The sequence below is a fragment of the Syzygium oleosum genome, unplaced genomic scaffold, assembly GCF_021117445.2.
Source record: "Syzygium oleosum isolate NSW1041296 unplaced genomic scaffold, Sole_v2.1 Sole_v2.08, whole genome shotgun sequence".
NCBI classification, from domain to species: Eukaryota; Viridiplantae; Streptophyta; class Magnoliopsida; order Myrtales; family Myrtaceae; genus Syzygium; species Syzygium oleosum.
In genome coordinates this window covers 4,930,134-4,999,827 of record NW_026607492.1, presented here as the reverse complement: position 1 = coordinate 4,999,827, position 69,694 = coordinate 4,930,134, and the positions used below count along the sequence as shown (strand labels likewise).

Sequence of the window (69,694 nt, the reverse complement as noted above, 5' to 3'; positions counted from 1 at the left end):
TTCTTCACCACAAAATTGATAGGAGGTATTAGTGCTTTAGAAACTTTGTCAAAGATGAAATTCTAAATTCAACTGCAGTCCATATTATTACCATTAATAATGATCCTTCTTATATCATGAGACAATAGCAATTGGCGCCTTTGAAATTCTTTTCATTTTTTAATAATTAAATTTGCCTACTTGATAAACAATGATAGTTTGCGTTAATATCACAAAAAACCCCAAATTGGTACATTTGTGACAAATTTACCCCAAATTAATTTTTTGATTATAAAAAACCCCAAACTAGTACACCTATGACAAATTTATCGCAAACTAATTTTTTGACTACCAAAAGCCCCAAACTGGTATATTTGAGACAAATTTACCATTCGTTAGTTTTCGTTAAATTTGATTAATGCCATAAAAAATTACAAATTGGTACACAAATGACAAACGGAGAATAAAACCCAAAACTAATACATCCGTCAACTGCCGCGTGCATTTAACAAAGCAATTTGACTGTAAAATTTAATGAAAACTAACAAAGAATAAATTTGTTTTGGAGAAGCAGATGTGTTGCTTTTGTTTCTAACCAGCTATTATTTAATTTATCTATATAATTAAAGGTCAAAAAATAACATAAAGAAAGACAACAAAAAAAGAACTTCCATTAGCATGTAGACATGAGAAATCTTGTTTATTGCAAACGATGTTAATCAGATATTTATTATTTGGCGTAACCAAACCTTCTAAACATTTCAATAAACTTAAAAACAAGTTGAATGGTTTTATTGTTGATAAATGGCATTATTACTCTTGCTTTGAATTTGTCTCTTGCGATAAATTCTAAAACTAAAATTTAACAATTCTCAATTTATTTTCAAATGTGTCCTGTTTAAAAACTATCTCATTCCATATCCTTTCTTTCGGCATCCAAATCGTACTGAAATCGAAATTAATCCACTCGAAAATCCACTTAATTCGAAAATTCAACGCTTGTCTAAAATAAAAACACGAGATGCCGAGCATGATCGGACGCAAGCTACAAGACACCAACTTTTAATCCTCCTCAGACGACACTTCTCAACTAGGTGAAAATGCTACTTTCTTTTTATCGCGACCGCCAGCGGTCGATCTATGTTAGGCACAAGAATCAAACTGTACGTAACTTTTAAAAAAAAAAAAAAGATGGTACGCAAAGCGCAATTAAACCAAAGTAAAGGGTACAAACTACAATTTCACCGAAAGATGAAGTCCAAATTTTGTCAAAAGATTCGGACTCCGACTAGGTCTCCAATCAGTTGCTCTTCTTCTTCTTCTTTTGAACAGAAAATCAGTTACTCTTCTTGATAATGAGCAATCTGACTCCAAGCGATTGGCCAGAATATGATCTTGAGCCTGATGATTAGCATGGACTGCCCCGTACGTGAAGTCAACGTCGTCGAATCAGTACAAATTTAAATTAACACATTTCAGATAGGTACTGAGAATCCGATCTTTAAAACGACCCCACTAATCATTATATATAGAGGCACAAGATCTTGAAAAAACCCTCTTGTTCCTACTGATGATTGAAGCCTCTGGTTACCCTATCAAGATGTGGGGCGTTCTTTCCTGCTTCGTCGGCCCTCTCGTGTGCCTTCTGATGATCCGTTCTTCGCGAAAGGCTATGCCGGTCGTGACCTTCCCGACCCTCCACAGACCGGCCAGCCATCCAGAACACGCGCGCCGTGCGAGCCCCGGGCGCTCGCCCGAGGGCCGCGGCTGTGCAAATGTTTGCTGCTGCGGCGGCGCCTGGACCTTCCAAGAGGACAAGCGGTTCGAGAACGCCTTGGCCATGCTGCCTGGCCGGGTTGACCTCTCCTCGTTACGCGATTTCGTCGAGGGGATTGCTCCAGAGTTCCCCGGGAAGTCGGTTGAGCAGGTCGGGAGGCACCTCGAGGCGCTGTGGCACGATGTGGAATTGATAGATTCAGGTGAAGTCATGTTCCCGGAGCAATGGACGATGGACGAGGACAGCGAGCGCGAAGAATCGAAAGGCAAATCGAAAGTTCAACGGAAAAGAGGGATTGCATGGACTAAAGAAGAACACGAGTATGACCGATCTTCCTCTACAGTTGCCATCCATGTTCTCTTTTCCTTTCATGTAGGTGGGCTAATATGGAGATATCTCTTAGTAAAGATTAGAAACTGTAAGATTTCCAACTCGAACTTTGTTAGTTTGTTTATGGCCAGTGATAACTCTTTCTGGGCTCTCGATAATTTGTCCTTTATATTGACATTTTTCATAGAAGTGTATCAAAGGATAAGCAGATATGGCTATGGAGTTCAGTAAATTAGGTCAAAATGTTGTGTAATCACCACATTGGCGAAAAAATCATGTAAAAAGACCACAATCTAGATCCCTTTTCTTTTCAAAGAAATTAATGATTTGGAAAGAATTTTCTTGAAATCTCGAAATAATCAGTCTGTTTTTCGTGTTGTGATTATGGTGTGGCTCGATTTATTGTAACGAATCCAAATCATATTTTCTGATGTTGCTATTATCGACAAATCCAGGCGATTTCTTGGAGGATTGGAGATATATGGCAAAGGGGATTGGAAGAACATCGCCAGATACGTCGTGCTAACAAAAAGTCCGACGCAAGTAGCTAGTCATGCGCAGAAGTACTTCAACCGCAAAGACCGCACAGAGAACCAAAAACTTCGTCGGAGCATCAATGACACTCACAGCATCGGCAACATCAGAGCTGCGGCTTCCCCATCCTCGAGTTCGCCATCTACTCGTTACACAGATAGAAAGTGACTGCTTAGTTTCGAGTGCCTCGACTTCTGAAAGCAGATATCACCGCACAGCTTCTGCTCAATTGATTGCGTAAGGCCCATCGCCGCGATATTTGAATCTTTCGAAATGTATCACGTTTGGTTTTTTCTATACATTAGGAGAGTCATTCCTCAAAGACTAGGTCATGAAGATCGTAGTCAAGTCTGAGGACCCGGGTGCTGAGTCATTCCTGTTGTTTTCATGGGATACAATGAATAAGAAATCGATGGCCATAATGAAGGCTCGGAGCGGAAGAGATATGTACATGTTTGTACATGCACATATCAGTTAACTTTTACAAACTGAATGTGTTTTCTGGATGTGCATGTGCTTAAGTAATGCAAGAGGATGGGTAGACGTGCGACTTGCCTTCTCGTTCCATCTTGTATGTATTGTAAGACCCTATTCCTGTAGGTAATCGATGCCATCGTTTGGAAGGAATGGACTGAGAATGACAATAAGTCATGTGAAACTTTGTGTGTGTTGGGAGAACAATGACGTCCCAAACAATATCGGATTAGCGCAGCGGAACAAAACAATCTCCGCTCTTGTGCAAACCTAATAGGAAACAATATAATATAGCTATATAAATTTTACGTGGAAAACCTCCTTGATGAGAGGAGATAAAAAATCATTATACCGCAGTCCACCCAAGTTATTCTCTAGTTAATACTTGAAGCCACAAACCTGATGTAGGGAGTTTCGAGTGAAAATCAAACCAATTAAATTTAAGAAGAATGTGTCACGAGCGTGCTGACAAAATTTCAGCTCAATCGGACTATGAATCGACCTCCGACGTCGGCTTGATGAAAACCACCAACGTTCTTTGCGACTACAACATAAAAATAGTGAGAAACCCTATTTCTTCGTATGAATTATCATATGGGCTCAAGCCTTGAGTTTACAATTCGTTGGGTTTCCTCTACATGGGAGTCAACCCAGCCTAAAACTTTGGATCTCCTATTTCGATTAGTTTGCTTAAGAAAGATTGAGGCCTTGTTTAATTCGTGCCGAATGGATTACTGGCAGGATAAGATACGTTAAAAAAATGTTGAATTGGATTATTTAGCAATATATAGTACCGCCACCTCCATCGTGGTCTTTCCTCTCTGCGTATCAGGCTCATTGCTGCACAATGCAATCTCTCTCTCTCTCTCTCTCTCAACTATATTAAGCCCCAACCCCGCAGCCATGGAGGGTCGTCGTACTAGCGACACCACGGGTACGGGGTCTTGCGAGGCAAGCCATAAGAAGCATGGTGCCCAAGACGCTACAGGCTAGGTCCAAGACTCCGAAGGTTTAGATTCGAGACGCCTACTCTGAAGCCAAGGACCTGAGCTCCTGGACTCCGGACACTCGAATCTCGCCCTCAAACCCCAAAGTTGGCGAATCTAGGCTTTCGAGGCTGAACCTATGACCCTGCCTCTAGACTCTTGTCGAGGTCCCAAATCTCGGCCTCGGCATCTCAAGTCTACGAACCGAGTTCTACTCCAAGATGCCTGGTCCCTGGCTCCAACCTTCGTGATCTCAAAGTCCAGGGGTTGGCTTCCTTGATCGGGTCCCTTGGGAGCCTAGGTCTACATAACACGGCCCAAGTTCCGGGTGGTCACATGTCCCCGCCCCTTTAAGGTCTCTCTCTAGTGTTTTTTTCCCCGTTTTAAAAGTGTGGGATATGTGCACTAGAAATCCTAAAACTTGTCACAAAACTGCAATTGAGTCATAAAACTTACAAAATGTGCAATCGTGTCCTAAAACTTGTCAAATTGATTCGATCGAGTCCTAAAGTTAACACCGTCTAATTTACTAACTGAAAATACTGATGTGACGTGTCTTATTTTATTACTTTTCTTGAGACACATGGCGATGACGTGGCGTCCAACAAGCGCCACGTCAGAAAAAATTAAAAAAATATAAATTAAATTAGAAAAAAGCTACAAAAATTAAAAATTAAAAATTAAAAAGAAGAAGAAGAAGAAAACCCCAACCAGTGGCTATGGCGATGGCCAAGCCCTTGCCGGTGGCCATCGCCACAGCCACCGGGAAGGGCTGGCGGAGGTCGCCTGGGCCTTCCCAAAGCTCGGCGACCCTCGCCGGCCCTGGGCGAGCCCCCGGCGAGGGCCTGCAACCCTGATCTGGGGGAGGGCGCGACCCTCGCCCCAAATCTGAGCGAGGGTCGCCAGCCCTCGCCTAGGCCGGCGAGGGCAGGTGAGACCTTGCCCAACTTTGGGAAGGCCCAGGCGACCTCCGCCGGCCCTTCCCGGCGGCCACCGGCGAGAGCTTGGCCACCGCCACAGTCGCTAGTTTGGTCTTTTTTTTTATAGCTTTTTTCTAATTTAATTTATATTTTTAAATTTTTTTCTGACGTGGCCCTTGTTGGACGCCACGTGTCTCAAGAAAAGTAATAAAACAAGACACGTCAGCACGTCAGCATTTTCCGTTAGTAAATTAGACGTTGTAAACTTTATGACTTGATTGAATCAATTTGACAAGTTTTAAGGCTTGATTGCACCTTTTGCAATTTTTAGGACTCAATTGCACTCTTGTGACAAGTTTGAGGACTTCTAGTGTATATATCCCTAAAAGTTTTATAGCTTTTTTCTTGATGTGACAGCCACTTGGCACCACAATAGCAGTAACAATCCCTAAAAAATTTCAAGGCCACTTTGAATTTTCTTGTCATTCAACATGCAACAAAGTTAACAAAACAACTCAAGTATACCTTCCAGGCAAGTTTTGAAAATTGATTGCAATTTTGTTATGTTGTAGGATTTCAAGTGCACTTCATCACTAAATATAATCATTCGACTAATGCTTTATCACCTACATTAAAGAGGTATTGCAACAATGAAATGAGAGTAACTTCTAATATATGACGATACAGAAAAGGCAAACTTAAGATGTGCTTTCAAGAGGAATACACAATGAATACTACGAATACTACGGAATATGTATATATATGTTGGGGAAGATACTTGAATGTTGAAGTGCATGTGTGAGTCTTATTAGAAAAGTCTCACGTTGGATAAATGGTGTGGCGTTGAGCAATTAATATATTCTAGTTGGCTCATAATTCATTATCTTAAGCTTTTGAGTGAATGTAGGTCTAACTGGATATATTGACGGGCTCGGACTTGAGCCCTCTCTTGGCTATCTCCCCATGTGAAGGTATCGGACTTATGCTGCTTGCTCCCAACAAATACAATGAATAAATGAGCACAATAAGTTTAACTGAAACCTACCGTATATCATTGGAAACTATTTCATTGTGTTCTCTGTCAAGGAAAACAAGTTTGATAAGAGAAAGAATTATTTGACCTTATTCGTTATAAACATAGATTACGTCACCCGAGTAGGATTAAGTTCGTTCCGAATGTCTTCGGGTCCCTATAAAAAGTACGAAAAATTCATAAAACCAAGAATCGCGCGGGACTTCCCAGTGGCACATATCAAGAAAGCGGAGAGAGATACGAAAGCAAGCATGGCCCCTGCCCCCACCCTTCCCTCTCTAATGGCGAAGTTTCTACTGATGGCTGTGGCGCTTGGCTTTCGTACCCCAATGCGGGACGTTCTTTTCTGTTTAGTCTGGGCTTTCCCATTCCTGCTGATGATCTATTCGCGTAAGGCTATGCCAAAGGCGACCACTCTTCTGTCTCCTTGCGGATCTATCGATCATCAAGAACATCGCTCGTGCGAGGAGCGCGGTCGTCGGTGTGATCACGGCGGCGTCTGGACTTTAGAAGAGAACAAGCGGTTTGAGAATGCCTTGGCCTCGTACATCGGTGAAAGCCGTTCCTCCGCCTCCTTGAATGGTTTTCCCGAGAAGGTCGCTCCTGAATTCCCCGGAAAGTCGGTCGGGCATGTCCGCAGGCATCTTGAAGCGCTGTTGCACGACTTGGAGTTGATAGAGTCGGGTGAAATCGCTTTCCCGGAGCAATGGACGGCGAACGATGAAGGCAAACGTGAGCTCGCAGGTCGAGGTGTTGATAATAAATCCTCGTCGTCGTTTCATAAATCGAAAGTTCGACGCGGTAAAGGGATATGGAGTAAAGAAGAACACGAGTATGATGACTTATCTTCCTCTACTGCTGCAACCCGCATGTGCTTTTTCCTTCTTTAGTTAGATTAGAGAGATCGTTAGGTTTGTGATTCGAATTTTGTTAGGTTGTTTAACTGTTTCTACGCGCTCAAGATTTGCCCTGCTTGCTAGGTGATTGAATGCATTTTCACAGAAGCATTATCAAGAAAGCGATTGAACTGTTAAAAAAGATAGCTAATTAACAATGTCTGATTTGATTTTTATGGACATATCCAGGTGCTTTCTTAGAGGATTGGGTATCTACGGAGAAGGCAATTGGAAGCAGATCTCTGTGAACGTCGTCTTCACGAAGAACCCGAGGCAAGTAGCTCGTCACGCATACAACTTCTTCAATTGCCAAGACCGCCCGACCAATCGAAAACGCCATCGAATCATATACGATGACGAGCCATAACTCCCAGGATCTCGAGTTCACTCTCTAGCACTCGTCATACCATCAATGACATCGGAACCATTACTACTTCCCTGTCCTCAAGACCACCCCATCTACTGGTATTATACAGGCAGCAAACGACGCTTGGTTTCGAGCACCTCCACTCTCGAAAGAAGTTGTTCTCACGCAGCTTGTGGTTGATCGACTGCACAAGTTCACGCTGTGATCTTTGAACTTCTTAACTGTCTTTCACGTTCAAATGTTTCGCTAGGAGGGTCGGTCTCCTAGAGTGGTTCTTGTAAATTGAAGTCAAGCTCTGAGTAATGCAGTGCTGAGTTAGATCTGTCATCTTCTTGAGACGCAGTCAAATAAGATTTTCGAGGGTCATATTGCAGGCTCTGAGCGGAAGAGATGCATGCATGCTTGCACATGCACGTCTCAGTCATTCTTTACGAACTGATTGTGCATACTTTCGGAGGTGCATAGTTCCACGAAATACAAGAGACTAAACATTGCGATTGGGGTCAGATCTTGAATATAATGTAAATGCTACTGCATAATCAATGCTGATATCCAGAAGGAACGAACTGAGAATGACAAAGGTTATGCAAAACTTTGGATCTCCTGCTTTGATTTAGCTTTGCTCAAGAGAGATCGAGGCTTATTGTTTGATTACATGCGGAATGAGGTTTAATCATACTATACTTGCGGAGTTAGATTCTTTCAAACATGTCGGATCGGATTACCTAGCAATACCTTGTATCGACATCCGAATTCCACTCAGAGCTTCGAGGACCGCTCTTTCTCTACTTCGCTGAATTAGAAGAGACAAAGTTAAGACGTGCGGTCTAGTGAATTACGCATTGATTTCTACAAGATACAAAGGGCTAGGGAGACTGACATGGTTTGGGAAAGATCTTCAATACTATGAATAAAGTGAATACTTTGTGTTTAATTGAAGAATTATATGCGTAGAGATTTTCTATACAGACCCCAAATGAATTATCATACCAAGAAAAACAAGTTAGATAAGGATTAATTTATTTATTTGACCTTATTCATACAAAAATAGTACACGTAGGATAAAGTTCATTTCTTGAATGTTTTTACATAACTTTAAGAAACATGAAAAATTCAAAAAATCTACGATGGTGCTAAAGTTGTCCTTCTCTCAGTTCAAAAGAAAGCTCTCCATGACGGACAACTCGGTTGCCATGGTGTTTGAACGGTAGAATGCCGTCCAGTCATTAACGGCCATGCCAACGGCAATTGCTTCGCCGCCATGGTTTGCAGTCCCGGCCATCGAGGGGAGTTGGAAGAGCAAGTTAAGACAAAATGCATGTGAATAAGCTTAATGTGAGAATTTGTGGGACCACTGATATGTAAATGGGGAGACAAATAGAGACCTAGAAAGATTTGAACTCAGGTTCCATGTTTTAATACTATTTAATATTTTATGGGATTACTGCCAACTATTCTAAAAATTCAAGGTGTTAGATAAAGGCGTAATTTAATCTTTAAATATTCTGAAGGAACATAATTTCAATTACTAACACATTGCATTCTACTAAACAAATTTGATTATGTATTACAAGAAGAAATTTTTTTTTTTGGATGAATGAGCAAATTATCGTTGTTATTATAAGAAAAATGTACAAAACCTTGTTATAATAATTACCTTTTACACAACATATAATTTCTGTCTTTGAACTTTCGCTTTAGTCATTTTGGTGCTTATACTCTTCTAAAATGGCAAGGTTTAGTCCTTCCTTTGATTTTGCTAAAGGGAATTGCTGACGTTTTCTTTGGTTGTTAAATCGTTATATTTACCGCGACAATCACGTTACGTCATGTCACGTCAATGGATGTGGGTCTTACCGCGCTAGATTGCTAGTTAGATGATAATAAGATCAAATCGATGGAAGGACGGGCTCGTGTTCGATCAAATGATGTGTGATTACTTTTTTGGCCGGAGTGTTTGATCAAGGGATCACAACGATTGAAATTGAAACAAAATTAAAAAAATTTCGGGAATGACGTTGATAAAAGGGATCGTTTTTACCATTGTCCCAAACCTTGACCAGACCACTAAATTGGGCATGGCCCAAGCAGCCAAAAACTATAGGCCCAATGGGCTAAGCTGGGGCCCTGCATGAATGTGAAGAGCTTCTTGGGACTGAGAGCAGCATCGGCACCACGCGCAATGTCTTCACGGCACTGACTAAATCGACACAACACAAAACGTGGTTTGATTGCACGACCATGACCGTCGCCACGAGTGTGGATTTGTGCTATCTGTTCACCCGGTGATTAACTGTAGAAACTAACCTATGAGAGACACTACGTGACATGCCACACCTTGTGCTGTGTCGACTGACGAGCAAAACAAAGCAAGGTAATCGCAACCGAGCTGGAAAATCACCAATGAAAATTCAAATGTGACACAGCAATGCAAACGCTTTGCTTTCCTTTTAGCATGAGAGACTTTTCATGTGAGTGATGCATCGATGAGGTTGTTTAGAGAATATTTACTTGACCGTCATCGCGTATGGTACCGAATCATCGGGCCTGCTCAACGAGGGGAGAGCAACCCGTGGCAGTCTCCACGGACGGACGGACAGCGTGAGGGGCCTAAGGTCAAGGGCTTTTCCTCAGAGCTAGGAGAGACCTCTTCCGCCTGAAATGGGATGGGGGCCCCCAACCACGGACAATAACGAGCGCTTGTACAAATTATTTGAAGGGTGTTGATGCACGGGGCTACCTAGCATTCACAATGGGAATGAACGATGGTTAGATATGCATCGAAAAACGATAAGACACGGCACAACTCAAAACGAATCATTCATTTCCCACCTAAAGCGTGTGTGAAATAAAGCATACAAACAAATCCTTGGATAAAATTCGATAAAAATCTCCAAAAGCACAATGAACGAAGAAGAAGAAGATAGACATTTACCGAACAAAAGTATCAAATCATGCTGGACCAGCTCAGCTTTTGCTTAGTGCCAGTATTAAACTAATGTCAAATCTCAAAGGTTAACAAATAAAATACAAAAGAAAAAAGGTCGTTTCAAACAGACCCCCAGTGCCCTTCGACTTTGCTGTCTAGCGGCACTAAAGTTTTGCTTTTTTTTTTTGCCTTTTTCGTTTACGACGCCATTAACACGAGATAGTCAACTTTCCGATTCGACTAATAATCATTTATGTCGGCAGTAAGTTATCTCACGGGATAATAATACAAATAATCACTAAATTTTGATTCAATGTATAATATAAATAATCACTAAATTTTGATTCAATGTATAGTATGATTTTTTTTTGGTAACCCAGGGAACCCCCGCACGGCCGAGCCAAATGGGAGGTAAACCCCTGGCGACACGTGCTACCCACCACACACGTGCACCGTAAGTCACCCCGCAACGCCCGGGATTCGAACACCCAACCTTTGCGAGAGGAAGAGTGCCCTTTCCAGCAGCGCCACCCAGGCGGGTGGTAATGTACAGTATGATTCGTAAACTTTTAATTCAATTAATATGATCATAAATTTTAGTTTAATATGTAATGAGAATGTGGTCCTCAAACTTTTGATATATCTTCAATTTAATCTCCAAACTATATGAAAATGTTCAATAACATCCTTTCTTTAATTCAAACTTAGGGACAACATTGAACATTTTCATATGATTCGGGGACTAAACTGAACATGTACGAATAGTCTAGAGACCATGTTAAACAAATCGAAAGTTTAAGAACCACATTGCACATTCGACCAAAATTCAGGGACCATTTATGTCATTTTTCCTTATCTTACCGACAAACTATAAAGTCTCGGGCTCAATCGAATCCAACATTAGCCAATTTTTCACTAATCTAAATATCATTGCTCAAGTTCATACTTTGTCCCCGAAATGTCAACGAAGGATTAGAATAAGGTAGGAGGAGGCAGTAGTGTCACGTAACTTAGTGCTATTGGGGAATGTGGACCGAGGGTTCGACACCAGTACACGTGAGCACCCATCTGAATCTAGGTTTCTGTCAATGTCCATACATCTCGCCATCGACGCGAAGCTTCCCTTCCCCCACCAACAACTTGGTGGGATCCTGATGATGGTGGGAAGTCAAAATGAATTCTTTAGGGCAATCATCCCTAATTAATCGGGCGAGTAATCTACTTTAATTATGAAATTTTTGTTAAGTTCACCGTTCGTCATCGTAAGGGAAGCTCCACGCGATCGCCATCGAATAGGCAAGAATCGAGCGCGTGGCTACTACCTATCCGACCGCCAATGCGAGCCGATATGGCTAGCTATTCTATAAGTCGTCTTGCTTGGGTGATTGATGTGTGATTTTCCCACTAAGCAGACAATTTTCATGGCCTGTAAGGGCGCGAATGATAACCATTATGTTCTAGAAATCAATTTTTCTATTATTATTCTATGGACGAGTTTCTTTGCCAAAATACCAGTTTGATAATGACACAAAATTTCTATTCCTGAAAAAGAATTCGTTTGACAACGACACAAAATTTCTTCCTCTCCAGCGGCCGGCGGGCGGTGGCGGGAGGTGGCCGGTGTTGGGTGGCGACAGATGATGATGGGCGGCGGCGGAGGACAGTGGTGAGAGGGCGGCGGCCAATGGTGGGAGGCGACCTGCGTCACGCGACGGTGGCCGGCGGAGGAAGACGGTGGTGGGAGTGGGTCGGTGTTGGGTGGCGGCGGATGATGATGGGCGCCGGCGGAGGACAATGGCAGGATGCCGCCGACGGAGGACGGTGGCGGGAGGTAGCCAGTGGGTGGCGGCCGACGATGGGAGATGGCCGGCGTCGCGCACTGGCGGAAGACTAAAGACGGCGGCCGACGACGAAGGACGGTGGTGGGAGTTGGCTAGCGGGCAGCGGCCGACAGTGGGAGGACGAGAGGAGGCGACCGGCGAAGGACGACAGAAGGTGGCCGGCGGGCGGTGGTGAACGGCGGTGGACAGCAGCGGCCAATGGTGGGAGGCGGACGGCGTTGGGCGGTGGCAGAGGACGGCAAATGGCAGGCGACGGTGGATGGCCGCCGGCGGGTGGTGGCGGACGGCATTAGGAGGCGGTGGGACGCAGCCGGCGGCGAAGGACGGCGGCGAACGGCAATGGACAACGGTGGTGGGACGCGGCCGGCGGCGGCGGAAGGTGACCGGTGGCAACGGTGGGCTGTGGGTGGGCAATCGGCTAATGGCGAGACCGAGCGATGAGAAGAGTTTATTTCTCATTTTTGTTTCAGAAATAGAAAAGTATATTTTTTTTGCTTCTAATTTATGTTCTAAACCTATTTCTGAACTATAAATTTATTCCAGAAATTGAAAAATGAAATTGCGTTACCAAACAAATTTTTGTTCCAAACCTATTCCCAAGAACAAAAAAATAAAAAAATAAAAAAATAAAAAAATAAAATGGTTATCATTCGCGCCCTAATTAATTACACTGGCAAACGGCCGTCAAACGGCCAGCCAATTGCCAACCACCCTAATCTTTTTTCAAAGGTTGATCTTTAGGTACTTATCGAGAGTCCAGGTGACGCTTTTTTGCATAATATCCAAAAAAAAACTCAATTTTCTTTTTTCCCCTTTTTTCAGGAGAAAAAAAGAGTTGGTGACTGTGTTTTTTTTACCATAATTATGTCGAGTACATACACCAAAAGATATCTGGATTATTAATTATCCCCTCATACGTGTTAAACAACCAAATAAAACGATTTATAATTTTCGATACATTACGATTCTCGGGGCAATGTGTGGTCAGAATTTTGAAAATCGATTTATCTTTTTGGTAATAAGATATGATTTGATAGATGCCCCGGCGAGCTGTAAAGGAAGACTGGAAAGAAACGAGGGTGCAGATAAGGCTGAGCGCGCTGATGAGGTGTTGTGTTAAAAGATGATCACGAGATGGTCCTGAGTTGCCAAATATTGATTGTCAAAAGAAAAAAGGAAGTTGTTTGATTGCATCGTGTGGGGATCGAGAAGATCACAGGGTTCGCGTGAAGCGGTAATCGAGCCTAACTTAAAAGAGCTCCGAAGATGGCGATCGGTGATTGGTAGTCTGCGACGAGCGCGGAATGCAAGACACGGCGGCGTCCAGAAAGGAAGAAACTCACAGCTAATTTGATCGAGACAAGAACCGCAACGGATAATTGTTCACAGAAGACGGAAGACTTCGAATCAACCAAGAACCGATTGAACCATCGATGATCGATTCCTTGTTTCCCTTTTATCAGTTCATGCGAGGCGCGGCGTATAAGGCGCAACTCAATCTGTGCATATCAAGATTCATTCCGTCTTATCACTCCACGTGAGACGCTTGCATGTTCATCCTCCCCATTCTCATGGCCCACCTGCTATACATTATTATTCAAAGAGAGAACAAAAGTACAAAACTCAAAGCAAAGATACAGAAGCTGAGAGAAAGTTAATCATTCAACTAACGCAACCTCGCATCTCAAAGACTTTCAGGTAAGAAGACCCTCTCTTTTCTCACTGACCGTGTATTGGAGGACTTTGGGCATTGGGATCTCCAATTTCAGAGCCGCCGCCGCTGCCACGACACGAGACAGAAAACGCCAAAATCAGCGGAGCGGCGGTCCCACGGCTTCAGCTTTTGCTCGGACATTACCAGCGGTGCTGATAGATTCAAGGCTATGCTGCCGCGGGTGATGTCGGAGTGATCTCATTGGACAAAAGAGAGAGGGGTAAAGAAAGAGACAGGTACCCGAGTCTTTGTATATACAACAACATGATGGTCGTCTTCCGTTTATGCGCCGGCTGATTGTATACACCTCATTTTTGCTAAGTCCAAGAACAAAGGATGAATACACAGTTGATTCACAACAGTTGGGAAAGCAGAAAAATTTGTAAATCTTTTTGAGTCGAAAATGGGAGGAAAACTTTGGGGGGTGAGGACGAAATCTACAGTTTTCAGAAGGGAGTCATGCAAGCCATAGTTTAAAAGAGTCGCGCCGTGTCAGAATATGGGGAGGGTCGGCTTTCCAAAATGCGCTCGTCATACCTGAAAATGCCGCCGATACCTGGTCACACGATGAAATAAAAATGGTTTCAGGGAACGCTGACGTATCTTCGTAATAAAGAATAACACAGTTACTACCTAACACAATCATCTTCCTGTCAAAAGAAAAAGAGCTTCCATAATCATATCGAGCCGGATGCTTAAAATTGGCACAATGAGTAGATTAGATGATTAGATTCTGTCGTTTACCCTTTTGTCTTTCAGTCGGGTGATCTTTTAGATTAGCACTCAGACATCAAATAAGTCCATTTTCTTAGTCTGGTAAGAGGCGAGCCATGCCCATCAGGAGGAAGAGACTCGAAAAAAAGGCGCTTCGTCTAAAACCTGATCTCAAAAAGTTCCACCGAGGTGAAACCAAACCATGGGCCTCACACTTCATGGGACACAAGTCCCAAACACTATTCCAAACCCACTTGCCCCTCCAGATTCGGTTAAATGGGGCAATGATTTTTTTCTTCTACACCAAACTTAAAGCACCTTTCACAGCTGATGAAAGGTTATCATAGAGGTTAAAGAAAAATTACTTCCTCATGGCCTAAACCAATAGGTTATCAAAGAGCAAAATCTAACTGAAAACCCATAAAAAGATGCATAGTCATCAAACCAAGTTGCTGATTCCCCAGCTCATTTACATATGGTTCCTACATGGCAGGAGGGGAAAAAGAATTTCCAGCTAGATGTACAAAAGGAAAGTCGTAACCCAATATATTATGCAGAGTAAAATCCAACTGAAGCCTCACACAAAGATGCAAAGTCTCAGCGTCTAACCAACTTGCTAATTCCCAAAGTCAACTACATATGATTCTAACATAGCAGAAGGGAACAAATTTCCAGCTAAATATACAAAAGGAAAGTCATAACTGATTTGGGGAAGAAGACCACTTCCCTTTTGTGGCTTGAGTTCTTATTCTCCTATGTAAGACGATAACAAAAGATCCATCGTGTTGGTCAATGCCGATGATATTATTTCGATAATAGAAAAAGAACAACATTTAGTGTAGTTTCGACAGAGTTAAAATGAGATACTAAATACTAACCAGTCATTTCATCCCTGTATGCTCGTCCACAATCAGGTTTTCACATAATCAGCTCCACCTCGCTTTCTTTTATTAGACCTTGAAAAAAAGCATATATGAGCCCAGCCTTTCTTCTGCTTCACAGGTTGTGGTTGGTTCCTTTTCTCAGCAAGTTCCTCCATGTATTGAACAACAGCCTGAGGAGAACCAGTTTACATCAAATCGTGTCAAAATATAATCTTAAAGAATTCAAAATGCAGTAGCTGAAGAAAGAACACATATATACCTGTGCACCCTTTTCTGCAATATATCTTGGTGGAACTTCTAAAGGATTTTCTTCCACACGCAAGACACGCAACCGCGTTAACATCCTAAATGATTCTGGAAGGACCCGTATTTGGTTATTGCTGATATCTAATTCTTCGAGCATTTCAAGGTTCCCAATAGACCTCGGAAGGGATCTCAGATCAGCAAAATTGTTGCCTATATTCAACTTGACGAGCGTGGTAGCAAAACATAAGCTCTCAGGCACAGACTCAAGCTCATTAAAGCTTACATTAAGCTCCTTCAAATTTGATAGAGATGCCATTGTAGTAGGCAACTGTCTGATATTATTATATCGAACTGACAACACCTCCAAGGTACTAATCTTCCCTACTGCTTCCGGAAGGGCCTTCAGCCGGTTATAATCTGCAAGGAGCTCCCTAAGTGAAGAGCAGCGGCCAATAGTATGTGGCAGCTCATCAATGTCATTGGTCTCCACATTCAAGATCTTCAGGCTAACAAGAGATCCTATCGACTCAGGAAGTGCAGACAGTCTATTTGAGCTCAAGTTAAGTTCCTGAAGACGCACCAGTCTGCTGAAAATGGCAGGCAGGGATGCCAGTTGGTTTGCACTCAGATCTAAAAAGACTAAGTTGAGGAGATCACCCATGGATTCTGGGAGTTCAGCAATTCTGTTAGCATGCAAATCCAACTTCGTTAAAGATGAGAGGCCTCCGATAGTTGCAGGTAGGGCTAGTAATCGATTTTCCGATAGATCCATGCTGGCCAAACTTGATAGTTTTCCAATTGAATCGGGAAGCCATTCGATTTGGTCCATCAACTTGTTCTGGAGATTGAGTTCTTGAGTCCCTTTCTTTGCAGAGACTTCAATCAAACTGGCAAGCTTTATCAAGCTCAATTTCTCACCATCTTGACCTGTGTACGCACAAAACGTGAACACTAGCAGATTTCAAAACGATAGTACACATAAAACCACGGAAAAAGCTCCAAAAGAAAGACAGACTGTAACCCATCAACATTGGACACGGCTATATATAGGCATAACCTATAGAAACTATAAAGTTGCATCTATCATCTTGCAGTCGCGCAAGAGGAAGAATTATCAAACCCACAAAGGCAAAAGCAGAAAAAAGAAGGGAGATAAGCATACCTAAAGCACTTCCGGCCTTCAAAGTTGAATCCTGTATCTGTGGGGTTGATAAACCACCAGGGCTAACACCAATACCATCGGAATAGAATGAGGACTTCGTCTTCTTCACATAACTATCGTCTCTAGTGAACAAATCACCGCTCTTCGCGGGGTCCTTCTCTGAGTAATAGGAGCTTGCCGAAGCACCCGGAAATGACTTCTTCGGTACCGCGGAGACAGAAGCAGGGCCGGCAGCAGCGACGCTCGCGCCGCCGCTCGAAACCTTAGAAGCAGAGCCATTCGAGTAACTCCTCTTGTAAGAATCCGACCCGGACGAGAGGCACTCGGAGGCTCTCTGGATGTACTCGTCGAACAGCGCGTGGACATTCTCGAGGTCGAGCAATCTCACGGCGTCCTTCTTCTGCTCTTTGCCCAGGTAATAGACCAGGTTCCTCTGCATCTCCTGCAGGATCATGAACAACTCCTCGGGCACGTCGAGGCCCTTGGTCTGCCTCGCGATCGCGTCCAGCCTAGCCTGGTCTTCCTTCTCCACATTGCGGATCAGCGCCTTGGCCGCCTCGGCCTCGTCGATGGAAGGCCTCGTCGGCAGAGATCTGTGGATCCTCATGATCTCCGCCACCACATCATCCACCGACCCCAAGCTCAACGCCTCCATTCCTTTCCTTTCCTTCCCTTCCCTTCCTTCCTCTCCCCTTCCCTCCCTCCTCAAACCCCCCTCCGCAAAAACTCAATTCCCGCAGCACCTCAATTAGCCAATACCGACCCGCAATCTATCTCCCTTTCCAAGAAGCAAGCGCAAGCGCAAGAACGAAACAGCGAGAGCCAAATCCACATCAAAATATAAAGAGAGAACAGCAGCAATCAACCGACGGTCACCGGAAGATCTCCGCCGCGGCGCGACATTCCCATTTTCGGACACGAAGGAACCGGAACCATCGCCCTCGACGAAACCGAAGCACGACGAAGAGAGACACCGCCGCCGCCAGAAAAGATGATCGGAGCGATTCCGGCTCGGGACCTCGAGCAATCCGGACGCGGAATTCGGCGGCCGCCGGACGGTTTCATGCGGTTCCAAGAGGAGCCGGCGGCGGCGGCTGGGCGGAGAAGCAGAGCACCGTCTCCCGTCGCCGGAGGAATCCAGCTGCTCCCATGCCGAACCGAATCCTTCTTCTCCTTCTTCTGCTTCGTCGTCGTCGTCTTCTTCTTCTTCTTCTTCTTCTTCTCTTCCTGGGTTTCTATATTTGCAAATGAGGAGAAAACCGTGTGCGATCTGCTCGTATATAATGGTGGAATTATAAATTTTTTATTTCTATCGACGCGAATTATTTCTTCCTTTCTTTTTTTAAGGGGGGTGTCTGATAAATTAAATTAATTAAATAAAATAGGGGGATTGGGGAAATTTAATTAATTTTCCGATAATGAAATTACGTGAAAACGGGGCTATCAAGTATCAACGAGAAGATCTGCTCCACCTATGCGTCGGGGTTGGCTAAACCCGGATATGCCCCCGGCTGGTCCCCTCGATTCACGAAACTGCCACTGGCCTAGCCCCGCCTGCCGCCTGCCGCCTTTCCGGATTCTTTCTTTTCTTCACTATTTTTTGGGCGGAAAAACGGAAAACGACAAAGGGTGAAAAAGCATCGGTAGATTGATAGTCGTTATTACCTTTATATCGTAACAGTTAAAAAGCGTTAGAAAAGTATTAAATTTATTGCGTTTTGTGTCGATTTAATGTTAGACTTTGTAATCGTGCCAATTTAATCGTAAACATTTCGACATGAAGCCAATTCAAACCTGATATTTGCTGACGTGCACGTCGGCCGGACTATGCGAGATCCGGCCTTTCCTGATCTGGCGAGGGGAGCCCTCGTCGGGGCTCGCCCTCGACTACGGCGGGCGACGGCGACCCTCGCCTAGGTGAGGCCAACCCGATCGGCCATCGCCTGTGGCCACGTCAGCACAGGCGGTGCCATGTAGATCTACTGGCATTCATGTTAGCAATATCTTTCTAAAGTTAACCGGGCTAACTGCATTAGAACTAAATCAAAAAGTTTATAACTAAATTGGCATAATTAAAATGTTTTGAATTAAATTGGCATCAATGCAATAGGTTTAGAACTTTTCTGACACTTTCTCCTATCATAATACATTTTCTTAAAAATGATCGTTTATAACTCTTACAAAAATAAATTAACGAATTATATTTTTATCGTCCACGAAAATATTTAGATATAAATTGTTGTTGATGATTAAAATATTTTTCATTGGCTAATAATTTCAAACGATACAAGCGATCATTTTTAAAAAAATTATTTTTTTCATTTTTCGGGTCAAGACTTGTAGTTTAGTTTATTAAATGTACGGGTCTTTTTCTATAAAAAAAAATTACTTGAGCCACTAAAGGATGGAAGCTTGGCCCTCGACCGAAAATGACTATGAAGGTCAACGTCAATAATCGTGACAAAAACATAGGCTTCCAATTTCGATCGCCAATAGTAGTAGTCCAATTTAAATTATAATTTCTCTAGAAATTGGGTATAAATTGGAAAAATCAAGAAAGTGTACAACCCGACAAACGAGAAAGATTCGTCCAGTGTGGACGTGGAGGCCGAATCAATTTTTATTTTATTATTTTTATCGGAAGGGCCAAATCAATTAACGGGTAATCAATTGCTCCATGGTTGTCGTGTGCTTCTCACATCTCGAACATCCTTAGATTTTCATTATTTACTAAGAGTGTGGCTTAGCTGCTCGCAACCGATTAGTGCAATAAATTTGACATTAGTGTTACAATTGACCATATCCTAAAACCACATTATCTATGTTCGATTAGCGAACGAGACTTGTAGAAATCCAACAAGTTTTGTAAAACGTCATTATGTATGAAAAAAAGAAGTCATATAAAATACAATCCGAAAAGTAAAATAAATTTTGAGTGTCGGGGTAACGAGTTCTACGTGCGTTATTAACATGTTTCCTGACAATTTAAGCTTTTTTTAAAAAAAAAAAAAGCCATGTGGCTGTTATTATAATATCGGTGCATAGGTCAACTGATTAATTAAATTCCGGCATTGCCTCTCAAGCTCATTGCTCGTGATATTGGGTTCACCAATTGCTTACTCAAAAACAAGAGCTACGTCTATCATCACATAGAACCTAGCCTTATGTTGTTATGGGGAACTTGCTTGCATGCGAGGTAGAGTGTCAAGTAATATCTTATTTATACATTGTTGATCCCGTCCCCAATAGGTCACGTCTTTTTGGGAAGAACGATCCGTAATCGGGGTTGACATGAACTATTTTATCACTCAGTTTCTCTTTCTTGTCGCTTGTTGTGTGCTAACAAATGTGGTATGCATGGAGTATTTAAGGATAGTCGATAATATTTCAAAACTAGCTTTAAGATTATGTTAAGGATTTTCTTAGAAAGTGCAATCAAAGCACTTATTGAGCAAATAACTACACATTTATCCATTTTTCTTTATCAAAAGATATTTTCCAATGACATGATTATCCTGAAAAAATCGAATAAATTATGATTAAACATGCATGTCATTCGGTACTCGTAAACCCAATATTTTTCCTTATACCGACATGACAATATATCATAGCTGGATCATAATTTTGCTCAAATGACGAGGAGAAGGTAGAGAAAGAGGGCCCACCGACGTGGAAAACCTATAATTAGAGCAGAAATTGGACGAGAAAGATGTAAGAACATTTCTTAACAAGTATCGTGAAACACTTGTTAAGCTCCCATTTAAGGAGAGATAGCTATTTCCAATGCTCTGTCTTCTTCGTGTCATGTGTAATCCAATACACTATCGAAATATTTCATTCGTTAAGTTTATGCTCAGGGTCCGTTTGTTTGAAGGAAAATTGTTTCCGGAAAATCTATTTTCCGACTTCCGGCATTTGGATGACGTAAAACTAATCGATGTACAGAAAACGTTTTCCATGGATTGAAAATAATAAGTTTAGACCTGGGGAAAACGATTTCTCCTTCTAACAAGAAGGAAATCACTTTCCCTAAACTACCAAACAATTTCTTTGAAAGCGATTTCCATGAAAGATGTATTCCTTTATCATGGAGTTTTCGATGCAATAAATGCACCGTTAACGGATATAGTGGGCGCTATTTAATAAGACCGGAGATATAATTAGGTGCACGAACGGGAGGCATATTAGAAAATGAGAATTGAGGGAAAGTTGGGATTAAAGTAAAGAAGGGGAGGAGCATAGGATTAAATGATAGGGGACATGATTTGATCCATTGCACGAGAGGCATTCGGCGTATATGTATGTCCTAGGAGGGACCCAAATAATAAAGGACACGAAAGCCATTGGGGGGGTAAACATGCCCATATGACCCTGTCTTAAAATACGAGAGATCTCGAGAGAGAGAGAGAGAAAACGCCTTTTTCCTTGGAAATCAGTCGGCCATTGGAGAAGCTGGCTAGCAGAAGATTGGGGGGTATAATCAAGATTTGGTCTTGTTCTTTTTTGATGTTGGATTCGTGTTTGAATTCTATTTCGGGTATTCGATCCGAATTGAGTTTTGGTGCTCGAATTGAAATTTATAGTGACCCAACTTGAGAAAAAAAAAAATGGAGGTTTAGTGTTGGTAGAGGATGGCTCGGGCCTAATCCTCAACGGAGGTGTAGGGATGTCGGGGCACAGAGCGGTATAAATATTGTTTTTCTCAAGTACTTAGGTTTTGAGCAGAGACAGAAAAAGTTCTCATGTTTTTCGAGCCATATTTTGCGATTCTTGAATTTCCATAGTGAATTTTACTTTCCCTCTTCCCATGATTTTTCCCGCCAAGGTTTTCCACGTAAATTTGCTTGTTCTTTTATTCTTCTCAGTTTTAATTTCATTGTAGTTTATGCATTTGTCATAACATTTCCGTTTACCGCGAAACTATCTTTTGGTAAAAAATATGGAAAACTAATTCAGTATAGGCCAAAATCACATGAGAAACTTTTCATAGGATTGATGTTTTGGACAATCCCATATACTTTTTAATCATTTATAAGTTCGAAAAAGCTCGTTGTATAATTTTTCATTGAAGTTATGATAATAGACTTTCTTCTATCAATAACGTATTAATAATTAAAGGGAAAGTTTTTAAAAACCATATTGACATTTCATCTCTTTATCGATTTGCATCCTCAGTTTAATATATGTACAATTTGCATCTCCCGACATGATGCGTGATAAAAAGACTAAACTACCCTTAATCAATCTCAAATCCTAATCACTCTCATCTTTTCTCTCTCTTTCTCATTTGATCTCTCTCCTGTCGACAACAACACCGGATCATCCGCTTCCCTTGCCAACGATGCCCCCGCCCCCCCGGGCCTAGCTCGAGCTTGTGCTCGACCTTGCGGTGGAGCTCGAGTCACCACATTTGGGGCTCAAGTTCCACACCGTGACGAAGGTCGAGCGAGTTCGTCAGGCTTGGTTGAGATCTCAAAGTTGAGCTCGACGGCAAGCAGAGCAACAGGGAGGGGAAGTTCCATTCCTCTATTTGAGCACCAAGAGACGCGTATGTTGGTGTTCTCTGGACGCTATCAGAGTTCAGGACGCGCTATGATGGCGATGACAATGCACAGGGACGATGGCGGAGGATGAAGACATCCCAACAAGAAGAGTGACCGTTGGGGCTAGAGAGCAAAGGATAGCGATATTGTGTTTGAAGGTTTTTTGGTTTTTTTTGGATGGGTGATGGGCGGTGAAAGTGATGAGGGTAATTTTGGAAAGAAAATGGCAATATGGTGAATCGCAGATGTAATTAGAAGTGTGATATTAAAATTTATGATGCAAATTGTCTCTTTCGAAAGTGGAGGATAAAAATCAATATACGGTGTCGAATTTAAGGACGGCTTTTTAGATTTTCCCATAATTAAAGCCTACACTTTGTTACTTTCAAATATTTCCAAGCACTTATAGAAAATATACATTTCTAAATAGGTGGATCAGTTTAAAACCTTTGTTACTTCTAAATTTATGGTATTTTTTAAAGTAAAAATTGACTTTTCCTTTTTATTTTCATCGATTCTTGCTATCCACTTATATTGGCTTTTCTTGCTCACAAACACCTGAAATTATCTCAACAAATACATATTGGCACGTAAATTGAAAAATAATATTACATAAATTTATTTTAATACGGAATAATTTTTAAATTTTAACGTGAAAAAACCCCATGGAAGCAGGGAAGTGTACAAACATTTCACCCTTTCTTGTTGCAAGATCACAATTTAATCCCCTTTCTCGTTTGCGAACGGTTTAGTCCCCACTGCTCTTGATCATGATTTTGCAAGTTCAATTATGTCTTCATAGTCTTGCATCATTACATTGAAAATACATTAGCAATCCATTAGTCTCCAATTTGGTAATCTTTCTTGTCCAAAAAAATCTCGAACTCGAACCCGAATTTGAAATGCTCTTCCATTTTTCTCCCTTTTAGTATTCAAATTTCGTTTCATTTTGCTCGTTTTCATCGGTACAGTGGGTACGGATAAGTATATCGAGTAAAGTTTCGTTCGTATATATGAGCTCGAATTCCTAAAATTTATACAAAATAAGAAATGCCGTGATTCAAATACGGGATTCGCTGCATTTAAACTAAACAAATAATTATTCATTCGATCTTTTTAGGGTTACAACGTATCCATTAATTCGAGTTTTCATTTGTATTTCAATGGACCGAAGAAATAAACAAAATCGATTTAAAAAGAAAACGAAAGAGAAAACGGAAAAAAAAAAGGGTTAATATCACGAAAATCTCAAATTGGTACACCTGTGATAAATTTACTTCGAACTAATTTTTGGGTTACAAAAAACCCCCAAACAGGTATACTCGTGTCATATTTACCATCCGTTAACTTCCATCAAGTTTTACCGTGAAATTGTTGAGGTAGATGACATCGGGCAATAACCAAATTGACGTGACAAGTCAAAAGTGGAAATCCACATGTGTATCTATTCGAAACTTTTGGTGGCTCAATAATTAATTTGTAATAAATTTATCGTAATTGTATCTTATCCGAGATTTTTCGTGTTATTATCGCCAAAGACAAAGGAGAAGCGCCACTCTAGTCCAACCCGGACAGACAACGGAAATAAAAGGGGCAGTTAATGCGACAGGTGTTGGGGGGCTAGCTAGGTGGGACAGGGTCGCGGGGGGGACATGTGTCGGTTGTTGTCGCGTCGGTTGATAATCAGGGGTCCCGAAGGCAACGTGTCGAATTCCCGGTGGACTGTCTCAGCGATGACGTGGCGAGACAGTCCTATTCAATATTTTCTACGTTGGGAGGGCGGAAAAGAAGGGGGCCCATCCAGCTCTTGGCAGCTGTCCCGGCGCTCTTCCCCCACTCTTCTTCTTCTTCTTCTTCTTCTTCCTGGCGGTGGCGGGGCTGGGGGGGGGCGCCACCATGGTGATGCTGTTGGAGACTACCCCTCACGTGTTCTGTTGCGGCCCTCGTGACCTGTCCAGCCACAACCATCTTCCTTGGGATGGCGACTTGAGGTCGTCGGTGCCCCTGCCTTGCATCGGTCGATCATCCGTCCATCCATCCGATGATCGATCGCGACTCGTCTTGTTCTACCCCATGTCTGTCGTGATTTTTTGTTAGAGTGAAATGCCGACGTGAAAATTTCGAGTAATAGTAGGAAGTGGTTAAGTGGTAGGGCGTCAACTTGCCAGCCGGCCGGAGAGCACTTGATGTTTTCGGCAGTTTGAAATTGAGTATTTTTGTCCGAAACAAAATCTGAATACCGACTGCAAGGGGAAATAACTGAAAAACGAAAAATCAAACCAAGAGGAGAGTGACGTTGCAGATGGCGGAGCTTACCTTTCATGGCCACTCACCTTCATCTCCACCGTGGAGATTGGAGCTCAAACAGCATTGACGTTGATTCCATTGTCTTGATTTTACAGTATCACTTTTAAGTGTCTTTTCGGGTGCTCGAAAGTTTCATGTTTGCTAGCTGCACATGAAGGTCTAATTGAGATTTTCAATTGCAGTTTCGAACACACAAGGTTATTTACGGGCGATATGCTGGACTGTTTTTCTTGCTCTATGTTGACATAACGGATAACGAGCTTGCATGCTTGGAGTGCATTCACTTATTGTAGAGATTTTGAATCACTTCTTCGGCAATGTCTGTGAACTAGACTTGGTATTCAATTTTCATAAGGTTTGTCCATAACCATCTGCTCTACTTATGTCTGAACGTGCTTCTTTATCACATCTTACAATTGCATGCTACATTATTATACGAAATTAGTTGTCAGATCTTGTTTGCCTGTCTATTTCTATTGGTGCTGCTGTCTGAATATGTGAGTAGAGCTGGACCTTAGAAATATGCTCTCCCGTATAGTTTTTACGTATATCTTTCTTCTCCGATTGTTGGTAGACTGGGTTTCTGGATTTTCTGGAAAACCTCCATTGGATGAGCTATTTTTTCGTAGTTTTCTTTAGTTTTAAATGCTCCTCTCATATTTGACTTTACACCGAAAGTCTCATTTGTTGTTGCATCCACTCACCGTCTTAATGCTGTATTTGGTTGTTTGAATTGACTAATTTTTCTCGTTTCATCTAGATGTGAGCCATGAAATGGTATTTGCTATGTATTTCAAGCTACTTTAGGGTGCAGGCTGACAGAATTAGTGCTTGTTGCTTTCTTGTTAGTTTGAATGGGTTCTAGAATCTAGAATATATCTTGCAGCTTGAGAAGCTTCATTCCATTGAGGGTAAAATCTATCCCATTGCGGATGCATGTTTATTCTCTGATCTTATGTGTTTTGGGAAAGCACGCATTTGGTTATGTGGCTTTTCAATTTTATTATCGTCTAACTGCTCTGTTTTTCTATATCCGTGCATCAAACTAGTGCTCTCGCTTGCTCTGTTTATGTATGTGCATGAAATAGTTGGAACACGTTCTTTTTGGTTTGTCTGATACAAGCGAGGAATATTGAGTATGCTAATTGTGATGTTGCTATGATACACCTATTTGATACACCTTTCTGATATTTGATTGATCATTGCAAAACTTGCATAGTTTGTCACCATGGTGGCCATAATCTAGCAGTGGATGAATGATTCAAGAATGCCTTCACACCAGGAGGAGGAAGAGGTGCGGCGAGAGAACAAGTGGGCATTTAAATGTCTTTATGACTCCTCTTGAACCAATGAAGATGATTTGTGTTTATTTTTCTGTGTCGGTCTTTTAGTTGTCGAAACATCCAATTCCCTTTCAATGTTACTAAAATTCAGAACCTCGGCCACCAGAGAAGGGCGGCGTGAAGTGGGCAATAGCGGCGGAGGTGACTGCGAATTAGATTCATCGAAGCGATAAGCGAAGAAGAGGGAGAGAAGATCGTGAAGTGAGATCATGAGCCGGACTTTTCATCGAAAAGAAATTGGATTGTAAATGGGTTCAAAATATACTCATTTAAGACCCATATATTTTGGCCTTCTTATTTTTAAAGCCCATTATGGCTGACTTGTAAAAAAGGAATAACCCATTATCGATCCATTTAAGCAAACATGAGTGGATTTTGGACCCATTTGATAGGTCTATAATGGATATGCTTTTGAACCTAGAACTTGGTTTTATGAATTTATTATTATAATTATTAACTTTATTATTTTATATTTGTGCACTTCTTTATGGGTACTAGAATTACATAATCGGTAATTAAAATTAAAAAATATTGTATCAAATAATGTATTATTAAACGGGTGTTATCCGACCAAAAAAAAAAACAGGTGTTAATTTTTTAATATCTCATTTATATTTAATTCAAAACTAAAACTCAAATCCATTTCAGGATTTGTGAAAAAAAAAAAGAAAGAAAGAAAAAGAAAAAAATAAAAAAAATTAATTTTTTAAATTATAAAAATTGTCAACAAATTAGCAATATAATTTTTTTTAAAATCATAAAAAATTATATTGGATTAAATATGGAAGTGTTTTAGCAATACGGGTTGGGTCGGATATGTGTCAGGTATGGATCGGGTCGGGTATGGGTCAAGAAAATTGCACTGCGCATAAATGGGTCATAAACGGGTTAACGGATCAATTTGGGTCGGGCCATTTATGACCCGATCCAAACCCGACCCAACCCGCCCATTTGACAGGTCTAAGGCTTAGTATGGTCTTTTTTGCCTAGCACTATACATGTATATATTTAATTAGAGTGGCAATTGGGACGTGTTAATTATTTTAAAACTCAAGTTTTTAGATGAAAAGTTATTCACGTCGAATTTGAAATTCCTGTGTGTTGGTTTTTCTAGAGTTGTGTGGGGTGGTTTTGCAGGACTTGCACTAGCATCCAGTGTTTTGGCGGTTTGCACATAAAGCGTTTTTCTAATCTCTTCTTGTTAAATCGCTTGACATCGTTTTGATTCTTACATCGATTTTCTCACAACATTTTTTTTCTTTTTCAGTACAATTGTTTTCTTGAAAACATTTATTTGCAATAAACTGAAATTTTGAGGGAATCGTTGGGGATAGATCTGCTGTGTCCAGATCCTAAAGTGACCGACGATTCCTCAAAGCGAAGATCAATTGAGCTGCCCAAAAGTTGATACGAAGCTCTCCACAAATCAATCTCCCTCTCTTCTCTTTCGACCTTCCCCTCTTCGAAGGAGCTTCGGGGAGGAGTCGCTGCCATCGGGCCTTACCTTCCATGGCCACTCAACCTCCACCTCCACACCTCTCCACTTCCCACTAGAATCTGTCACCCGCAATAGAAAATCCCTCTCTTTCACCTTCATTTCTAATAAAAACCCGAGTTTCTGGTACAACCCTCTTTCAATTTTGACGATCAAAGCGACAATTTTGCCGTCGGTTGTTTGCTCTGTGAGCTCGGCTGTGGATGGACCCTGCCAGTCTCTGCCGCCCCGCCGAGGCATTGTCGTTCAGGGTGGGCCATGGCTTTGATCTCCACGGCCTAGAGCGTGGGTACCCTTTGATTATTCCATCCCATATAAGAGGTCGCGCGGCCTCATACAATGGTGGCGGTGGCTCGTCGATGGCTCGCCGGTAGCTGAGGCCTTTGCCAGCAAGTTAGGGTTTTCGAGGACAATTCTGGAATTACGAAAGTTGAGCGAAGGCAAAGTTGGAAGACAAAAAAGATATATTTGCATTCCGCGAATGCTATATTTCAAAGTACCTCCGAATTCTATATTGGGTTACAGGCTTTTATAAATACAATTGCATTTCTCTTAACTTGAGCAAAAAACGAACCAAACGCTATTTGCATTTGGCCAAAAGGGAATATAGAGCCCCCAAACCCATTTAGAATGGTAAACCAAATGAAATCTAAGTGATACGAGCCATTAGATCTAACGAGTGCGATAGCGAAGTCCGTTACATGTGACAGTCTGATCTCGAGCCGGAGAAACTCTTCTATGTACAATCCTTTGGTAAAGCTGCAAAAATATCTTCCAATTTACACTTACATATCAAAAACCTTCAAAGTTGGCTGCCGATGCCACCATTGCCCGGTGCCCCTTTACCCCATTGACCCACCGGGCACCATCCCTTCTTTCTCGCGTGGAGCTCCCGGCTCGCTGGCCATGGGAGGTTGAGCTTGTGCTCGTCGTGAGCTCGACCAGAATGGGCTCGCGGAAGCCGTGAGCTCGGCCCCACATTAGCCTGGTGAGCTTTGTGATAGAGCTCGCATGTCTCCCATGGTCGGGTCGTCCCGAACCTCGACCTGGACTAGATTTGAGGCGGCGACCGTTGCTGGCCTCGAGTCCAAGATAGAAGACAATCGGGGACGACGGGGAGCTGGACGTGGTAGCGGCGGCCGGCTAGTGATGGGTAGGAGAGTCTATCTCTATATTGTAACTTTTGAAAGTGGGGATTATATTTGACACTTGGTGCAAATCTCATGAGGTTTTTCGCAATTATTGCGTCTTCTTAAGGCCAAAAACGAACGATAGTGCAATCAAACGGAATTGCCCCCTCATGGTTGCCTAGGTACTTCACACCCTATCACGAAATGTTCGACTTTGCCGCTACTACTGTCGGCAGACGCAGCGCACGCGCATGGTGAAGCTACAACTCGGGGTCGTGAGGCAAGGAAGTAACTTACTCCCTCGTTCTTGTCCGTCCAAGAGGGCTCTCAATGAATGTCCTAAATCTCTATCATCCAAACCCAAGCTAAGCTACAACTACTCCAGACAGATATAGAGAGTTCAAATTCATCTTGCATACCCAGAACTATGAACTGAAAACTTTAGATGGTGGACACTCCAGCAGCGCAGGGAGAGCCAGGTTTCAGTATCTTGATCACCTACCTAGATCAGACCCGGCTCAACATCAATGCTGCTTGAGCTTAATCCTTTTTTGGTAAGACCTGCATAGAAATATGCTACTAATGTGAGTAAAGCTAAAGCAACGGTAGTATTTATATCATTCGTGGGTGCGGCTAACTCCCCATGAGGTAACTCTATGATTTTCCATGGTAAAAGAGTCCCTGACCAATTCGAAACAAAAATAAATAGGAACATAGTTCCAATAAAAGGAACCCATGGACCATATTCTTCTCCAATCTGAGTTTTGCTAACGTCTCGAATGAATTCAAGGACATATTCGAAGAAATTCTGACTGTTGGACTGCTACATGTAAAAAGCACAAAAACCTTGAGAAATTCATGGCATGAAGAAGAAACTAGTGTGCACTCTTAACATAATCAAACGAAATTAACTGGAATGCCCAGCACAGCAAGCATGTCCTGTTGTCTCTCTCACTTTACTTCTTCGTCCAGAGAACTTACATGCGAAATCTTTACTCGAATCTTTTAATGCAACTTGCAAGGACCGCAGGACTGAAGAGTGCGCACTCTACATACTTATGAACAGGTTTTATTGGATGGTGAATGTTCTGTATCAGCATGATAAATGAAAAAAAGGAGGCCTCTCGACGCCTAGAAAGAAAACCAAATGCACCCCCTGAGCATGACCGTTGTCGACAACCGGCCAGTCTATTTCCAGGGCACATGTACTATGCCTTGTGAATTGTTGCAGGCTCCTGTGCTATGGCTAAGAGGGCTTAGAGCAATGCCGGACGATCCACTGACAGTTCCGCGCGATGGTGGGCTTTCACCGGCCGATAGCCCGGGCGTATATCTTGACGGAGCAGATGAAGGATCAGGTAGATTGCCTGAAGATCTGGACTCCTTCAAGCCCTCTGCAGTGAAACTAGCAACAATTACCTGAAAAAGGGACAAACGTCACGCCAAACTTGATTTTTGAAATTCCAGACAAAAAATAAAAATAAAAAGGGAAACTTAAAACATGAGAGGTAACTGATGGGGATTTGAGCAAATATCAGTAGATGCCATCCCGCCAGTCTCGTAACACAAAGCTAGAGTTTACTCATTGGCGATAACTTGAAAGTGAGAGTTCATGAGATTTAGAAAGGCAACTGACACAATTTCATTCTGTGAGCAGGGTGTGAAAATGGTATATAATCAAAGGAAGCATTCTCAAACATCAGAAGAAGAAAATAATCCACTAAGGAGAGACCTGGACTGAGGATGCCGCAGTTAGGAGCCCTGCCACGCCACCGCCCAAAACACAGCCATCTGGACCAGCCAAAGACACGCTCAAGCCCCCAGTTCTGCTGCGGTGACCACCGCTCTCTGATAGAAGGAAGGAGCCCGAAAGAGAGAGAATCTCAAACCTTCCCTACATGGCATTATGTGTAGAAAGTTTAATTCATGTATTCAATTTGTTTACATTTTGCACGAATAAGTTGTTCAAAAAACCATTCCTGGCTTTCAGAACAATAAAGATTTCACCAAGACTCGTACCACAAAGTGGTTCAAAATCATTTATTTGAACTGAGAAGTAGGATATTCTCATTAAGACAGTATAATTAAACAACAATAAAATTACAGATCATCTCACTTGTTAACTTATAACAAAATATCCTTCCATTAATAAGATAAATCTTGTATGGTTGTGATATAATGCGGAGACCAATTGAAGGTCAGATTACTGCTCTTCAATGTAATGTCTAAATATCCCCTTCTCATTAATGCACTCTCAAACTCAAGACAGACAGCCTGAGGCAAAGAGTATCCCTGGCTTTTTTCAACGTGAAACCCTGCAATTTAAAATATAACATGAAATGCAAAGAACAAAGATAAAACAAACCTCGTAAGTCACAGTTCCACCAGAAGTTGCCGCTTGATATAATGTAACATTAGATATTGCTCCATTTGCAGACAAAATGCAGACAGATTTTGGGCCATTATGAGAGAACGACATTATTTTTGCTGACACGTCCTGAGAAGCAAAGTGCAATAAACACAATCAAGTCCTTCCACAAAATAGAGTGCAATATCATGGTGATATAAACTTCACTGGAGAGCACCACTAATATTCGAGCTCCTTGCATGAATGAGGTGAAAAAGGATGGTTGGATCACTTCAGAAATCATATAAAAGTGCAAGACATATTCACTGAAGGCAGTTAACACAAATTTTGGAGCTAAGTCTAGCGGAATGATGATCATCCATGCTCTAAGACCACTTAAAGGGCATGTTGTGCGGCTTTGAACCTATGGACACACTTCTTGTTTCCAGCTTTTAATCCACCCAGTAGTTTGGCATCAAAGCCAGTAAACAGCCAAGTGCATAGAAGTTGCTCCCTTGACATTGAAAACCAAATAGAAACTATTATTGAAGCCAAATTTGAAAAGTCGCATGTAAATCCAAAATGCTACAATATGATGAAATGAGCGTGTTGCTGCCACTCTTCGTTTCTGTTGTAGCATTACATAGCGTAACCACTCTTGCCAAGACCGCACAACCCACTCTCCTTCCGCTAAGGATATATTCATTAGAGCATTTAGTACATTTATTTTGTTGCATTTCATCCTACAGCTGAAAATACTCCAATGTACCAGACCAGTCTCATCCTCAAACAAAATAACACACCAGCAATCTTTTTCTTATCAAAGTCGATATGAGACAAATTAAATCTTCATATATCCTTGCAGGATGGGTTAACTAAATTTGCCTTCTTTTTTTTTTTTTTTACTGCAGGTCGGTTATGACAGTTGAACTTTTCTGGAGAAGGAAAGCTAATATAAGACCATGCGCGTTGAAACTGATTGCAATGAATGAAAGAGCGTCTTTTACCGAAACTGCTTTACAAAATTTCAAGAAGGAATCGAAAGAATATGAAGCATTCCGAGCTCACCTCTCCAGCTTTGACTGAAATGATGTGGGGGGCAAATCCAACTATCGCCGCTCCTGCAAGTCAGCAAGTTTCCCCATCAAAATGATGCGGCAGAGAAAGTTCAAAAACCCATGCTCTTTATTTATATAATTAAAAACTCTTTTAAGAGAGAGGGGTTTATCAAGTATCTTATTCTTGTAAACGAATCAAATCTTAATGTATAGTCACCGTTCCCCACTAGAAAGAGAAAAGAACTAAAAAACTAGTAACTTTGTCTTTGCCTCTGTTTTGGGGTGGGGGGCTTACACAAAGCGTTATCCTCTTTTGGGTAAGTCTAGAGAATATGCTACTGTAACATTGACAGGTAACGATGGCCACAATATCTTATTCTGACATGTTGTTCCTCCCATAAAATCATATGCTTTTTTTTTGCCAGGTTGCTGACAACATGGTGGAGCATCGCGTTAAGGAGTATTTCTAATAAAAAACACATATATCAAGCTGGAAGATCGCAAGCAGATCAACTAATCTTAGAAAGGCATGATTTTTATTCTGAACAGTTAACATGGATTGTAGGAAAAAGTTGTCCATTGCCACCATAAACTTTGTATATTCAAACTGAAGGAACATTGATCAAAGAACACAATACAATTCACATGGAGATATAACATTAGCCAAGGTGAAATCATGAAAAAGACAATTTTTATTTACCAACTACTGCCGTTTGCTGCTTCCGGCCCGAACCTGGCGGCCGACCTCTGCCTTTCTTCTTGCCCGCTGTGGCCGAGGCCATCCCAACCGCTGGGGAAGAAGTGAACCCGCTGCTATGAACCGCCGCCGCCGCCGGCACTTGTGCCGAGGATGGCGTCAAGCCGCCATCGGGCGCATACTTCCTAGGCCGGCCCCGCTTCCTCTTGACGGGTTCACCCGTGAGCCCAGGCCCGACTTCACCACCGTGGACGCTACCGTTACCGGGCTGATGGTAAGTGGGCGACACGGCGGCGGCGACGGGCTTGTAGACGGCCATGCCGTCGGCATTATAATTCAAGCGCATGTCGCCGGCCACCTGCTGTTGAGAAGCCGGGTTCGGGTTGCTGGGAAAACCCGAACCGTATGGCGGTTCAGCCCCAGACATTGTCGTTAACTGGGAATCTGAGGTGAAACAGTGATGCATTTGAGAAAACATTCTTCTTCAAGTTCCCAGAAAAAAAACGAGGTGGGCATTAAACCCTAAACCTCCCAGGTTCTTATTTATTATTTCCTCTGAAAAATGCGTTCGAACTCGATACTGAACTAACAAATCGTAATTCGATACAAAAGCACGTAAATTTATGAAGCAATACGAATTCAATCACAAGGGGGGAAACGAGGGATTGCCCAGTGGAGCTGACGAACCCTAAAAACCAAAATTTTGCCGCAAAAAATTCGTTCTTTTTCTCTCCCCTGTTTTGTTTTCAGATTGAAATCTGATGAGAAACCAGCGGAAATTGAAATTCAGGAATTTTCCAGGTGGATTTTGGGGAAAATACGTAAACGAATTCCGCATAAATCGAGGGGGGGAATCAACGACGAAAAGCGAAACCACTTTTAGGTTTTCTGCAAAAAAGAATTGTGGCGAAAAAAGATTAAAAAACAAAAAGGAGAAAGGGAAAAGGAGGGGGAAGAACCCACTCACCACGAAATAGATCTGATCAGACAGCTATCAGCTTCACGAACACAGCATCAGATCGTGGCAGATCTGAAGCTGGAGCTCGGCCGCTGGGAGTGCCAGAAATTGCCCTAATTTTCCCCTAATTTTTTTTCTTACATATTTATACTCGCCCCTTTTGTTAACGTTTTCGCGTTTTAATTTCCTCTTTTTGGATTTTCTGGGGAGAGAGGGCAGGTAAATAAGTGCTCCTGACCTTTCCCCACGCCCGCCGTTTGGCCCCCACGCGACAGGGCTCGAAATCATGTCAATCCCCGAACTCCTTACGGCTAATAATCCGAAAAAACATTCGGACAACTTCATCACCATAGGTTTTCATGTGATGATCATTTGACTGAGGCTTATCGATCCTGTCTTTGCATCACACCATGAAAGACTTGGGGAAGCTCTCTCAACCAATCGCCTCGCGGCTGTGGCGACATTTCGGCGCACGAACAAAAAAGATTAAAAAAAAAACAAGTGCAAAGGAACTCATCTTCCAAATTGCAGTTTCGAAGGATATGAGAATATTCAAATTCGAGGTGGCCTCCCCAAAGGAAAGGAAGACACTCCTAGCACTAACACAGCCACAGGAATTAGGACACCACAAGCATTTCAACCGAGCGCATCAAAGACCTCTCAGCCGACGATCGGAAGAGACATATATCGGTGGAGAACACCGAAATCTTTTGCCTGTGATCGTCCTCCAGAGCTTCGACGATTGGCCGGCTGCATGAAACCCGAAACTCCAGAGTTTCGTCTCATCTCATCATCGCCTCCTTAGAAACCTGTGGCATGTGGTCTTTCTTCTGGATTCCAGTATCTTTGCACAATGAGAAAAGGGTTTTTACTTCAGCTTAGCTAGAAAAAATCTATTTCTATACCAGGTCTCCCAATCACCAATCAAGACCCATCGCTTAATCCTTCCCCAACAAAACCTCTGGCATTTCCTGCCGGCTTCCTCAGAAGAATGGTCACACGAACTTCTCACGTCCTCCATATGGTTGCGGTTAAGAAAAATGTGTCACCCGAAAAGATAGAAAACCCCAGCTCTTCGGCTTCAATCTAGCCACAAGCTAAGCTAACCAATCATCACGAGCATGTTCTGGTTTAGCTAGTGCGGCCGACATACGACCTCCGCAGCTTGTGGTGGGTTGTCGCATTACTTTGCTGCAACCGATTTGGTCCTACTCTCTCTCTCATCAGCCACCTTAAATTGGGGCTTAGATGGATATACAAAGATGGTAGAAGCATTAAACGATGGTTGGAAACCGGCTGAATATCTTACTGAAGTCAGAGTAACTTTCGGCAGCTGCAGCGACCCTGAAGCCAGTGGCACTAACTTATAACTAAGGATGTGCCCAGACTTTGGAAGGACATAGACAGTACCACTGTGCGACCCAGATAAAACGAAGCTTTGGGAATCTGCCAGTGAGAACTTTACCTCTTGAAGGAGCTGTGTCTGGTTATGAATTTTGATGAAGTATGTGAACGGATCTCCAAGAATGCCGTAAGGAGGACATTCCAAAGTAATAGTCAAGGGGGCTAACTCCACGTTCACAACGGGTAGCTTGTGTCTCGTCAGAACACTATCTCCTTGTATACAACTGACCTGTGGTCCACTTCCTCGATCCCTCCTCCATCTAAGGCACACAGTTCCCATCCCAAGTGTTGAAGAGTTTACCTGAGGGATCACCATGAAAACCTTCCTAAACTCCTCTCCCGGCACAAGAAGGCCAGAATTTGCAAGATCCTCACTTCCAGGTTTTATTAAACATGAGGTAGCAGCACAATCTTCATCCACTTCTACTGACAATGATTCTACCTGCAACGGAATCTCTGTACAATTCTTAGCACTTAAGATTAGTATACTTGTCTCGTTAAGAGGTAAGGATGTGAACTGGTTATTTTCAGAAACCGTCTTCATCTTTGAGAGTAACAGGGGATCACGCCTGAATGGCAGCAAAAAGCGATGGCTGATCAGAACTGGGTTCTTTCCTTCGATCTGTAAGCTCTTATGGACATGAATCTTTTGAGCATTTAATTCATTGCCATGAGGAGAATAGCCAAGTGATACATATAGCATGATGGGTTTTGATCGGTTCCATTTGATCTCTAATTTGCAGGACCACGTGTCTCCAATTTTAAGAAATGGGACGGAAACTAATCCAAAGGACTGTTGGATATTGTTAATTTTATCAGCTTCTTTTTTAGATTCCTCTTCCCATTCTGCTCCAGCAACACTCAGGAGCTCAACATGATGACCGTCCATGGTAGATGGTTCTGTTTCCCTTGGACTGAACAAGCCACCTCCTTTTACATCAACCAAATTGATCTTCAACTCACCAGAATAGATATCATGGCCCCTAGCTGCTATACCAACAGGAACCATGAAGCTCTCTCCTACTAAAGCTGCACCAGAATCACCTAAATTAAGATCAACAAGAGGGTCAGCCTCTTCAACTTGGATAACCTTCTGACCAGTGATTGCAAGAGCAGGATCCTTGGTAGGATAGGTCTCTACGCGGTCTTCAAATTTCCAGAGAGGTAAACCATCCATAGACGCAGGACTTTCAGCTCTGCAAAATATGGTGAAGTGCGGTCCAAGTTTTGCAATGACTGATATACATTCTAGCTTTCCACTTTGTTCTGAAAAAGACAAACATGTTATATCTGTGGCAATACAAAAAGCAGAGATGAAGGTCCCAAGAAAAACACTATCGAATAACTTTAGCCGAATAAAGTATGTGCATGAAGTATCAAAAATCCACTTGAAAACCAATGACCTAGGAGACAAAGACCAAGATTTCTGCCATCACAAGAATCAAAGAAACTGAAGAAACAGGGAAGAGTAATTATATTAAAAACTAGATTCTGGTAATGTGTGTACAGTCAGATCAAACATAAGAGAGCTAAACCGCATGCAACTGGTGTCAGCTAACTCAAGGATGACAAAGAAACGAAGAACTACTGCTGCTACTAGAGCCAGGTCCCTGAACTGTTAATAAAAAAAGACGAACCTGATTTAATGTCATATGTCAGCCGGAGCCACTTGTTGGTCACAAGTGATAAAGATGCAGCAGTTTCTACTCGATTATTGTGCTGCCCACTGGTGATTTTTGAAGTTGATTGCGGTCTTTCAGCATTTATGATGGTAAAGTTATACTCTGGCTGGTTGAATTGGACTTCTAACTGATCAATCTCAGTAGTGAGGGGTAATTGAGATAAAAGTGAGAGTGTCATCAACGTAGATGCACCAGGCTTTACTGTCTGTTCATGGAAAGCCACTGAAGCAAGAAGCACTGATCTAAGAGGACTGACAAGGTCAATCTCTAGATGAAGGGGGTTTCCTTCCGTCACATTTAGATCATTACTTTCTTCAACTGATCTAATTCCCGACTCTCCACTGACCAGTTCCAAAACCTCCTTGTGAATACTTTCTCTCTCTGTAAGACTTGGAGGACCAGCTGGACCACATTCCTTGAATCCAAGAGACTGGATGTTATCAGAAGATACAGGTAGCGAAGCCATTTCTAGGGAGCTCTCTACAAAATTTTTCACCACACCCATTTTCTTAGAGCACTCTCTCGAGAAACCCAAGGCCTCCCACAACAGTATGACCCAGCCCTCTCGTCTGTATAGATCGGCAAAATTGTCAAAAAACTGCTTCGCAGTTGTGAAGTCACCAACTGAAAAATATTCTTTAGCGATCTCCAGTCCACAAGTGGATCCCATTCTCTGAACTTTGAGGTTACCGTATGATTCAAAAGATCTCTTATACAATGCAATAATTTCATAAGAATCCTGGAACCTTTTCCCTTCTGCAAGAGCATAATGAATATACTCCTCATCGTCAATACTGCACGATCAAACAAAATTATCAAGCAGACAGAAAAACTAACAGAATATGTAATTTTAGAATTAGCCTTATAATACTTACGGCTGGAAGGAAAGTGCATCTCCTTGCTCTAGTAGTCGAGCAAATTGCCCTACAAATGTGGAAGGCGCCACTGATTCAGCACCACCATCAATTTCATTTGCATTGACCAACATTGACAAGGCAATGTCCAGAGAAGACTGCTTCTTCTTCAAGTAATGAGCTGCCAACTGGATTAGGAAGTGTAAACAGAAGATCATGAACAAGGTCAAAGAACTTTGCATTACAAGGCCATAGAAGCCCTAGCAATTCACATCATTCCAAAGTTATCAGCAGAGGTTAGGTTTCCAGCACATAGTGCCAATGGCTAAGACATAGATCTGCTTCAACCATGTATAGCACACTGCATGCCAAAATTTTCGAAAGAGGTTTTCAACACACTGCAACAGTGGCCAAAAGAGTGTTGCTTCAACCATGAATAGTGGACAGAAGACAAAACTGAAAGAACAAATATGTAACAGTAATCATGCACATCATAATGAAATGGCAAAAAAAAGGCCTCAGTGGTGGAGAATTTATTGACTGGTAAATATTCAAACTTCTGGTTCCTTATCTGTCACCAAGTTTAAGTTACAACATAAGAGGATGTAAGGATTACAGATAACCAAGATCGGATGCAGCAGTTATCAAAAGTGACCTGAATTGCATTTGGTGGTCCATCATGCAGATTAGAAAAAGGGGTTCTTCAAAATGCAAACTAACCAGAAGGATCTGTACCTGATAGTAATAAGCAGGACGAAATTCCCACTCTGTCAAGCCTCTATCAGGATTGTCTGCAGCGACAGACGAAATGCTTTGAGTAGTCGCAGAACTTGTCTCAAGCAACTCAGCAAATACCAAGAATTGTCTGCTCATCCATTCCCAGTGAAGATATATAGCTTCTGGTGCTCCTATAAGCCTTTTGTATGAAGCATTATGCTGGCGGAACCATGTGACTGCTTCTATAATCTTGCCACCATGCAGTAACAAAGTTGATACCTTAAAGTGCAGTTGTTCTGCAACATATTTGATCTCAACTAACCGTTGGATTGGGGGCAATCTTGTCGAAGTTCTGATCATCTAAATGTACAAGCAAATTGCAAAACAAATTTGGCACCAGTGTCAAAGCACATGGGTATAAATTAAACCTTGATAGCAACTTCAAGACATAATGTATAAAGATAAGTAAAAAAATTCTCCATAAGATATCAAATACAAGCAAGACTAACTTCATCATATGCCCATATTTGTCTTTTATAAATTGACTGAGAGGCCTCGTCTTCCTATAACATAGTCTCTCATTCAATTTCCAGATACTTGAAATATAGGAATTGACAACATATTTACAGGGAAGTACTATTCCAAAATCGAAAAATAAAATATCAAGAGGACCACAGCACTGAACTATACATATCTGAACTTGGAATACTACCAAAGGCAGAAGGGTATACCTCTCGAAGTACACGATAAGCCTCCTCATAAAACCTTAATGCTTCAACCCAATCCCTTCGGAACTCTGCATATACAGCAACCTGGCATTGCTCATTCATAAGGACTATAGTTGAAACATAAGAAAGTTGAACTAAGAACAACAAGATCATCCACATATATGATGTCCTCACACATGGTGCTGCACGCTGCACGAAATTGTCAAACATGCAAGATGCAATTCTCTCTGCCAAAACCCAGAAGTTACGCAAAGCATTGAAGATCGCATAGAGTATGAATTGTTCATTTTGGATATGCATCAAAGCTGAAGCAAAGATTTTCCTTCCAATAATGATCAGTTGTATTTAATGGATGAAGAAGCATAGAAGGAGCAAAGCAAAGGAACCAATTTTTCAGATCCAGCATCTTTTATTGGAAATAACTGCCACGCAGTCTTTGCTATGGCCCTGCCATTCAAAGAAGATAAATTCTACTTCATAAGCTAAGAATCTGATTACCGACTAAAAAAAAAAAAAACTAAGAATCTGATCATACAGTTTAGCGGTGAAAACGATAAAATTACTTGTGATGTCTACTACTACTACAAACAGATTGTTTGGTAAGATACAATGTCACATGAGGAATCGCTGAGTCTTGTCAAAAGATAACAATAGCAATGGTCCTTACTTTGAAGCAATAGCGTATATTTGATTCAATTGAGCTGAAGCTCTTCCTCTCAACCCGTGTTTTTATCCTTCGCCCTTCATCTCTATAATATGTATTGGCTAACTCAACAAATGTATTGGCCAATCTGCACAAAGCAGTTCCGTCAAGAGATCTCAATATCACTCAAAGGTTTCAGAAAGCAGAGTCAACATGATATATACATGCCTGTTGAGAGATTGTTTCAGTTCCAAAGCATCGCTAGGAGTATAGATAACAAGGTACTTGGAATCAACCTCAGCTCGCTTACGTAGAGCAATCATTCGATCTTCATTAATATCATCTGCACCACATAACTCAAAACCATCACAGATTAGTTATTGAAAAGTTAACATACCAAATAATTTTAATCCGTGTACCCTAGAGAAACATTAATCGAGGATATGCTAAAAGAATGATATTATGATGGAAGAAAACAAATATTTATGGTCTTTATAAAATTGGAGAAACCATCCCAAGAGAAATTCTTTGGAAGATTCTCAAAAAGTAAGGAGTACATCTTGCCTTTATCTAAGTAATAACGGACATGTGTGATGGTGATGATACTCAACTTAGAATGTATAGGGGAGACAGAAGGCATTCATACAAGCACAGGGTTACACCAAAGCTCAACTCTAAGTCTATTTTACCCTATAATGGACGAGTTGACAAGACATATCCAAGATGATATACCATAGGGGACAATTAGTTTTAGAAACCATTTTCAGTTTTCATTCTCATCAATTTTCATTATCATTTTGTATTTTCTTGAAAATCTATTAGGTGAATGAAAATGAAAATGTCACAAAAAGAAAATCATGAAAATGCATTTGGCTACGTCTTCTTTTTATTTTATCTTCTTAATTTAGATTTGATTAAGTTAGAATTAATAATTCACAATTATCATATATAATTTAGAAAAACAATCTTGTAAATGAATTGTGCTTAAGTCTCCAATATTGCTTGTCTACAGGGTTTGACTAGGCCTTGTATGCATGTAGCCTTCCTTCGTCTAATAGCTTAACATTTTGGATTGAAATTCTAACATGATATTAAAGCCCTACTTAAGTTGTTCATGCCTTATTCATAAGTTATAATTTATGAGAGATTTGTATGTCTCACTCTCTATTTGTCAATTCCATGACTGGTTCTTATTCCAATTTGCGTGTAGGAAGTGGTGTTAAAGTTTCATGCATTGCTTGTCTACAAAGTTTGACTAGGTCTTATACACATGTAGTCCCTTATTAACCTAAGTTTTTGAGTTGCCAATTAACAATTGACATAACTACATCCCTTGCTCCTCTTTTTCCTTTTCTTTAAATGAATATTCAAGGAAGCTTCAAGAAAACTCATAGAAGCTTAAAACAATTATCCCAAATTCAACAAAGCTTCACAACAACACAAAGAGGAGAAATGTTTTGTCAAAACATGCTATGCATGAGCCGCCAAAAGCTTATCAGCTTCAAAGAAGTGCCATCACAACGACAAAGTTTTCTTAAGACATATTGCTAAATTCTTTGAGCTTATTGAAGTATTGAGAGAGAGAGAGAGAGAGAGAGAGAGAGAGAGAGAGAGAGAGAGAGAGAGAGAGAGAGTAATGACACACCAAGAAGAAACCATGCAACGGCAAGGGAGCACTCGCATGAAGAAAGAAAACGTAGTGAATAGATAGGAGAAATAGGAGCTTTGTATTTTGAAGGAAGATTTCACGTATTTCCATTTGAAACGGAAGTTTTGAGAACCACAAAATGGTGTTTCCATTCTTGAAGCCATAAAATTGGAGTTTTAGCTCTCCGTTCTTTTGTTTGAAAACACTCCCAAAGATGACCAAAAACTTTTTTCTTTCCCTTTTTTTTTATTCTCGAACGAGAATGAAAACTGGAAATTGGAGAATTCTCTAAAAACAGGGCCTTCGTATATACATTTTGTGGATCATACCGTGATAGGTGAAACCCAAACAGGAGTGAGAAAAAAACTAAATTTTTGGAGGGAAGTGGGCTTTTGTCGAAGTTGATCAAAAACAAAATATATGACACGTAAGTTCAACAAAAGTAAAAGTTTCAAAGATGCTTTTGTGCAAATTGGAGACCAAGAAATCCTATGGAGCGAAGACTTCTGATATCTTGATTTTAATTAGCAAAACGTAAGAGTCAATGGAGATCTCACCCATGGTGAACAAGCATGATGGATGACATGGAGAAGTGTGTCCGGTACTTTGTGCAACCTTCGAATTGCACCTAAGCTTAAGGAAGAATTCTATAAAATGGCATAAGGCCAGCAATGAAGTGCAGGGAGTTAAGCATCAACAAGTACACAAATGGGCGTGTGAAGATATGAGAATACTTTACATGTGTGCAGGCACACAAGAAAGATAAGATAATGAATTAATTAATTTGAGGAGAAGCACTTGTTACTCCAATTGAGGATAAAATGAAAGAAGCTTGGGTTTGAAATGGTCTGGTCACCTTGTACAAAAACCTTCATACTTGGGTCAAAGGGGCAGGGGAAGGCCGAAAAATACATAGAAGGAGATGATAAGGAAAGATTCGGAACACCTAGACCTTACCAAAAACTTGATATGGAATCAAGCCGAATAACGTAAGAGGATCATATAGGAAGGTTGATTTTAGTGTTGTTGCTTCTATGGATTTTCCACAATTAATAGGGAAAGAACTTGCCATATGTTCACGAGTCAAGCGGCTGATGCCAACTATTCCGAAACGCTAATTAAAAGGTTCACTAGTGAGAGAATGTCTTGACTTTCTAAGCCAAACCAGATTAAAAGCACCTCTTAACATACCAAAGTAAAGCAGATTCAAAACTAAGGCTTCTATTAATGAAAAACCAAAACAATTCCACTTTCAACATAAACTAAGAGAGTGCCATACCTAACATTTACTTTCTTGCACTACACTCGGCATGAATGGATCAGAAGTCGACCATAATTATTTTCCGAAACATACAACTATAAATAGTTGGTCCCTGAAAACAAGCCCGGCAAAAAAGAAAAGGACAAGGGCTACGTACCTCCAGAAGAAGATTGTACAACAATGACAACCAGTTTGATGTTCCGCGGCCGAGCTGCAGCTCTAAAATCAGACAGGCATCAATGATTAGAGCTACAATTTGGTGAGTGCACCATTGCTAAAACTAAAGAAATAAGTTGTGCCATGGAGCGTGACAACCCATCGCAGCATGTCCACTAATGACGCGGCGAGTGGCGAGAATCGATTATGTTCTCGTGATTGTGATTGCGATTAAGTCAGGAGGCAATCAACTCCTATTCCTGATTCATCGTCCCACATAATTCTCTTTTTTCAACTACCTAAAAGAACAATGACGAGCGTTCGATGCAATTGTCGCAAAACCGAAGGGAATTTCCATATCCGGGAGGGCAGACATGAAGCTAATGAAAGAACAATCATCTCCACCCGATCGGCGTATATCTATTCATATAATCTGCAGAAACTGTTGATGCAGAGTCGTAACAAGGAACTAAATCCGAATCAATCACCACTCCACATTATTCATACCGCACGCAACCGAAATCACAGCTCGCGAGAAATCACAGCTCTTACTTGAGGTTCTCGAGCTCGGTGCACACATGGAGCCACTGAGCGGGATCGCCGGACACGTGCGCGGAGCTGAACATGGCCGCGACCACCGCCGGAACCCTAGTCCGGTGCTTGAGGAGCCAGTCCCGCCGCAGGATCCCGCCCGGGGGAGGATCCCCGGCGGCGGCGGGGGGCTCCCTCGCCTTCCGCGCCAGGACGGCCTGGATCTTCGCGAAGTCGGGCAGGGCGAGGACGTTCATCGGGGGCTGCAGGGAGTGGAGGTGGCCGGAGATGGCGGGGTGGTGGTCGGAGCACCCGACCAGCGAGACCAGCGCCACCGGCGGCGTGCGCAGCTCCTCCGGGTACTCCTCCATCGGAATCCGATCCGGAATGCGCCGAGATCTGTGCGCTTTCCGGCCACAAGAGAGAGAGAGAGAGAGAGAGAGAGAGAGAGAGAGAGAGAATTTGCCACGACTTGCAAGTGCGTCGTGTGTGGAACTGGGAAAGCAAAATATATATATAAAGAAAAATTAATAAAGAAAAATTATATGTATTTTTCATTTTTAATCAACTTTATTTTGCATTTCTTTAAAAAAAATTTATACAAAGTAAAGGGGATATCTTCAATTTTCAAAGCATCGAAATTGTATCTTTTTTCCTTTCTCTCTCGAATTATTTTGGATTGATTATTTTTATAAGCTCTTTTAATCGTGCGGAAATTAATACTCCTATTCTTTGTATAATTCTATTTCATCCAATTAGGAACTTTGGATTTCTTTTTCATCTTGTAAACATCATCACCAAAATAAATTTAGAACTTTAAATTGTTCATCTCCATTTCATACATGTATATGTCTATGTGTAATAAATATTTTGCGAGACCTATTAAATGTTAACTTCCGCATACAAGCAAAGCGTGTGCACTTTTTGCCAGTTACCAATCGAATAAATTCGCAGGTGCCGATATTGAAGTCCGGTTTAGTTCGGCAACCAGGCGACCCTCGCCCGATGGCGGTACCGCCGATCGCACCCTTAACCTCCCGTCATCCTCTGATCTCTCTCGCTCTTTCTAGTCTTTTTTCCCCTTAAAATGTCATCATTTCCCATAATAAACTTAGCGCGATCGGCGCCATATTAATGTCTTAGAAATGGTCTGAAAAGAAGAAAAGAATGGCAAAATCTCAATTTAAATTGGAAAGGATAAAGAAAATATAGATCGTGTGATGGCCACTGTAGCTACAAAATAACAATTAGCTTTTCTAAAAGCATATCTGATGATCAGGTAAAGGATTCACGTTCATTCAGCAAACAATGATAAAAAATTTTAAGCTCAGTTTGCTTCTAGAAAAACGAATTAATTGAAATTTTTTTTACTAAAAATGATCATTTATATCTCTTACAAAAATGAATGAACACTTTCTTTTTTAATTATCGACGGAAATGTTTGAACATAAATTATCATCGATAATAAAAATATTTTCCATCGTCTAATTATTTCAAACGACACAAGCCATCAATTTTAAAAATAAAATTTTAAAATTATTCATTTTCCGCGAAACAAAGACACCCTTTAATCACGGAGTGGGACTCATTCAATCAAGATAAAATCAACCGTGCCCAACACATCCGATTGAGGGTTCTGGCATAGTATTAAGCCCTTGCTTCAGAGGCCCCAGCTTCCCAATCGTTCTGCTTATGAGGCGTAAATGGAAGAAGAAACCCTCGAGTCTGAGCAATTAGATGCTGCTGCTGCTGTTGCTGCTGCATGATAGAAGCTCAATTGTCTCAATGATCAGAGCATGGAATAGAGTAGGAAAACAATGATGTAAACGCTAGGGAGTTCTTTTGCACATCATCCAATTGACAGGCAAAACAACAATCAAGGATCAATGCGAAACAGCACTTCGTCCAGATGCGTGGAAACAATCCGGGTTACGCTAGGAATGGACCACGGAACCGACCCGGGTACGAGATCTGTCCCGAAGAGAATCAGACATTGATTCCTTTAGGGTACAGGGGGAGGGGACATTTTCACATGACCGCAGGAAAACCCTATTTCCTGCAAAACGGGCACCATCGAATCTTTCCATGGCAAATAGTCCGAGCGATGGTGTGAGAAACACGTTCTACTGACGCGGTGGAAGAGCGCCCCTGGCCCTTCCATGCACCTGACTCCGGAGTTCGAAGTGAACAACATCTTACAACTGACTCTGCGGTATCGTGATTCACAAAAAAGGATGACCTGCAGAACAATCGGATTCATCTTAAGAAAGGTCCATCTCAACGGCAAAACAGGAAATAACAAAACGGGGAAAAGACGATCGTAATGGTTGAATTCACGATTTCTTTATATACTAGAATCACCTATGGCAATGCGTTCAACGGCCAAATGAATTCATTCGCACTCAAAGAGGAAATGCTTTAAGTGGGGTTTTAATAAGATCCAAGATAGTTCCTACATCTGGCATAAAATAAGTAAGGAAGCCCAACAACGGGAAAAGGAATACACTTTAAAACTATTGGTGAACATCCTGAGATGTGATCAGACATAAGGCTCATTCACTGTTTCGCCAAACTTCGGTCAATATCGTTACAACCACTACACTTTATAAAGTCATTCCATTATCATCACTCTGTCTGTCTTCTACACAAATTTCAACAAACATTAATGTGCTCGTGCACAGGAACACTAAACCCAAGGCGGCACGCCATATGGTAACTACCAAACCCCCTTGACATGCCACATGGGCTACACAATCCACACTGCTGAGCAAAAGCTCCATGTCATATGACAATGCACACCATGTGAAGCGTTTTATTTACCTAGCCACATTATCTACCACATAACATGGATGTCAAATTGTTCTTAATGAGACAATACCCTTTTTCCCATCAGCAACTTGTACTCAATACAAACTAGGTGATGGAATTGAGTAATTTGGTATAGTTCAGAGGGTAGTCGAAGCACAGATTGCCAGTTGGCGGCAAAAATAGTGCAAGCAACTTAAAGCTTAATAGGGCTAGATACTACTTTGCTGATTTACTAGATCATAACACAGCTAAACAGAAATTTTCCATCAAAAGAGCTGCTTAATAAGAATATATTCGGTACAAAATAAGCAATGCTCCAAAAGTTTATTATATAAGCATAAGAATATTAGGCTCCACAGAATATTCAAATTGACATGGCAAAGCTGATTTACACAAATGTAAACAGTTGGGTTCAGAGGTTAATTTAGGTTGAGATGATGACAGTGGTCAAAAAACAGGGAGCAACATCAGCTAGAGGTTGATCTGAAAACAAGCCAATATAACATGGCTTAAAAGTTTAATGCAATGGTCAAGAATTTTTATCATGTGGTTATCGTATCTATTTGAGAAGGTCAGAAGTACAAATTGCAAAAGGATGTGCTAAACAACATGCAAAACCCAAAAAAACAAACTTTTCTTGCATTAGTAAAGCATAGAACTTCAGCTACTTAAAATTCTGAGCAGCAGTAATTGCAGCTAAAAGTACTCCTCCATACCTCTAGATGCCAAGATGACAGCTTGCAAGGCTAGATATGAAGCCTGCCACGAAAGTAGCAGAACCGCTGCTCTAAGTCCTGCGGCAATCTAAGGATTACCTGCATACCACCGGGGAAATTATTAACCTTTATCACCAATCTATTTCGGAAAAAAGAGAAGCAGACAAGGTGAAGAAGTTGTGCCTGTCAATGTGACTTCTGATCACCATTCAACCAGCTGTTTGATCAGAACCACTAGTGAACTGGGGAGAATGGGCAGTTACTATAATCTGTGCTTGTCCAGGAGCTGGTGCAGCCATACCTGGGAAAATTCATGAAAAGAATATCAAAAACTGATCTGAATATATTATCTTGTAAAACATGAAAATGTAAGCATCGAGTATCCTGAGGGTCTTCATGGTAAAGCATAAAATCTGGAATACATTAAACCCATAACAGCAGCAATGACGTGAGAGAAGTAGAGTCATCTGTCAAGTGACTGCCTTCATGAGACAGACAACACCATTCACGTGGATATGAACAACACAAAAGTGCATGAACTAAGTAGAGAATCAACATGCTTAAGTTCAATACTCAACAAATGACAAGGCATAGAGTAGGGTTAAATGCAGTGAGTCAGAAATATCCACCAGTACAGAGCAAAGTAAGCACCCAGCAGTATATAAATGCAGTATTAATTGGAAATACTACATTGTAATATATCAACACCAGAGCACCAATCACTCAGTGTCAAGAGAAAGTGAGGACTCTCACAGCTATGCAACATGTTTTGCATTACACACCGCGTCTCGTCACATGGTAGTTGAATAAGTGGGAAAATATATGGCATGGTCAACAAATTGTTAAAGTTTGTTAATAGTTCAGATTATCTTTACTAGAAAATATGGACAGGTATGCGATCAGAAAATAATTACACAAGTAAATGTATAAAACATATATGCACGTGTCCAGACACGGTCTCTCGATTTAAGAATGAGGAGAATAGATTTAGGAAGAGGAACTCTGCCTGCAGGATATGGTGCTTGGAGTGCAGGGACTGCAGCTGTAACACCATTTACATTTGGTCCAGCAAATTGCACTACATGCTGATTTGGCACAGCATAACTTTGGGGGGAAGTGTAGCCATAACTGCTCGAAGGCGGATGTCCCACTTGTCCGTATGAGTATAGACCTGCACCGGTCGTGCCCGGCACACCATATATCTGAACATAATTCTGGGCCAGGTAAGGGTTGTAAGCACTCTGAAAAGTGTTAATTGGGGAAGAGTCTAATTAGAATATCAACGACGTAGAAATGATAAAAAGTCCCTATCTCCAATTCAACGTGATTGTTCAAGTTACTGAGATTTGAAGTGCTTACCTGTGGGTAGACATACTCAGGTGCATATGTTGTGTACCTGCCATAAAGAAAATAATGGATCTCTTAGATTATAGGTTTTGACTTATACTGTTGACAGGCAAACTTCCCATTGCACACCGAAATTAACATCTTCTTCTTCTTTTTCTTTTTTTTCATGACAAATGAAGGTAACATATGATCACCATCTTTCGACAGCAAATATCAACAATACTAGCAAATAACACAAGGCTAATTGATTTAGTTATTTTTCATAATTTCTCCTGATTATACAATGATTACCAGCTGAATCACTACATTTCTAAAGTTGATGACATACAACAGCATAAATCATAACTTGAGAAAGGATACTGAAACTATCGTGGCAATGTGTACAACCATCAACTATCTCCAAATCTCTCCCAAGGTTGCAATAACTGACGGGCACACCAGAATCTCCGATGGAGAGATATGCAGCAATGATTACATAGCTACTATAAACACTCACCAATTACATTTAGCAAATTATCTTCTCCAACAAGCAACCTCATACAATTCTACTCAATATGGGATTATACTGACGCAACACTCAATATCTGTAGTTCCAAAGTTTTCAGTTAGCAGCTACGATAATGACAACCACCACCAAGCCTTTCCTAAATGAAGCTTAGAACGGATCTTTTTGTGCCACCACAACTCTATTCAATACCAAATTCACTGAAACATCCCAATATGCGAGATCTTTCTTCTAAGTTTCTAATTCCGCAACAAATTCATGTGAACCTAAGGAATTGACCCATATTTAGTATCTACAAAGTGGGCAATATTAGCCAATCATGATGTGTCAATCGACACTCAAGTGCTGCACTTTATAAAAGGATCAAATTGGCCAAGAAAAAAAGATCAAATTAGAAAAGATAACGGACTCAAGGCATGAAACCTTGCAACCTACCCATAGGGAGGATATACAAATCCGGGTTGATAACCATAAGTACTTGGTTGCTGGTAAGAAGGGCTTCCAATGTATGTACTCCTTGGCGTCTGCATGCTCCCAATAAGAGGAACTACTGGTCTCATCCGCCCTAAAGAAAGAAACAGAAAGAAAGATGCATGTTAAAGGGCATTGACAGTAACAAACCCCATGAGTATCAGAAACACTAGAGATATTATTCCTCATTGAAAGGCCGGCCTGAACATCATAGTACCAGAGTTCTAATAGGATCAGGCATTACTAGCATTATCTCAACCCTTTTATAGTCAGCAATTGATCCAACATTAGCAATACAGCTGCCACGCGTATGCATAAGCATTTGCAAAACTCATGGACGCACACGTATGAATATAAAGCATGTTATCACAAATGTGTGCACTTGAAATATACCTCAGGCACCACAAGGCAAACTAAGCGGTTTAGCCCAATTAAAAAAGAATAGCCCAATGAAAGAAGTCGGTAATAATAATTTCACGCAAATAGAAAGTCACAAATTCATCTACGATATCTACTAGTTACCTAGTTCATTTTCAAATGCAGATGGAGTAAATGAAGTACCAAAAGAAACAGGCGGCCGAAGCCGTCCGAGAGCAGCCAAATTACAATTAGCTCTCCTTCCATCAATAACTGGACTGGGATTTTCGCAAGCCCTCCTCGCAGATTCGGGATCATGGAATGTCACCTATCCTCCATATAAATCCAATACAAGTATAACCACATCATAGCTGTAGTGTAGTCAACAGCACCATATTACCATGACAAAAACAAGAATAACCCAAAAGCAAAAACTAAAGTACTAATCAACCAATCAATAGAAAAAAAACCACATCCAATAACCACTAGGAACAGCCAAACACTTACAAAACCGTAGCCCTTGGATCGGCCGGTGTTCTTGTCGGTGATCACAACTGCCTCAAGAATGTCCCCAAACTGCTCAAAATAACGGCGCAGAGTGTCGTTCTGCGTCTCCCAAGCCAACCCCCCCACAAACACCTTCGTGTAGGTGGTATCCCCGACTCCGGTAAATGGAGAGCTCGGCACCGGTTGGTGATACGCCATGGACAAAGATACCCAAAGAACCCACTGAGATCAAACCCGGAAAAGAAACCCGTAACGTTACTACAAAAACAACTCGACACGAAGAACCGGCGTGACACAGAGCTCGACCCAGTAGACCCCGAGCAGCCTCCTCCACCTCCTCACCATCATGGAGGCAGCATGCTGGGCGAACGGAGAAAGACCTAGGATTCAAGAAGAGCAGAGAAAGAAAGAAAGAAGGAAAGAGAGAGAATTTCTAGAAACAGGGTAGGGGCGCAAAAGGGGAGACACCCATGAGGTGACGGTGATCAAAATAAAGAGAATGAACAGAGGACCGTAATAGAAAACCCTTCGAACAGTGAACAGAGTACAGGGGATGGGGCACGTCCAGATATGATTGATTCCAGAGAACCCCCCAACAAAAGAAGAGAAAGAGAGGGCGGGCTATAATGGATCAAAAGAAGAGATGGGTATGGCTGATTTCATTGGAATGTGACCTGGGAGTGTCGCTAAAGGCTGATCACCGTGAGCTGGATTTTCAGAATCTTCGGAGGCACCACCATCCGGAGCCAAATGCTCATCAGAACTCCAGAAATTGTTCCCTTCCCTTTTCTTTTCCCCCTTTCCCTTGCCAACCCTTTCTTTGTCACATAAGTTAGGACAAATTTTTCTTAGCCACGCACATGAGTTCGCATTTGCACACTAATCTGTCTATGTCGTTTCCCCTTCCCGTTCCCACACTGTAGCTTGCGCCTTGCGATACGATCCTTCGGTTCGGCCGGAAGGGAGTGAGTTCGAGTCGCGGTGTGATGCACGACTTAACACGAGCTCACCAGCCACAACTTTGGTGCGACGGTGCGGTGAATGTCTCGACTTGGCCAGCGTCGCCATGGTTGTCATTGTATAGCTTTCTTCAGATCATTCGGCCTATGATGGCAATCTTTTTGGAAGGCGCAAAAGGAAAAATTGAAGATGGGGAAGAAAATCATGCCTAGGCATGATGGTCCTAGAGAATTTTCAAATGGGTGCGAATTTAATAAATTATCAGATGTTTGAAACGCCCATTGATTTAAATAAGTAATTTTGGAGCTTCTTTAATTGAATAGATGAGAACAAAAATCAAACAAACTTTGTTTATGCAGCAATGCGATCTTCCAAAAGATTACGATCGTCTGTTGTGAGTTTTGATTGTGGGGGCAAGATGAAGGGCGAATTTGGAATGTTAACTTCTTTAATTACTTTATGAGAAATCTCGTGGGGACCAAATTGAACATATTTTTGAAATTTTATGGTACATGTATGTATTATCAAAACTTTATTGCCCACACTCTCAAGTAGGTCCGCCTCAAGAGGGAAGAGTGGCTGGCTGGGAAGAAAATGACAAGAGAAAGATTTGCCATTGTTTGGAGAGAGAGAGAGTGTGTGTGAAAATGAAAGAAAAGAAAATTTTAATCACAAAATTGCTGATTTACATTCTATATTCGAAATTCAATGTATGGCTTCTACGGTAATCCCAGGCTCCGTTTGTTTCGCGAAAATAATTTGAAAAATATTTTTCAAAAAATGATATCCTATATCGCTTATCGAATAGGAATGAATGAACACAAAGTATGTTCATCGTTCACGAAGATGGTTAGATATAAGTTACAATTGATAATAAAAATATTTTTTATTGATCAGTTATTTCAAGTGATATAAATAATTATTTTTAATTCATTTTTTCATGAAATAAACAGAGTCTCATGCAAGTTTTATAAGAGGCGAAAGGGTTGGATTAGAATAAATGATGGACAAACGTTGTTGGGATCTTGAACGCTATCATGAGCTTCCTATTAAGATGGAAATATTCAACTCAATTCAAACCTTTGAAAAGAGCAAGGACGCTCTCTTCTTTAGAATGATGGCTTCATAAGTATCATGCCCCACGTACATTTGCGAGAATTGAAAACGATACTCTAAAAACTGCACTATATTTTTTAGATGTTGGATCCCAAAAAAAAAAAAAACTTCTATACGCCACTAGAGTTAAACTCAAGGGTTAATATCACGAAAATCTCAAACTGATACAATTGTTATAAATTTATCTCAAACTAATTTTTTGACCACCAAAAATCTCAAAACTGATACACTTTGACAAATTTATCCCAAACTAATTTTTTGACCACCCAAAACCTATACACTTGTGACAAATTTACCCTTTTTCGTTAAATTGGATTAATACCATGAAAAAATAAAAATTGGTAAACATGTGATAAACAAAGGGTAAAACCCCAAATTGGTACACTTATCAAATACCACGTGTCATCCAACTCAGCAATTTGACAGTAAAATTTAACGGAAACTATCGGTGGGTAAATTTATCGCAGGTGTACCGGTTTGGGGTTTTTGGTGATCAAAAAATTAATTTTGGTAAATTATTGAGGTACGGCGTGATTTTTCATGGAAATCCTAAACTCAACCACGCTGGGCAATGTAGTGTTCAATCCGCACCGTTAACCGTACGGTGATTTTTCGTTCCCTGGTTACCAAAAAAAAAAAAATCCTAAACTCAACAGTCTCAAAGAATATCTACTAATTGATTGTCTAATTGAATCAAGTTTATTCATCCTCCCCCGACTTTTAAGTTGCATATACATAGAGATTGAGATTCTTTGCAAATAGGGATAATTGAAACATGTCCAAGCTATGACATGATTAAGTCCTGTACCGGATGGGGAAAAGGATTTATGACTTGGTTAAGTACAGTTTCGACACCCTAAATCAAATACGACTTGTGATTAGATTTATGAGTGCGGCATACTCACGAATAATCGCCATCTTGTGTGTTTACGCAAGCACATCTTTAGGAGAATTCGGCTCACGTGGAATGGGGAGTGACATTACAAGTCATATCAGGGCAGCGCACCGGTAGGAAGTGTGAAAACCAAGTGCCACGCGACACAAAAGTGGTAAGTTGTGAGAGAAGACACTTCTAAACTCATTTTGGACAGAGAGCTACTGCATGCATGGCGAGAGCTACCTTTCGAACCCGTGGGAGCCACCTCTAGAGCCGTACTTGTCCGGAGCAGTCCGAGACTTGGGGCAGACACTAACGAGGAAGATGGCACTTTGAGTTGAGAGTTTATCGCATATCGAGGCCTATATTAAATAGGAGAGAACTTGTGACTTGATTCATAAGTGCGATCCATCCTAAATGGTCACCACCTCGTAAGGCCACATGACTACTATTTTCAAAGGTTTAGCCAATGTCAAGCGAACTAGAAGGTTATAGCGACCCATCACACAATTGGTGACTCGATTACTTTTTCTTTTCTATGGGCTTGGTCGTGGGGACGGGCCAATTTGCTACCCGAGCATCCCACCGCTGTCTCCCGTAGCAAGTTCATCCATCTCTCTCTATCTCCCCCCTTGGCGCGTGCCCCCCTTGATCCGCAACCTTAATCTCGGGTCGCGCCACGGGTGACCACAGATTTGACGTGCCTAAGGTTGGGAGAGAGGGCCTGGCTGGAACAATGTGAGCGTCGTTGGCTAGAGCCATGAATATGGCGGGAGAGGTGCGGGTCAGCACGAACTGAACTCGTAGAGCAGGAAAGACTGCAGGAAACAGAAGAAGGGCAAAGGCATCTATGTCATTCAAGGAAGTAAATTGAAGACGTCGGCTCATAAGGCAAAACTTAAAGATCTCAAAACACTCTCCAAATGAAGTCCAGGGCTGCGATTCCGGGCCTCGCCCCCCCTCAAGCTCGACATATACGTTGCTCGCGACCGCTTGGGCTCAATTTATTCGAGGGCTCGAATCTTCGATCTCGGTCTCGCGAGGCCGGGCGAGCTCGTGGATGCTGGTGTTGATTGCATAGGTTCCTTCAGATAAACAAGGTTGTTCCTCACGCTCTTTTCCTTCGGTGATCCAAAGGCTTCTACCGTTGTATTTCCTCTTAGGTCTGACGTTTCTTATGCGAGCATTTACAGCCCAAAGCCAACTCGCGCGCGCTCAATTTGATGGCCCAAAAGCTTGGACTCGTCTGGTGTCGTATCTTCCATTGCCTCCAATCTTCTTGTGAACGGAGCCGATGTTAAGGCTATGCTTGTTTCGCAAAAAATAGATGATTTGAAAAATATATTTCAGAAATGATTGATTGTATCGTTTACAAAAATAAATGGAAGAAAATTTTTTCACTGTCCACAAAAATGTTCAGACATAAATTGTTGTTGATAATGAAAACATTTTTCATTGACTAATTATTTCGAGCGATATAATGATCTTTTTTAAGAAAATATTTTCTATATCATTAATTTTCCGTAAAATAACGGAGCCTAAACCGGACGTGTAATGCAAATTAGAAACATAGTATGCCTACGGCAATATGTTGGTGTTCTTAACGACACAAACCCTTTGTTAATTTTCAACTTTATTTTGACCCTCCCCGAGTCCGCATCACATCGATTGAAATCGATTTTAACCACCCATGTACTTCCGATTTGGGGTTGATGCGTCACTATCGAAAGAGTCTCCGTCCTCTCTTAAAACATTCTTTGGGCTAATCTCGATTCCGACTCTATTCACCGTTGCGACCTCAAAAACGACATAGCAAGATGTGCCATCGTTTTATCTTCAAGCGTGTCCTATGAAACCATACCAATATGCCACATCCACTTATAGACATATGCACGGGTCGTCTTGTTAAAGTAAAGAGATATGTTCACTAGAAGTCCTAAAACTTGTCACGAAAATACAGTTAAATCCTAGAACTTGCAAAAAGTACAATTAAGTCCTAAAACTCGTTAAGTTGGTACAATCGAGTCATTTCGCTAACTCCGTTCAACTTGGCTGACGGAAAATGCCGATGTTGTTTTTTTTTGTTATTTTTTTTATTATACATGCCGATGACCTGGCTAAAGCGATGTCGTTTTGGTCCAAAACTTATTTTTAATACAAATTTTATCTAAATTAAATTAAAAAATAAGCTAATTTTTTTATAAAAAAAAAGTTAGAACCAACCTTGCTGCCTAGTTCTAACTCTCCTTATTTTGTTTTTTTTTTATATATATTTTAAAACTTAATTTAAATAAAATTTGTATTAAAAATAATATTTGGATCGATACGACGTTGTTTTAGCCAAAGAAAATATTTAAAAAGCGAATTCAACATTTTTTGTTAGCCAAATTAAGTGGAGTTAACGGTAGGGGTGAGCATGGTTCTAGGATAGAACCTAAAACTTGAGAACCTGATTGGTGGGAACGCGTAGGTTCCACGTTTCAAGGTATGCATGGTAAGTTCCAGGTTTCAAAAATTGAGAAAACTGTTCGATGAGTTAGTTCCAGGTTCTAAGTAGGTGAAACCTGAAACCTTAAACAAGTTTTTTGTATTTTTTCTTGGTCTATGTTTTCATGTGATTATGCGGTGTTCCACGGCGTTAGATGATGAATGTATATCTGGAACCACTAGTTTGAGCTTTTATTTTATAACTTGTTAATGTTTCATATTCTTCGTGTGTCTAAATATAAGTTGTGGTAAGAAGATTGTAACAACAAGTGGTGGTTGTTAAAGGTGATGATTCACTGCAATTGTTCAATTAATAATACTAGGAACTTGGGTAGACCCTGGAACTAAAAAAATGAAGAACTTGTTCCCATGGGTAGGTACCATGTGGAACCTGTATGGAACCTGGAACCGCTCACCCCTAATTAATGAAATGACTCAATTGCAACAATTCGATAAGTTTTAAGATTAATTGCATTTTTTGCAATTTTAAGACTCAATTGCATTTTCTTGACAAATTTTAGGATTTCCAGTGCACATATCCTTACCACAACAGAAGATGTGAAAGCCCATCTGCTCTGCCGTCCTTGTCCAAGCGTGAGAAGTCAACCGTAAATAGGGATTTGCCTCGGCTCTGACATGCGATCATGCACGAACATTGTTAGGTAACACGATACACACATTGTAATTCGAACCTTAGAAGGTTCGATGGCTCACTTGCTGCCACAACAAGAACTACTACCTATACGACGGTATACGTCTCATTTCAAATTCGTATTAGATCATTGATTACATCAAATCTCTCGATAGTTTTCACTAGATTCAACGGTCCAAATGTCTGCTGAGAGTATGCACTAGGTAGACTCAATAATGTCTCTTGATATATTCAGGTATGCTTGTAGGCATCAATTCCTGACGGCTAGTTCACCGAGACTTCCTAAGTTAACGTGTGAGGAAATCGAGATGTTTAGCTCTTGTCGAAAGTACGGCTCTTATTAAGCAGCAAATCAAAAGAAGATCGCACGTTTCAATGTACATTAACTTTAAGATATGTGTAGCTTTTGTAAATTACACATGACATAAAGTCAAACTTTTGCTAGATGTGATTAATCTAGAATAATATGATGCTACATATATACACACACAAACGACCCTCAAATAAAGTATCGTGCCTCACATACTTTTTGAGAATAGGACAAAACTTTCCTTTTTTTATTTGATAATTTAGTTTTAGGGGCATAGGCACAAAATCTTTTAATGTCAACCGTGGAATGGGTCACGACAAAGCATTCGAGTGACTTATCAGAAGAACCCGATTCATCTCGGTTTGGTATTGTCTTTCAAGACAAGAAGTTCAAATACTTCGTCATGCTCGTATGTCCATTGACAATTCATTCCTCGACTTTACGCCATGAAGATTGTTTTAATGAAGGACAATCTTCGTGAAGGGAACTCTACTCGAATTATGTACATATATGTTATGCGATTCCAATGAAAACGATGTATCATCTAGAAGCATGAAAAGTTGGCATAGCTAGTACCCAACTAACATCTCTCGAGTCGATATGCTCTTCGGCCCATTCAACAACCTTATCAAATGCGACCCAACGATGGTTACTCAGCAATGTTACTACGTTCGTTAATGTCTCTCGTGACATGTTGTCGTAGGATCAGTTGGACTTTGCTTAGTTCAAGGGGCGCGCTTCCAAGAGAAGAAGGAAATAGCTGGTGAGAGGTAGATTCTCAAGGGGTGTTGGTAAGAGAAGCGACTCTTCTTGGGCGCGCTTGTTTCTTTCGTCATAATCAAACTAGTGATTCATCACATTGGTCTGTGACCCGATTTTGTGAGCTAGTGTATATTTCCTGTCAAAATATGTCTCAAGTTTGAGCTTCAAGGAAATTTTCCTAATTCAAGTATTTTGAATAGATTTTCTAGTTGAAAAAGGTTTCCTAAAAAGAGGTTTTTTTTTTTTTTTGGATCCAATCCTTGCCCATATATAAGAAGTGGATGTTACTTATGAAGAGTATCTAGGAGATGACTTCTTGTGAATCACACCTGAAGCAATCTGAGAGTGTTGAAACCAATAAATCTTGTGGTAAGATTTGTGAATTCCTTTGTGAAATTAAGAGATTATTTCGTGAAGAATTGTGAGGTTAAACATTGTGTGAGTTATTGGGTGCAATTGGGACTTGAAAAACACTGATGGTGTTTAAGTGACTCAAGTATGGTTGTAATATCCATTGTATCGGTTGATCTATAATGTATTTCTTTACTGTTGTCCTAGTGGATATAGGTCATACCGATCGATTTATTTCCTTGTTTTGTTTATATTATTATTCGATCGTTTATTTCCTCAACATTTCCATACCTTAATGTTACTCGTAATAGAATTCGCACATTGAGTTCTGCGTAAAGCGACCCGAATCGTGTTGCATCAAACTTGTTTAGGGCAAACGAAGACCATTGTTCATCCTCAAACAATTTCCGGTTGTGCACTATCATCTCGGCTTCTTTCTTATTTTGCGCCGTTGGGTCCTTATGTCAGCCCGATGGCAACGAGGTTTAGTGATCTTCACTAGTGGCGGGGTGATGCAATTGTCATTTCTAATCACCGATGCCCCCGGCCACCCTCCCGCCGTGATAACTTATTTTTTGCGACCACATTTTATAGTTCGGTCGCTACCTTTCCTGTTGCCTCTCCTCCCTCCCTCCCTCCCTCCCTCTCCACTCACTAATGTAAATCACGGCCACACATACCCTCAGCCATCCCCCTCTCCCATTGAGCGCTACCGTCGACCACCGCATACGACTGCCACCCGTGGAAGGTGAGCGATGCTAAATGATTGTGATATGATCTTCAGGAATCGTCTTCGTCAAGAACAATAAATTGAGAACCGCTCTAATTGAGGACGTTGCATGCTTATGGAGGCACGCTGCGCCTTGCTTCCATTCAAGACTGCTAGATTTGTCGTGCTGATTCTTTCTATATTCGCCTGCAGAATCAAGTCCCTTTTTGTTGGTTAGCTATTTGATTACGATGTGTGCCCATTTCTCAAGTTAAGGGTCCACTGTTTTGCTTGCTTATGATGGTTTCTCTCTACTTCTCCAGAAAAGCGGGCGTTAGCGTAGTCATGTGCAGCGTTGCCAAGTGACAGTTCGTCGAGAAAAGGGAAGCCATTGGACTTGGACAAGCGACACTTCGTCGAGACGGAGGATGCGCGAAGCAGAAGATCTCTATAAGGGTTTTTGTGGATATATTTGGAACAAGTCGAGGAGTTCTACTTGCTTAGGTCAAAGGGCAAAATCATGTGTATCTTAGGAATTTGTAATGTTTTTGGACTTGAAATTTTTTGTGATGTGTTCTAATCTAAATTGAGTTGCTTCTTGAGTAGTGTCAATCTATATGCTATGTACGTTTATATGGATTTTTGAGGAAAATTACCAAAAAAATCTTAAATCTATTTCGGTTATGTCAATTCAGTCATAAACATTTCAATTTGACTAATTTAGTTTTAAAACTTTTGACAATTTGCCGATATAGTTCATTCGGTCAATTTTGACCGAGAACCGTTTACTTGGACGCCGATTGTTTTATATGGCATCGCCAACGCTGACGTGAAAATCTTTGCAATTTTTTTGAATTTTTTTGTTTTCATTTTCTTTTCTTTTTTTCCTTTTTCCTTCTTACTCTGCCGGTCATAGAGCCTCCATAATGCCCTGTGACCGGCCACAGGCGAGGGCCAACCTTGCTAGCCTTGCTCGCCGAGCATGGCTCGCCCTCACTAAATCCGGCAAGTGTTGGTGTCACCAACTTTGTGCGAGGCTCAAAAGAGGTCACCACTTTCCAGCCTCAAGCGTCCTCACCCATGCGAGGGTTGGCCTCACTAGCTTTGGCTGAGGCTTAATAGACGTTGCCCCTCGCCAGCCTCAAGCGTCCTCGTCTCGCTAGAGGCCAGCGAGGGTCAGCCTTGCCAGGCTCAACCTTGCCAGTATTTGGCGAGGCGGCGAGGTCGATGATGTCAGCCCTCATTTACGGCTAGTCGCCAAGCATTTGTGATGGTCGGCGACTAGCAAAGGAAGAAGTAGAAAAAGAAAAGAAAAGAAAAAGGAAACAAAAAATTCAAAAACATTGCAAAAATTGAAAAAATTACAAAAATTTCCATGTCAGTGTCAGCAATGTCACTTAAGATGGCCAGTGTTCACGTCGGTTAAAATTGGCCGAATGGATTACATTAGTAAATTGTCAAAAAATTTAGAACTAAATTAGCATAAATGCAATAAATTTAGGACTTTCTTTTTGTAATTATCCCTGGATCTTTGCATAACTTATATTTGGATTTCGTCATGTCAGTCAAACTGAGATGAAAGTATTCGAGTTTCCTTATGCGGATTGCAAATTGAACTGCCACAGTTTGTAAGTTAGGTTTTTATAGATCGGAATTGAAAAAGTAGCATTGATAGAATTCTGGCAAATTCTAGCTACCGGATTTCGCAAAACTGGTAGCTACGAACTGACTTTTTCGCGACCGAAATTCTGGTCGCTCTAAGTGTCCTAAAGCAACTTCAAGGTACTTTTTGGCTACCAAATTCTTTGGTCTTGCGACCACTTCCCAGCGATCAATTTCTGGCGATCAAATACGAACATTTTGTGACCAATTTCTCTAGTGAGGGTCGGGGTTCACACCAAGGGGTCATGTGCGTACGTCGCAATCTTAGCCGTGATGCTATGCGGCGGACAATTTACCTAAGTGTCACTTAAAAGTAGCCTCGGGTCATCCTTAAATTGAGCATTCCAATATAAGTTTAGGAATTGCTTATATTTTGCAATACAGGTTCCGGACTTAATCGAACCATGAAAGACTTATGACTCAATTGCCTTTCGTGTATAACGTTTAGGACTCGTGGTGCAATTTTTCTGCAATTTCTTTCAATAATTTTACTAGCAAATACTCATATGACTGCTTCACCCATCACTTCGTAAAGGGATTTCTACTATTACTCTTTTAGAGATTTACCTACGCATGGAGGGAAGAAATCACCTGAACAAACGAACAAGAAACTCATTTAGAGAAAAATATAATTTTCATACTAATTTAGGGTTTTTCTTTTACTTTTTATGAGTATTTGGCCCGATCATTGCACGGCTATACGTCTAGTACATGGTGGAGCAAAGCAAGGTTAAATTCATTCTTTCAAAAGCAGAATATATACATATATACACATAAATATGTTTATTAAATATATATTATTGTGTACAATAGAATTTGACTCCTGCTGGTGCAACTAGCTAAGTATTTTACCTATACCACTTTGTTCAACCCGGCGTGGTGATGCAGCAAATGAAGTTTATAATAGGCAAATTAAGACACTCATCAAAATCCTCAAACAAAAGTATTTTGTCGCGCGCACTCTAACAAAAATAGAACATTCTTTTATATATATATTTTAGGGGTACATACATGAAGACACAACTAATGTCAACCGTTGGATGGGTCACGACAAAGTTATCGAGTATTTTATCAAAAGAAATTCATTTATCTCAAGCTCCGTTTGTTTTGCAGAAAATATGAAATTTCTGGAAAACGTTTTTCAAGAAGCCATTTGCTTTTTTTAGGAAAATGACAATATTTTTCGGTGTTTGGTTGAAACATGAAAATGAACTGGAAAATATTTTTCATCGTTTGATAAAGAAAATTTGATTTAATTTTCCTAAATAACGTACACTATTCGGGCGCCAATGGACAATCGAAAAACTAAGCACGGACACCAAGGTCTCGGGCTCAGATCCCCGGCTTCAAGGCACAAGCATAGGCACTGGGGTCCCAGGCCCGACCTCTTTAGACCCGAGGTTGGCCTTGATGGACCCTAGTGGACATGCCCCGACCTCTAGACCCGGGTCCGCTACCAAGGGCTCAGGAAGGAGCATTGGGGTTCCCTTGTTTGAACGAAAAGTTTCTAATCCAAGCGTCAATATTTGATTATATTTTGGAAAATGATTTTCGATTTTTAAAAAGGAAATCATTTTTCTGAATTTAAGCATAGATTTTTTGTTGACTCATTTTCCTAAGCTATCCAAACGCCGAAAAACGAGGGAAAATATTTTTCGCAAAACAAACAGAGCCTCAATTTGATAGAGTTTGCCAAGACAAGAAGTTCAAATACATCACGATCTCGTCTCTACCTGTATTCCCCGTTGCTCTTCAACTTGTCACTTCCATGAATTAATTAATTACTCGACTTTACACTTAGATCATTTTGGAATCGAAATAACTTTTTTGAATGGAAATTACATTCGTGAAACGCATCAAGGACAATCTATGTCAAGAACCTTTACTCATATTATGGACATATGTAATGTAACCTAAATTAAAGGCTCTGTTTATTTTGCGAGAAACGAATAATTTGGAAAATATTTTTCTACAAATAATCATCTATATCACTCGAAATAATTAGTCAATGAAATATATTTTATTATCGACAACAATTTATATCTAAATATTTTCGTAAAAAATGAAAATAATTTTCGTTTATTCATTTTTGTAAGGGAGATAAATAATTATTTTTTTAAAAATATTTTTTAAATTATTTATTTTTTATGAAATAAACGCACTCTAATGATGTATCGTCTAGAAACATGAAAAGTTGGCATAGCTAGTTCCCAACTAACATCTCGTGAGCCGCTAAGTTCTTGGACCCATTCAACAACTCATTAACGACAGTTGCTAAAAAAGGTTATTACGTTCATTAATTTCTCTTGTGATGTATAGTGGTACAACAATAAATGGGGGAGCTCTAGTTTGGTATGACTGTCCTTGTGTCGTAGGATGTAATTCTGTCGTACTGTGACGTGTTGTAAGCACGTGTTTGGTAATACGTGTATTAAAGTTTCAGCCCGTCAAAGATAAGCGAGTAAAGTTGCCGAAAATAATTATCCAAAAAAATTATAAACTTATTGCAAAACCAATTCAGTCATAAACCTTTCAATTTTATTAATTGAGTCCTAAACTTTTTTACTTCTTGTCAATTGAGTCCTTTCGGCTAATTTTGGCCGGAAATTACTGACTTGGACGCCGGCCGTGCCACATACGATAACCGAGCTGACGTGAACAATTTTTTTTTAATTTTTTTTTCTCCTTTCCTTCTTTTCCTTTTTCCCTTTTCTCTTCTTTTCTTTTTCATTTTTCTTTTTCTTTTTCCCTCCGCTACCACCGCCAAGCCTTGTCGAGGTCGCCGGCCTCGCTTGGCCAGCAAGGGCTACCCTTGCCGAATCTAGTGAGGGCGGCACTTGCCAGTCGAGGCCTGGGCTTCCGTCGCCGGAGGCTGGCGAGGGTAGCCCTCGCCTGAGACCAGCAACCTCCACCCATCATGGACTCCCGGTGGTGGCTCGGGAAGGGAAAAGGGAAAAAAAGAAAAAAGAAAATAAGGAACAGAGAAGAAAATAAAATAAAATAATTAATAAAAATTCAAAAAGTGTTAAAATATCATTAAAAATTATCTATGTCAGCGCCGGCGATGCCATGTAGGATGGCCGATGTCCACGTCAGCTATTTCCGCCCAAGATTAGCCGGATGGACTCAATTGGCAAAAAATGAAAAGATTTATGACTCAATTGGCAAAATTGAAAGGTTTAAGACTGAATTGGCAAAAGTGTAATGGGTTCATGAGTTTTTGGATAATTTTCTCTAAAGTTTCCTCACCCAGTTTTGAAGTGCTGCTGCCATAAGGAGTTTATCAAACACATCAAATCTGCTACGCCTATTTTTGCGGTTATAGTTGTTTTGGGAAATTATAGATAAATAGAATGCACGTATATATTCTTAAGAAGTTCTTCACAAGCAATCCATAACAAAAACTCAATATACCTATCAAAAGTAAGAGGGACAATTTCACCTTCTAACTGGCTTGCGTTTGCAGTTGTTAAGTTTTTAATGCATTGCATCTTATTATTCTACTTTTGAAAGAATAAATTTATTATTGCTTTGCTCTGCCATGTACTCGACATATATAGACCCGTGCAATGAGCTGGCCAAATACTCACAGAAAGTAAAAGAAAAACACTAATTAATATGAAAATTATATATTTCTTCCATTAGTGAATAATTTTTTTGTTCGTTTGTTGTGACGAGGGAATATAATTTTCTTCGCTTTTATCTCCACTGGTTAGATTGAACCCAATCAAATTACATTTTGAATTAATTTATCGAGATCGCCGGTCGTGACATGTAGAGCTGCCGGTAAATACTAAATCGCCATGTGAACAATTTCAGGCGAGAAATGGCCGGAAGGAGTCGGAATTTCACGCAAACATGACTACATTGACGTTCGTATATCGGTTTAGGACTGAAATAACAATTTTCCCAATAATCATTGATGCACACCTCATTTACATACATCGGCGGGTAAACAAATTGGTTGGGACGCTAATGGGAGTATCGTGCGGGGCAAAGGATCTCCATCCGGGGAGGGAGGCGTACATTTTCTGCCTCGCGTAACATTCACATGGGTGTCTTGATGCGTCTCAACCCTAGACGCATGCCTCGTTTACATACTTCACCGATTACTATTTTCAGCTTTACACGACCTCCATCGTCATGGGATTTTCGCATGTCCAATTCCAATGGCTTCTTTTTCTTCATGGACCGCTTGGTAAGCACTTTACATGTCACATTCAAATTAAACAAAATTAAAAAATTATTGAAAATATGTCTTAAGTTTGAGCTCAAAAGAGAAACCTTTCTAATTTGAATAAGGTTCCTAGTTAGAGTTGGTTCCTATTTAAGTTGTTACCTAATTTGAATAGGTTTCCTATTTTGAATTCAAATCTCTTCTATATATATATATAAGAAGTGTGACTTTTTTGAAGAGTATTTAAGAGGTGACTTCTAGTGAATTATACCCTGGAGTAATAAAGTATTGAAGCCAATAAATTTTGTGGTAAAATTTTTGAATTCCTTTGTGAGATTGACATATCATTTTGTGAGAAATTGTGGGGTTAAATACCGTATGAGTTATTATGTGTAATCGGGGTTTGGGAAATACTGAGAGTATTTGAATAAGTCGAGTGTGGTTGTAATCTCCGTTGTATCGTTTGATCTATAGTGTAATTATTTGCTGCTCTCCCTGTAGGCGTAGGTCATATCGATCGTACCACGTAAATCTAGTATCCGATTAATTTTCTTGCTCTGTCTATTTTATTGTTCGATTGCTTGTTTCCGCAATAATTAATATTAAAGCTAGGCTTGACTAAGTTGAAGCGAATCAATGTCAACAGAAGAAAGAAAAGTGAGAATCGATCAAATAATGGAAGGATTTTGGTTTCTGGAAAATGTACATTGAGAATTATATGTACCAAAGGAAATTGCACTTACCCTTATTTGGGGAGAAACTAGAGTCGACGAAGCAAGATGAATGGGAATTGTTGAATAGACAAGCATTGCGGCTGACGTTGGTTCGTAATGTCGCTTTTAACATTGTGAAAGAGAAGACCACCGTAGGTTTGATGAAAGCCCTGTCATATATGTACGAGAAGTTAATTTTCTGCAATCAACAAAGTCTACTTGATGCGACTTTGTTTAACCTAAAGATGGGCAAATATGCATTAATTGCTAATCATATCAATGAATTCGTTGTGATTGTTAGTCAATTGAGTTCAGTTGAAATTGACTTTGAAGATGAGGTATATGTTTTGATTCTATTATCCTCATTGCCGAATAGTTGGAATATTACTGCTACTACTGTTAGTAATTCCTCTACGCCAACAATCTTGACGTTTGATAGGGTTCGTGATTTGATTCTAAGTGAGGACATCCATAAGTGAGAATATGTTCAACCTGTGTCTACTGCTTTAGTAGGTGAAAGTAGAGGAGTAACCAGTACTCATGTTAGTAGACAACAGAAGTGCCAAAAGTTGTATACGGAGCTCACTTTGGTGCCAAAAGTTCCGTTTGGATCACTTAAGTGCCAAATCGGAGGAAAAATGATCGCTTTGGTGCCAACGGCGAGAGATTCCGGCCAAATTAATACGTGGCATTTATAATTAAATTTTTAATCTTAGTTGGATTTTTTTAAAAAAATAGTTTACGTGGCATTTCCACGTATATATTTAGATTTTTTAAATACTTTTCTAAATTTTTTTCTTTTTTACTTCTTTTCTTTCTTCTCCCTTTGGTCACCGCCGGTCGCCAGGGCGACGGCGGGCAAGCCCGGTGAGGTCGGCCTCACCTCGCATGGGCGAGGGCAAGCCCCGGCGAGGCTCCCTCGCCGATCCGGCGAGGCCGAACGTCGCTGGGAAGGCTACGCCCGAGGGGCCGCCGTGGCCTGGGGCGGCGGCGGCCTCGCCGGATCTGGGCGAGGAGCCCTCGCCGGGCTCGCCCTCGCGGGGCTTGCTCGCCATCGCCCGTGCGAGGGTCGGCTGGGCCTCGCTTGTGGCGGGCGGCGGCGGCCTCATCCGGGTGAGGCCAGGCGGGCAGTGGCCGCCTCCGTCACCGGCGGTGACCAAAGGGAGAAGAAAGAAAAGAGAAAAGAAAAGAAGGAAAAAAGAAAGAAAAGAAAAAAAAAAAGCAAAAAGAAAAAAAAATTATTTAAAATAAAAATCTTGTAAGTAAGATCTTGTGTATCTCCGGCGAGCCACATCGGCTTGAAAATTAATAAAAAATGCCACGTTGAATTTTCGGCCAAACTGATCGGAGTTGACACTTAAGTGATCGTTTTTCAAAAAATTTGGCACTTAAATGATCCAAATGAAACTTTTGGCACCAAAGTAAGCGCCGTACACAACTTTTGGCACTTCTAGTGTCCTTCCCCCTAGTAGAAGTAGTATAAACCCGAAATACGAAATCAATCTAGGACTAGTGGTGCTGTCTGTTGGAGTTCTAACAAGGAGGCATATTAGAAATGATTGCCTTAAGTTGAAGAATGAGAAGGGTAGGGGAATTAGAGTCGAGTCTGCATATGATGTTATGATTGTAGGTAATAATAGATCGGGTAATGCTGATTATGTCTTATTTGTCATTGAGGATTTGTCGTTTGACAGATGGATTATCGATTCTGGTTGTTTGTTCCATGCTACACCAAATAATAACTGGTTTACTACTTATCAATGCATTGTTAGAAGTGAGTGATGTCCACGGTTATAGCGAAGTTCAAGCGAGACTTGAATTTGAAAGATATATGTGGCAGTTGAGCTCATAAGAGGCTGTGGGAGAGTAGTAGTGAAATTCAGATTCCAGTGAAGCGGTTGTGACTTGGCTCAAAAGTCGAGCCAATGTGAATATTGTTACTCGAGTTTGAGCTCACAAGGGAAACTTTCCTAATTTGAATAAGTTTCCTAATTGAAGTTGGTTTCTTATGTAAGTAGTTACCTAGTCTGAATAGATTTCCTATTTTGAATTTAAATCTCTTCTATATATATAAGAAGTGTGACCTCTTGTGAAGACTATCCAGGAGGTGACTTCTTGTGAATTATACTTTGAAGTAATAGAGAGCCAATAAATCTTATGGTAAGATTTGTAAATTTCATTGTGAGATCGAGAGATTATTTCGTCAGAAATTGTGAGGCTAAATACTATGTGAGTTATTGAGGTTTGGAAAACCCTAAGAGTGTTTGAGTGACTCAAGTGTGATTGTAATCCCCATTGTATCACTTGATCTATAGTGGAATTCATTGTTGCTTTCCCTGTGGACGTATGTTACATCGACCGAACCACGTTAATCTGACATCCGATTTATTGTCTTATTTTGTCTATTTTATTATTCGATCGCTTATTTCCATAACATAATTGATTTTAGAGATAGCAAGTCCGAAGCAAATTGACTACAACAACGACCTTTCTGGAGAAGCGGAGGAAAATCGTCATGGCTAAGTAAAACAGTGGACCCTTAAGTTGAGACATAGTCCATCATAATCGATATGCTAACGAGCAAAAAGGGACTCGATTCTGCAGGTGAATATACAAAGAATTAGCACGACGAATTTAGGAGTCTTGAATAAGAAACAAGATGCATTGTGCCTCCATATGCAGAAGCAATTTCCCCAAGTAGAGCAGTTCTCAATTTACCGTTCCCCATGGAGACTGTTCCGAGAGAGAGAGAGAGAGAGAGTCGAATGTGATGGTCGACCGCGGTGCTCGACAGGGAGAGGGGGAATGGCTGAGGGGATGTGTGGCCGCGATATTCTGTAGTGAGTGGTGAGAGAGAGGTGGTCGATGACCAAAGGTTCGTTTTCTTGTAGCGCCGGCCTCCCTCTGTGTCTATGTGTGTGCGAGGGGGGGCCAGGGTGTCGGCAATTAGAAATGGCGACGGCGTCGCCCTTGCCGGGACACAAAGACCCAACGGCGCAAATGCGAAAATGCACACGATTCGAATCTCTTTCCACGGGATCTGGAGTGTGAATTCTACCACGAGTTTGCATTGGGTATGGAAATATACACTAGTTTACAAAATCGGTTCACGAACTAATGCGATGAGTCAAAAGTTGATTACGACAGAAAAGAAAGAAAAGAGCTGTTGTTTGGTGTTCAAATATTACATGTTTGGCTAAAAGTTCAAAGACTATTTGGGTCGTTTTCTCAAGAATTTACTTCACCTACTGTTGAATAAATATAATGCACCGATCTCGATGTATCCAACATAAAGTGTCATCATCTTATAAAAGAATAATATAATTCGAGGATGAAAATATTAATGCATGATGCATCGAGCTCGCATGGACGCCATACGTGTGGGCAAGGGTTCAAAGCCTCTTCAAAACTGTTCTCCACTGTCTTTCTGTCTCTCTCTCTCTCTCTCTCGCTCTATAAAAGAGAAGAGGAGATCTTCCCCTCCCCTGAAAAGCCTAAACCTCCGCTACTCCTCTCAACGACCGCCCTCTTTTACTATTCTTGTCCCTCCTCTCTCTCCTTCCACACAAACAACTTCCACCTCCTCTCTCTCTCTCTCCTCCACCTCCTCCTCCTCCTTGTATTAAACCTACATTCTTGGCATGGACGGTCGCCGGCGACGTCGACCATCCTCTAGCCCCTCGAAACCCCTTCCTCCCTCCACCACTGCCGGCGAACTCCTCCTCAGCTCTGACCACCATTACCCGAAAGCCTCGGACGCCCTCCCGCTCCCTCTCTGCCTCACTAACGCCGTCTTCCTCGCCCTCTTCTTCTCCGTCGCCTACTTCCTCCTCCGCCGGTGGCGCGAGAAGATCCGTGACTCCACCCCCTTGCACGTCGTCACCCTCTCTGAGCTCGCCGCCCTGGTCGCCCTCCTTGCCTCCCTCATTTACCTTCTCGGCTTCTTTGGCATCGGCCTTGTGCAGTCCTTCGTCTCGCGGTCGCCCGCCCGGCAAGACATCGGCGGCCTTAGCGGCCCTTGGCACGTCATGGAGCAAGAGGAGGACAAGTTCATCATCAAGGAGGAGGACCGCGAGGGCTGTGGCGGCGCATGCACCCAATGCACCGTGGGGCCGCTTGCCGGCGCCCTTTCGACGTTTATCTCCCTGACTGAGGAAGACGAGGAGGTCATCAAGTCTGTCGTGGCCGGGACGACACTGTCCTATTCCCTGGAGTCAAAGCTCGGGGACTGCAAGAGAGCAGCTGCGATCCGGCGCGAGGCGGTGCAGCGCATGACGGGGAGGTCCATGGAGGGGCTGGCATTCGAGGGCTTCGACTACGCGTCGATTCTGGGCCAGTGCTGTGAGATGCCGATCGGGTACGTGCAGGTCCCCGTGGGGGTCGCAGGCCCGCTGCTGCTCGACGGGATTGAGTACGTGGTCCCGATGGCAACAACGGAGGGTTGCTTGGTAGCGAGCACCAACAGGGGTTGTAAGGCGATAAACACGTCCGGTGGCGCTACGAGCGTCGTGCTGAGGGATGGGATGACTCGGGCCCCCGTGGTGAGGTTCGGCTCCGCCAAGCGTGCTGCGGAGCTCAAGCTGTTCCTGGAAGATCCCAGCAACTTCGATACCATATCGGTTGTGTTCAACAGGTTAGTGTTGATTAGCGACATTGTGAAGGGATACATGTTGTATTTTGGAAATCTACCTACCACTTCGAAGAAGAAATAACTACATCTACCTAGTTGTTCTCTCGCTTTCGGCATCTTTCGTTCTGTTAAGTACGTACGATAAGTCTAGATTCTCCGAGGAACGGTGCTCTTTCAATTTCACCATGTTCCTGTCAATCCGACCTTGTAATTACTTCACTAGTGCAGGAAAAAGAAGTACGTTGATCTTTTACTTAATCTCTTCTGTTGACGGCATTTTTACTATAAT

General features: G+C 41.4%; 6 protein-coding genes and 1 long non-coding RNA gene across 15 annotated transcripts in view; 3 read left to right on the top strand and 4 right to left on the bottom strand.

Moving 5' to 3' along the window:
- Positions 1-1,409: 1,409 nt before the first annotated feature.
- On the top strand, positions 1,410-3,164 carry LOC115685830 (transcription factor SRM1-like). Its single transcript, XM_056314078.1, has 2 exons — positions 1,410-2,076; positions 2,542-3,164. The coding sequence occupies exons 1-2, from the start codon at positions 1,550-1,552 to the stop codon at positions 2,786-2,788; spliced, it is 774 nt and encodes a 257-aa protein (XP_056170053.1). The 5' UTR covers positions 1,410-1,549; the 3' UTR covers positions 2,789-3,164.
- A 10,455-nt stretch (positions 3,165-13,619) lies between these two features.
- On the bottom strand, positions 13,620-18,023 carry LOC115685697 (plant intracellular Ras-group-related LRR protein 4). 3 transcript variants are annotated; one of them, XM_056313744.1, is made up of 4 exons: positions 16,787-18,023; positions 15,638-16,551; positions 15,373-15,548; positions 13,620-14,383 (listed from the first exon to the last, which is right to left on the bottom strand). In XM_056313744.1, the coding sequence occupies exons 1-3, from the start codon at positions 17,439-17,441 to the stop codon at positions 15,405-15,407; spliced, it is 1,713 nt and encodes a 570-aa protein (XP_056169719.1). In that variant the 5' UTR covers positions 17,442-18,023; the 3' UTR covers positions 13,620-14,383; positions 15,373-15,404. The 3 variants fall into 3 exon arrangements, with proteins under 3 accessions (XP_056169719.1, XP_030466654.2, XP_030466659.2); XM_030610794.2 differs by having other exon boundaries at positions 13,620-14,336; positions 16,787-18,022; XM_030610799.2 differs by lacking the exon at positions 13,620-14,383 and adding an exon at positions 14,931-15,247.
- A 6,689-nt stretch (positions 18,024-24,712) lies between these two features.
- Positions 24,713-26,447, top strand: LOC130138817 (uncharacterized). Its single transcript, XR_008817093.1, has 3 exons — positions 24,713-24,991; positions 25,886-25,930; positions 26,028-26,447. It is a non-coding gene; the product is annotated as an uncharacterized LOC130138817 (long non-coding RNA).
- A 3,021-nt stretch (positions 26,448-29,468) lies between these two features.
- Positions 29,469-33,971, bottom strand: LOC115685715 (AT-hook motif nuclear-localized protein 10-like). 3 transcript variants are annotated; one of them, XM_030610814.2, is made up of 6 exons: positions 33,674-33,971; positions 32,710-33,150; positions 32,020-32,072; positions 30,970-31,101; positions 30,337-30,498; positions 29,469-30,023 (listed from the first exon to the last, which is right to left on the bottom strand). In XM_030610814.2, exons 2-6 carry the CDS (start codon positions 33,131-33,133, stop codon positions 29,793-29,795), a joined length of 1,002 nt encoding a protein of 333 aa, XP_030466674.1. In that variant the 5' UTR covers positions 33,134-33,150; positions 33,674-33,971; the 3' UTR covers positions 29,469-29,792. The 3 variants fall into 3 exon arrangements, with proteins under 3 accessions (XP_030466674.1, XP_030466681.1, XP_030466669.1); XM_030610821.2 differs by lacking the exon at positions 33,674-33,971 and adding an exon at positions 33,394-33,553; XM_030610809.2 differs by lacking the exon at positions 33,674-33,971 and having other exon boundaries at positions 32,710-33,318.
- Positions 33,972-34,156: 185 nt separating this feature from the next.
- Positions 34,157-43,754, bottom strand: LOC115685690 (uncharacterized). 3 transcript variants are annotated; one of them, XM_056314157.1, is made up of 9 exons: positions 43,310-43,754; positions 42,759-42,820; positions 39,921-40,035; positions 39,717-39,840; positions 39,053-39,133; positions 38,340-38,681; positions 37,626-37,792; positions 36,706-37,544; positions 34,157-36,358 (listed from the first exon to the last, which is right to left on the bottom strand). In XM_056314157.1, the coding sequence occupies exons 1-9, from the start codon at positions 43,657-43,659 to the stop codon at positions 34,848-34,850; spliced, it is 3,591 nt and encodes a 1,196-aa protein (XP_056170132.1). In that variant the 5' UTR covers positions 43,660-43,754; the 3' UTR covers positions 34,157-34,847. The 3 variants fall into 3 exon arrangements, with proteins under 3 accessions (XP_056170132.1, XP_030466641.2, XP_056170133.1); XM_030610781.2 differs by having other exon boundaries at positions 34,157-36,334; positions 43,310-43,752; XM_056314158.1 differs by lacking the exons at positions 39,921-40,035; positions 42,759-42,820; positions 43,310-43,754 and having other exon boundaries at positions 39,053-39,117; positions 39,717-39,788.
- Positions 43,755-44,831: 1,077 nt separating this feature from the next.
- LOC115685737 (uncharacterized) lies at positions 44,832-50,823 on the bottom strand. 3 transcript variants are annotated; one of them, XM_056314079.1, is made up of 8 exons: positions 50,000-50,823; positions 49,658-49,820; positions 49,100-49,229; positions 48,172-48,208; positions 47,819-48,053; positions 46,996-47,113; positions 46,813-46,911; positions 44,832-45,046 (listed from the first exon to the last, which is right to left on the bottom strand). In XM_056314079.1, exons 1-6 carry the CDS (start codon positions 50,195-50,197, stop codon positions 47,022-47,024), a joined length of 855 nt encoding a protein of 284 aa, XP_056170054.1. In that variant the 5' UTR covers positions 50,198-50,823; the 3' UTR covers positions 44,832-45,046; positions 46,813-46,911; positions 46,996-47,021. The 3 variants fall into 3 exon arrangements, with proteins under 3 accessions (XP_056170054.1, XP_030466693.1, XP_030466703.1); XM_030610833.2 differs by lacking the exon at positions 44,832-45,046 and adding an exon at positions 45,091-45,527; XM_030610843.2 differs by lacking the exon at positions 44,832-45,046 and adding an exon at positions 45,091-45,527 and having other exon boundaries at positions 49,697-49,820; positions 50,000-50,820.
- A 17,352-nt stretch (positions 50,824-68,175) lies between these two features.
- LOC115684204 (3-hydroxy-3-methylglutaryl coenzyme A reductase 1-like) overlaps positions 68,176-69,694 on the top strand; it is a 4,001-nt gene continuing 2,482 nt past the window's right edge. Inside the window, exon 1 of the mRNA XM_030608924.2 lies at positions 68,176-69,408. Within this exon, the coding sequence (XP_030464784.1) occupies positions 68,417-69,408 (992 nt within the window). The 5' untranslated portion in view covers positions 68,176-68,416. The remainder of the gene's footprint in view (positions 69,409-69,694) is intronic.

Coding starts and splice junctions, on each gene's coding strand:
- LOC115685830 (XM_056314078.1), top strand. CDS start 1,550: ATGATTGAAGCCTCTGGTTACCCTATCAAGATGTGGGGCGTTCTTTCC. Junction 2,077..2,541: donor TGGACTAAAGAAGAACACGA/GTATGACCGATC, acceptor CGACAAATCCAG/GCGATTTCTTGGAGGATTGG.
- LOC115685697 (XM_056313744.1), bottom strand. CDS start 17,441: ATGGAGGCGTTGAGCTTGGGGTCGGTGGATGATGTGGTGGCGGAGATC. Junction 16,552..16,786: donor GAAGGCCGGAAGTGCTTTAG/GTATGCTTATCT, acceptor GTGCGTACACAG/GTCAAGATGGTGAGAAATTG. Junction 15,549..15,637: donor TTGCAGAAAAGGGTGCACAG/GTATATATGTGT, acceptor GGTTCTCCTCAG/GCTGTTGTTCAATACATGGA.
- LOC115685715 (XM_030610809.2), bottom strand. CDS start 33,184: ATGTTTTCTCAAATGCATCACTGTTTCACCTCAGATTCCCAGTTAACG. Junction 32,073..32,709: donor GCAGCAAACGGCAGTAGTTG/GTAAATAAAAAT, acceptor GCTGACTTGCAG/GAGCGGCGATAGTTGGATTT. Junction 30,024..30,336: donor CTGCGGCATCCTCAGTCCAG/GTCTCTCCTTAG, acceptor TCCCTTTTTCAG/GTAATTGTTGCTAGTTTCAC.
- LOC115685690 (XM_056314157.1), bottom strand. CDS start 43,659: ATGGAGGAGTACCCGGAGGAGCTGCGCACGCCGCCGGTGGCGCTGGTC. Junction 42,821..43,309: donor ACCGAGCTCGAGAACCTCAA/GTAAGAGCTGTG, acceptor GTCTGATTTTAG/AGCTGCAGCTCGGCCGCGGA. Junction 39,841..39,920: donor CTGAAACAATCTCTCAACAG/GCATGTATATAT, acceptor TGCTTTGTGCAG/ATTGGCCAATACATTTGTTG.
- LOC115685737 (XM_056314079.1), bottom strand. CDS start 50,197: ATGGCGTATCACCAACCGGTGCCGAGCTCTCCATTTACCGGAGTCGGG. Junction 48,054..48,171: donor CTGAGTATGTCTACCCACAG/GTAAGCACTTCA, acceptor AACACTTTTCAG/AGTGCTTACAACCCTTACCT. Junction 47,114..47,818: donor CCAAGCACCATATCCTGCAG/GCAGAGTTCCTC, acceptor GAATTTTCCCAG/GTATGGCTGCACCAGCTCCT.